General features: G+C 42.8%; 1 protein-coding gene across 1 annotated transcript; it reads right to left on the bottom strand.

Annotated features, from left to right (window-relative positions):
• Nucleotides 1–19352: 19352 nt before the first annotated feature.
• Nucleotides 19353–57886, bottom strand: HCF106 (Bacterial sec-independent translocation protein mttA/Hcf106). The gene is made up of 6 exons (XM_087381723.1): nucleotides 57467–57886; nucleotides 50944–51074; nucleotides 50787–50846; nucleotides 45656–45785; nucleotides 20262–20357; nucleotides 19353–19656 (listed from the first exon to the last, which is right to left on the bottom strand). The coding sequence occupies exons 1-6, from the start codon at nucleotides 57696–57698 to the stop codon at nucleotides 19544–19546; spliced, it is 762 nt and encodes a 253-aa protein (XP_087237849.1). The 5' UTR covers nucleotides 57699–57886; the 3' UTR covers nucleotides 19353–19543.
• Between the last annotated feature and the right edge of the window lie 14203 nt (nucleotides 57887–72089).

Raw genomic sequence — 72089 nt, 5'->3', positions numbered from 1 at the left:
CCTCTCCTACACCAACGGCTAGACCTACTCATCGTTTGACAGCCGTCCCCTCTAGCCCCTTCAATGGAGGGGTCATCAACCTGGGTGTACCCATCATAAGGGGAGGAAGAGTAGGAAGGGTCGAGGCTACTGTGGTGACTCGAGAGAGGTAGACGAGTTAGCACACTCACATCCCTACAGGTCTCCACTTGGTCATGAGACCTAGTACCAATCAGGTCCCTTGCCCTCTCCCTCTCCCACTCCCTCTTCTACTCCTCACTTCGTAAGTGCTTGCAGTAGCACCCCTCACTCTCGCTCTGCCACTCCCATGACTCCTCCTTTCCCGCCCGAGGACCTGTACTATGAAATCACTAGGGGTGGAGAGATAATAGAAAATAAAAAGGACTCAAAAGTGCTGGCCACCATGAGGCAGTTGATGAGCCACCACTTCAAGAGCGGCATAGCTACAAACTAGAGATACCAGGATGATGAAAAGAATTAGGTAGTCATCGATGAATTGAAAAGACAATATCCTAACCCCCCAAATTGGGAGTTCAGTAACTCTTACATGAAAGAGCACATGTGCTCTGTCTTGAGGCATCGTAGGTCAACCTTGCAAAAATCCATCACAAAGGGGAAGGCTAAACCTAGTTTGGCAGACAAAGCTGACTGGAAGTTTTTGAAGGAGTACAAGGACCATCCCAAAAAGTTTGATAGTCACAGGAGGGCTGCGAGGAGACAATTTGACTCCGTAGGTACTTCGCACTTTGGTCCAGGCGGATAGTTGGCGTTTGAGGCATGGGTGGTAAGTCTACTTCTTCTCATTTAATTTATTGTTCTATTTGTTTTATTACATATTGCATGCACTTTATGTAACTCTCATAAGTATGGCCCACAGTAAGCTACGATGTGTCGCCTTACCACAAACAAAGAGATGAGATGTGCATTTCGCATAAGAGCGAAGCCGTGGTTTATTAAGATGGAGGCCATGGGAGCGATAATCGATTGGGCTGAGGTGGCTGCTCGCATAGTATAAGTCTACTCCTACTTGTAATCTCACTTTTTAAATTGTTTTATTCTTTAAGTTCCAATCTTATTTCCAATTAAATGGTTTCATTTTTAGAGTGCAAGCTCGAACATCCCATCAGCGGAGGTGAGCGGTGATGATGATGAGGAGGTAGGTCTCGAGGGATTTGGCTTACACGGCTTTGACGAGGGCCAAGGATCAGGCGTAGCTCACAAGGGCTAGGGATCAGGCCAACGTGACGACGATGATGAGCAGCAGTAGCAGCAATAGTAGTAATAATAATAGTTTGTATATACTTCGGCATGTATATGCTTTTGTATGTCGGCTCATTTGAGCGATTTTGTATCACCCTTTTCGAAAGGGAAAGTTTGTAACAAACAAGGTTGTATATCTTCGGCATGTATATGCTTCTGTCTCTTGGCTCGTTTGAATGATTTTGTATCACCCATTTCACAAGGGAAATTTTGTAACCAAGGTTTGAGATTTTTATCTCGCTTGTATGCTTGTAAACATTCTTTTGTAATTACTAAATAAAAAACATTAGTGGGGCAAAATAGGGCTTATTGTGGCACTGTTTAGCCCCACTAATGTTTCTTTTTAGTTCTGTTAACAGTCTCTATATAGCGATGCTTTACCAGTGTCGCTATATAGTGACACTTTACCAATGTTGCTATATAACGATGTTTATATAGAAAAAAATCTTTTTTGACGTTAATAGAGACATAAATACTGACCTTTTCGTCCATTAAAAAAAAACTTTTTAGTGTTAAAAAGGTCGATATTTCTATCAAAAAATAGCCTATGCCTTATAGTGGTCCTTCAATCATTTTGTAGAAGAGCGAGCCATGTGACACCATAATATCTTCAAGTTTGAGCTATGGTTTCGCTGTGCAGATCCACCAACTACCTAAACCGACGATGCCGAGCTTCCTTCTTACTATTCAAAGATTTTTTGGGACCTCTAGAAGCTAATCCAGTAGCCATGCCATTGAGGAAGTGCCGCACAACGTTGAATGCTCTTTCTTGAGTCACCAAGCAAGTGACCCCTTATGCGAGGTGCTCCCTAATTTTTGTATTCCACAATACTTGCATTTCCACTCAACGTAGTCACGAACATTAATGAGACCCATTCTAGACCAGGTGACTTGCGTTTTCCCCCTTGTGCATGTGGTATACCTCTTTGAGAGTATTGTGACACTCATATAAATTATGTCCCTGTATCTTCATAGGGTGGATCAAGCATTGGGGTAGTGCCATTTAAGCATTGTGATCCTCTTTTGCAACTCCTTGTTCAACCCTAAGAACATTATCAGGCATATGAATACTGACTCGATGCATCCCATAGTTTGCCTAGTCACAACTCATCTTGAAGATTGTGGGCTAGCAATTCTAGTTTTAGGCATTTATGATTGTGCATTTGTAGTCGCAAACACATGCCCCGTTTCTACTCAAATCATTGCCATCTCATCTCCCCCTTCTCTCCATGCCTTAGCTTAGACTCCTCACTAAAAATTGCTTTCATTGGCACTCATGATCGTGGTCCGCAAGTTCCCCAAAATGCAAGGAGTTGGAGTATCGGCCACCCTTAAGAACACATGATAAATACTCACATCCACTAGCCCTCGCATTCATGGTTTGCAATTTACCCAAAATGCAAGGAATTGGAGTAGCAAACCACACCCGCAAGTATAGTGAATGCTGACTCACCCGTACCAAAGTGGTTCACCTTCTTTCCCAACTTACCAAAGGGTTTATCAAAATATGAAGCACAATCTGATCGAATGATGAGCCTCTATTGCCCTTTCCACCAATATATAGCGCCAGGGTGTGTAGGGAAGTGTGAATGGTAACCCACAATACCGGTAGTACTTAAGCTATGACTAGTGGTAATATGAAAAACATCGCCGGTAATATAGTATTACCACTGGTTATAATACCTATGGTAATAGTAACTGCTAATATTAGTTATATTACCACCAGTAATGTACATATTACCACCGGTTATACTACCGGTGGTAGTTTTACCAGATTTCTCAGTAAATAACGTGATCATGATGTTTTCATGCTAATTTAAAGTGTAATTAATGAATGCTAATAACCATCAACGCAAATGTGAAAACGTGAACGTAATCCCTGGGAACGATACAAATTCTCCCCTCTCCTTGAGTAGGTTCATTAGAGCTTCACATTTGATGTTGTATGCATACCTGCACTCCTCATCCATACATTTCTGGCCCATTTTCATAAACTAACATCATAAAAATACACGTTAGTTTTAGTTATTGACTCCGCTACCCAAAATTATACACTAAAGGAGTGAAAGAAGAGGTACTTACAAAAATGGTTTTCGAAGGTAGTGCTCCTATCAGAGCCCAAGTGGGATTGGCCCACTACTCTTCCTCACCACTAGCACCGCATTCTTTTGTTGAGCATATTTTTGTGCATCCTTTAACTACCTTTTAACAAATTTTCAATCTTCCACATGGACCCAAGAAGGCTTGGATTCCCCAGACTTGATCTTTTCGTGACTTCAGTACCTGGGCCATTTTATTTAGCATCCAATGGTTGTCAAACTCAAGGTCCTTAGAGCCCAAGTGGGATTGGCCCACTTTACTCTTCCTCACTGGCACTGCATTCTTTTTTTGAGCATATTTTTGTGGGTCCTTTAACTACCTTTTAACAAATTTTCAATCTTTCACATGGCCCTAAGAAGGCTTAAATTCCCCAGCCTTAGACTTCCTGTGGACTTGATCTTTCTACAATTTCAGTACTACCTGGGCCATTTTATTTAGCATCCAACGGTTGTCAAACTCAATGTCCTCAAATGGCACAGGGAACTCTGCCTCTAATGTATTAAGGATATAATCCTTTTTATTTTGTGGCTTCTTGTGAAAATCCATCACCACACTCTTGAATTCATAGGATACAAGCCTGTGCATTTGGTTTATAACTCGAATACCTCTGAAATCCATTATTATTTCATACTCCCTATTAAGTTCATAGAGGAGGGTGGTGGAATTTTGGGAGTCGGCTTGACTTCCCCCGATGGCACCGCATGTAGTAGAGCTGGATCATCTACATCAACAATGGCTCTCCCTCTCCCTAGGTCCACCTTTGGTTGTGCCTTGGGAGATCTCTACAAAGGCCAGTCGACCGAATACTTGCTGTCTCCTAGTCCCAATCATGTAGGAGTCTTTCCCTAGTATTGAGATCTAGCTTTGCAAGTAATTTGCAAGCCTTCTCCATACTACTACATGAGGTAGTACTATTGGAGAAGGGTCACTTCTTACCCCTACCACTTGATTTTTTTGCTCGGCATCCTTCACGAAACAAAATAGGATGGTTTATTTAAACTTTAGAATACATTCTAATTAAACACACATTTTTTCAAGCAAAGTGAGGATTCGTGGGAGCACAATCTTGAAGTCTCTATCCATTTTAGCACTGTGTTCCTGGGAATACTCAGTATTGAATAAATGCATACTAATTAAATTAATTAAACTGATAAAAGATATAAATCTTTATTTATATACATTTGAAGCATATGCATAAAGCTTAAAGCTTTAAATCATATGCTCATTTGTATGCTTAAAGCTTTAAAGCATATGCATAAAGCTTTGAAGCATATGCTTAGCTTTAAAGCCTCATGCATATGCTGCAAACCCTTGGTTGCATTAATTCATCTGATTTGTGTTTTTTATTCAAAGAATCAAATAAAATCGTGTTTTTAACAAACTAGACATTTTATGTTATTTTATTAGTACAAATACTTTTATTCTTATGAATAAACTAGTATTCATACGAATAATTTTACCAAAAAAGAAGACTTAATTTGGCTATTGATGAAGAACATATGGAGGCAGTGCAAACTTGTATATTGTGTCAATATTTTACCTCATACAATGTAATAGGACAATTTTGTATAATAAACAATTATAAACAATACAATACAATGGCCACTACAATGTAATACATACGTTCATAAAAGGGAAGACTAGGGCTTGGCCAAGCACTAATCCACCCTTAAAAACTTTTGTCCACAAAAAAAGCATTGATATTAGCATTGATAAGGCTTCAGGGTTTTTTATTGGTGTCAATATTAGCATCGGTATTGCTATCAAAAACTTTCCCCCAGAGTCGATATTACTATTGAAAAAAGCATTGAAAGAGGCCTCTAGAAACCTCAAGAAATTGTCGATATGTGTGTCCATATTACCGTTGCTATTAGCATTGAAAATCTAAATATTAACAAAATTTTTGACTTAAATAACGATGCTTCCTTATCGACTCTAATATCGAAGTCTTTTTCGATGGATATTAGAGTTTGAAAAAAAAAAATGTATGTTTTGCCAAAAAAGCATCGAGAATGAGCGGAACTATTTGTAGTGTCTTGGCACTTGCATGAATTGTTAACTGTGGCATTTAACATCAAAATACTTCTACCACAAGAGCAAAAAGGTTAAAGAACTCTGTAACTTGGTTGCCAAGTTCCAACAATAGTTGCTCCAAATCTAGGTTTAAGCACCTAGACTCTACACTTTTTAGCATTTTTAGCAACTCGAGCATGGATTTTGGTTATCCTCTCCATCAAACGTTGCAAGCTTTGATATTCTCCTACCATCTTTTGGGCTCTTAATTGTTATAGGTAATCTTTCTCTATATACGATCTTATCTATCTTAGCATGCTACAGAATCTTATCCTTCTCCTACCATTTTAATTATTTTCTACAATCAATTATATTCTCCTCACCAATGTAGTCAAATATAAAAATTTGAGACATTTGAAAGAAGCATAGAGTAGTTCACCTACTTAATGGACAAGACCTATAGAGAAGCAACCATGGCGGTGTTAGAGTATGAACATGAGAGCAGAAAATTTGAACGTGTGAAGAACATGAATGCTGAGGAGAAGAGAGGGAGTGATCAAGGAGGGTGACAGGTTGAGGAAAATAAGGCTAATATATATTGATATACTACCATGGAAATTCTAAACTCCCAACGAAGGATTACGTTCATGTTTTCATGCTTGAGTTAATCTCAGGCATTAATGTGTTATTAGCATTCATTAATTACTCTTCAAAGTAGCATGAAAACAATGTCATCACATTGTTTACCAGAAAGAATCACCAAGAAACCTAATAAAACTACCCTCGGTACATAAGATACTACCAGTGGTACTAATAACATTACCAGTGATAATATTCATTATCCCCGTGGTATAAATACCGGTGGTAATATACACCGTTGTGTAATGCACATCTTGTTGGTAATGTTATTACTACCGCCGGTAGTATCTTATGTACTCGCAGTGTTGTGGGTTGTAGATTCCAAGTTTCTAGCATAGCTCGGTGCTATATATTGGTGGAAATGGTGATAGAGGCTCATCATTAGATCCGGTTGCAGTTCATATCCCAATAAACCCTTTGGTAAGTTAGGAAAGAAAGTGAACCATGATTTGGATCTCAATAGTTGTAATGCTAAGTGGGGGAGATTGAGCCAGCATTCATTATACTTATGGGTGTGGTTTGCTCCTCCGATTCCTTGCATCTTGGGAAAATTGTAGACCACAAACACGAGGGCTAGCGGATGCGAGTGTTTGTTGTGTGTTCTTGAGGGTGGTCTATACTCCAACTCCTTGCATTTTGGGGAGCTCGTGGACCACGATCATGAGTGCCAATGAATGTGATTAATAGTGAGGAGTCTTGACTCTTAAGCTAAGGGCCTTTGGTATGGAGAGAAGGGGGGGATGAGATGGCAATGATTTGAGAAGAAATATGGCAAGTGTTGCGACTACGAATGCACAATAAAAAATGCCTGAGACTAGAAATGCTCATCCATAATCTTCACGACGAGTTCTGACTAGGCAAACTGTGGATGCATCGAATCATGCCCATGCTAGTATTCATATGCTTGAAAATGTTCGTAGGGTTGAACAAGGAGTTACAGAAGAGGATCTCATTGCTGAAATAGGCACTACCCCAATGCTTGATCCACCTTGTGAGGCTGTTAACCAAGATACGGGGAGAGGATTTATGTGGGTGTCACAATCCTCTCAAAGAGTTATTCCATGTGCACAGGGGGGAAACATAAGTCACATGGTCTAGAATGGGACTTTGCCATTAATGTCCGTGACTATGTTGAGTGGAAATGCAAGTATTGTGGAATACAAAAATCTGGGGGAGCACCTCGCATAAGGGACCACTTACTTGGTGACTCAAGAAAGAGCATTCAGCATTGTGTGGCCCCAGGAGCTACTACAACAGCTCGCACCTTAACAGAGAAGTTGCAATCTTCTAGAAAAATACTAAGAATATCAATTTGGGAAAGTCAAGGTGTAAGTGGAGTAGAGTCTGTAAGCATACATGGTGATAAAAGTACAAGTGCTGTAGGATCCCATGCCAGAACTCCTTGTGTGGATAGTAGGGGATGCAAGATAGATCACCACCTATGGCTCGTGAAGCTAGATCGGCAACTGTGACTCCTAACTTCAGGCAACCCACAATACTTGAGAGCATCTGGATTCAAGATTTAGACAATGCACACCATGTACTTGGTAGATCAATCTTGTGGTCAAGATATCCACTAAGTATGGTCGATAACGATGATATGAGAGCTACATGGAATTGCATTGCTAACTATGGACCGGGCTTCAAGCCACCTTCTTATCACACATTGTGTATGGCATTGTTAGATAAGGCATATGCAGAAGAGAAAGAGCACATAAATTGTAGCATTTTCAAACAACTGCATAACACTGGATGCACAATTGTCTCAAACGGGTGGACAAGCATAAAACACCATGCTTTATTGAATGCGATGTTTATATCACCATGTGGGGAGTCCTTCCACACATCAATTGATGCCTCACATGTAAAGAAGTCGGGGACATATATGGCTAGTGTATTATCAAAGGTTATAAGAGAGCTAGTCCCTAAGAAGGTTGTTCAGGTTGTCATGGATAATGCCAAGAGTTGTAAAAAGGTAGGTAGAATATTGCAAAGGGAGTATACCAATCTATGTGCATCTGCATGTTGTACGCATACTTTAAATCTTGCATTGAAAGGTTGGTAGTTGTATAAACTAGTGCCATGGTTCAAAGAGATTGTTTGTGAGGCTCGAGACATCGTGAAGTTAATACAATCGAAGCAACGTCTTGAAGCAATCTTTATGTCTCATGATGGTTCTACCATGTTGCAATTTCCAGCAACCATGAGATTTGCTACGTACTTCTACACTTTGCAATCCTTGGTGAAAATTAGGAGTTTTCTTATAGAGACATTTCATTGTGATGCATTTGAATGATGGATGTTAGAGTTGACTGATAGTGCAACAAAGGAGAAAATGCATGACCTAAAAGAAACATTGGGATTCTTTGCATTATGAAAATGGTTTAAGGATACTAGTAATGTTATGAAACCTATTGTATATGGGTTCAAGGCTTTGGAGTCAAAGTCTGCAACAATAAAAAATGCATGTATGCACTTTTAGAGTATTGAGCAAGCTCTTATTGCGAGGAATCCCCCTGCTTGCCCAAGCCAAGAGAATGAGAGAAGACCACTTAATGCTACAAAATGCAAGGAATTGTGGCAATTGTTTAGTCCATGATGGGAGCAAGCTCACAATCCATTGCATAACGTCGGGTACCTTTTAGACCCCGAGTGGTGGAATATGAAGCCCGAAGAGATCCCAATTGTTATGCATGACTTAAGATCGTGTGACAGTGTTATCCCCACAACCATGAGTTTGCAAAGTGTTGTAACGAGTTAGCCAAGTATTGATGCAAGGAGGGGTTGTTTGCATCGAGCGATGTTCAAGCAGTGGCAAAAACTACGTCTATTTGGAAATGGTGGATGATGAATTCCTTATTATGAAATAATCTATTGACACTATTCCTTAGTTAAACAGGCAATTGTTTCAATACGGGAGGAATTAATTGATCATTACTTTCCCCAAATGGACCATTATGAAATATTCTTTTCAAACATTAACAATGCAAAATGATTATGAACATTGGATGCTTAAATGATTAGACTATAACGATTGGATTATATTTGATTCCATATAATGATTATGGCATATGGTGCCAACAATCCAAGAATTCAACAAGATCATATAGTTGAAGTTTCTTTTTTCTCTGAAAAATAAAATTTAAGTTTCATGAGCAAGAATATAAAGTATAGAATTGCTAGGATAGCCATCCAATGAAAAAATTAATCCCTAACTAGATAAATAAGGTACACATCATAGTATAATAATTAACAAATGTTAAACTTGCCTAGGAACCCTTGAACTTTGACTTCTGATGCAAAGTAAGGGCATGCTTTTGTGTTTTATAAATGAATTCCACTAGATCATATAGTACACCATCATAGAATTCGAACTTCAATGAACTTAAAACAAAGTCATATATTTCCATCATAGAGAATGTATACATATATTTCCATCATAAAGTGAATGTATAATTTCATTCAATGTCATGGTCCTGGATACAACTGTCCTAAGCCCAACACCATGTACAATGCCATTAATAGTTGGGCTTTACAAAGTGGACAAATTGATCTAGTTGTTGGCAAGTAATCTACTAGACAATAAAGATGAAATTTATGGCCGCAAGGTAGAGAGTAATAGCTAGTACAATTATTAATCAAACATTGGCATATTGGGCACAAACAATTGTCTGGGCTATTGGAGGGAAGGGGTTGCATGGCATATGGTTGAGAAGATGGATGTCAACAAACAGATAACTATGCCTCCATACTCACATCTTTGATTAGTGTTGCACGTGCTTCGTGGGCCCCTCTTGCCACAAACGTGTGTTGAGGTCCCCCAAGCTCTTCAATTGGGCACGTAGAGCAATAATCTTGTTTTGCAACTCTGGCTCGTTTCACAGTCTTTCAGTTTCTAGACATTGGACCTTCTCAAATCAGGCTATGTTCTCTTCACGAAGTTGCACCACTTGTTGCTCCAGTGGTCCACGTGCACCCTCCAATGCCCTAGACAATTGTGAGTGGGTGATCGTGACTTCTATATGACCACGTGTATGCTTGTCCTTATAAGAAGAGAAGTCCACCTGTATACCCTTAATGAACTGCACGTACAAGAATTATGGTGTGGGGCCTTTCCATATACCTCAATGTAGATTTGCATGGCATTTTGCCGAATCCATTCATCTCAGCAATTGGCTATCTTCCATCTCCCCTGCTGTGGTCCAAAGCTTGGGTTGGGGTGCTTCCATCTCTCTTTGTTCTTCTGTGTCTCCTTGCCTGGCTACCTGAGGCTACCTCTTCATCAACCTCTAAGGACTAGATTGCCAAAAGCTCTTGCTTGGAGACCAGCTTGTTTACTTCTTTCCATTGCATGCTTGCAAAACCAATGCCCATGGTGTTGATTGCTAGTTCATTATAAATACTTACTTACAATATCTTCAAACAAAATTGAATTATTGAACATACAAAACTCCACTGAGCATACATGGATGTACATGCAATAGTCTCTAGCACATGCTCGGGTGCTACGTTGGCAACCCTACATAGCTGCTCGAATTGTAAGCATTGATGCTCGATATGTCAAGCCTTCTCTTCAACCTCCTCTTGCATCAATGGACACTTTCCTGCTCTTCTGGAGACTTCCTCCTCCCTGTGTGGAGGAGTTGTATCCTCTCCTTGTGACATTTTCGGATAGTGTCGTACAGATAAATGCTCGGAGTGCAATAGTATGCAAAGTCTACATGCATCAAATTCAACATTTGTGAGTTCAAGATGTATGAGGTAGGATACAAGATGCAAATGTCACGTGCAATGTGCTCGATGAAAGATGAACTTTGTTACATATGCTATGCAAAATGTACATGTTGCAATCTTGGATAAATGCTTTCAAATGTTGCAATCTTTTCATAATATAAATGGCCATATACCCACAACACAAATGGCATCTTTTCGAATTATAAATGCTTTCAAGCCCAATAATTTTGTTTTTGAACAAGAAGTTTATTATGATAAGTTTGACAGACACATGGTGTCCCAAAAATATTACATGGCAAAAAATCCTCAAAAAATATGGCTTATGTTGCAAGCCTAAGGGCAAGAGTCATCTCTTCCATACCTCACATTCTACTCTCTTTAAGATATCACTAGTCTCTGCAGGTGGCTTTCTCTTATTGGCAATTCAATGCATCATTTGTTCATTCGCATGACGCTTAATGGCATTAATAACATGAGAGGGAAGCATTTTTCGATCATTCTCAAGATAACCCCAGGCATCTTCAACAAGTTGAATAATCTCAAAAATGATCCATGCCAATGCATAGGTATCTGCATGGCATGTATATCTGCCTCTGAATGCTACTTCTTGTAGCTCAAGTGCAAGCCACTTTTTCTGCCCATGCGCTTCCTCTTTCATGCAAACTCTCTCAGCAAAGTTGGCATCTGTCTCCAAAGACTTGTTCTTAAGATGCTTCAATGACTTACGACACTCTGAGAAGTCCATGGCCATCCCCTAGTCTATGATGCCTACTCCAGCATCTAGACTTTCCAACAAAATCCAATAAGATGTTGCTTGGGTGTAGGTCTATCTGCATCCACCTTCCTGCGTGCAGCCTTGCCAAACCATCCACAAGTCCAGGGATGATATGGAGGAGATTGTCACAAAAGATATTGATTCGAGCAATATCTTCCTTCTCAAATGTAGCTTGGACTTCCCTACTTGGTGTGGCCATCAGAACCGCTGCTCCTCTTAGAACATGTTGGAAGTAGAGTGTGAACCTACCCTGGTCCATTGGCAAAATTTGAAGGAACTGCAACAATCTACCACCATTAAAGTATGGCATGATGGGCCACAGGGGCTCTTCTTGGGTCGCTCCGATCACACGTACAAGGACTGGGTGTAAAATTTGCATGAGTTGTTCTCTCCTTGCTTCTCATGTATGCATCCCAATATTGCCCTTGTACTTATTTCCGGCATATTCCACGTGATATGGAAACCTTGTAGCTCCTACCAACTGCACTTTAAATACAGTGCCATAGGATCTTGAGCCAATTTTCTCACCAACTTGGATCTCCCTCTTTGTGACATAGGTCAAGATTGACACTCTGTCTATGCTACTAGGCATGTGTTGTGCCCTTTAAACCTCATCACCTCTCAATGGTTGAGAGGGTATAAAGGCTAGTTGCTCTTGACCCCCAGCCAAGGACGTAGCTCACCCATAAGATGCTATAGCCTTCTTTTCCCAACTCTTAGCCACTATGACATGGTGATATGACACAACGACCTTACTCTTGTGCTTGGCCCATACACCCGTCCATTGTGTTAATTTGAAGACATCACATTAAACTCTTATGAAAGAGTAGGGTTTGTGAAGAGAGTGGGAGAGAAGTAAGGAGCCTCACTTGCAGCTTTATCACATACACAATGGGAGAATACACACAAAGGTGGAGGCCGAAAATAGTTCCCAAAGCATGGAATCTATCTCCGATTTTGCACTCAGCTTGCAAGGTCATCATCATGACCTTCATACTGCAAACTAGTCTTAGCATCATCAAGAATCCTCCTCTTCATAGTGCTAACTCCCTCTAAACTAGATAGGATTGATTCCATGTCACTCTCCTCCATTTTGCACACCCTAATAAAAAAGGTATCCTGAATGCTTCTCATCACTCTCTTGCGCTTGCCCTTACTTAGCTCTTCCCCTAATTTTTTCTTAGTGCCGATGGTTGAGGCCATGCTTGCGACGATTAGATCTTGTTGTGTGTATGCGCCATGCAGAAAGCTCTCTCGCTAGACACTAGCAAATAGCTATAGTTGCCACACAATAGTGAGGAGGCAGGCCTCTGACAATAACTCCCACCCTATGCATTCTTAATTTTCTTTAAATTACATGAAATGCAAATGAGTTATCATGTTGCATGCATTGATGTAAAAGTTTGAAGATTAATAACTTTCAATGCAACAAATGATTCTTTCAATGCATGCATGCAACAAATGATTCTTTCAATGCATGCATGCAACAAAGGATTCTTTCAATGCATGCATGCAACAAATGCAAGGTAATTTCTTAAGAAAATTGATAACCCCCCCCTTTATGTGGAGGGCCAAGGAAACCTAGTTCCAAGTCGTGGTTACGACTAGCAAATCCCCATCCTATTCAAGACACAGGACCAGGAACCAATTCTTGGACCAAGCTCCTTGTCTAAGACTTGGAAAGAGGAGGATTTTTACCTCTTCTCAATTCACTGTTAGTGAAAATGAAACCGGCGGTTGGCATATATTTTGGGACAGTAGCACTACCGCCGGTAGTTAAAGGATTCCCATTGGTAGTAATAGTACTGCCGGCGGTGCTACTACTACCAGGGGGAATCCTTTAACTATAAGCAGTAGTAAAAGACCGGTGGTATGGTTAATACTACCACCAATAGTATTGTGTTAAACTATCGGCGATAGTATTAGAACTACTGCCAGTACCAGGATACCATAGGTAGTGTTCCGACTACTATCGATATGTATTTGGTTTCTAGGTCAGGGCCACCTGATAGCGTAAAGGCCTGATTGTATCCATGAGTACGTGAAATATGTTATCATGACACGTAATCACAAGAAAATTCACGTGATTATGTGAATATGCAATCCTTTCTCCCAACTACCTCTCTAAAGAAGATATATGACATATCGTACGGCCAGTCTATTGCACTGTTGCATATCTCATGACAAACTCTCCTCACCAACTGCTTACAGTCTTTTGATGCTTTATACACCCTCACCAAATCCTCTTCGTCCCCATAGGCCGGGCTCATAGAAGCCCTCCAATTTTGTAATACACCGCAGTACCAAACCCTAGGATGCTACAGCACCATGTAAGCAGAGCAACTCTCTTAAGCCGATCAGATGGAGCTCCAGCTGCTGGTGCTAGATGCAATGGCCCAACTCATACAAGTGGTGTGAACAATTTTGTAAAGGAGGCAAAAGCACGCATCCCAACTATCATCCTCTCTCCTCCAAGCACAACTCAGTGCGCACGACACCCACACGCTTATGATAATCACACAAGCTACCGAGTAAACTGCCCTCAATAGAGCGGAGGAATATCCGGCCAAGCCCAACAAGCTGGACATCTCACTCACCAAACTCAAGGATGAGCTTTTTGCCAGTGATTCCCTGGTCCAAACCCTCATGGACTAGTTGGATAAGGTAGAATCTAGCCTTGTGTTGCAGAAGAATGTAGCGCGCAAGCTGAGGAACAACAACCAAGACTCAAGGAGGGGTCCGACAAATAGATCCAAAAAACCCCCATTATCTCCTAGCACAGAAGCATGCCCTCACCATCACCATGCAGGCAGAGCATGCAGGCAGAGAATGAGATCCTGCGCACCTATGTCCACCCAGAGGAATCGACATTGGAAGACAGTGAAGCAAGAGGAGTTCCAAATGTACCAAGAGATCTCCGCACAATTTGCCAGTTACACACTCGCCCCACGCAACATCCCCCAAACTCTCCAAATGCACTTCAACAAACTCCGCACACAGAACCTAATCTTCCACATAGACCTCACCGCCCCTCTTTTGCCCAATGCACTCCAAACAATCCTCCATCGCAATCCCAACCACTGCCGTCCCATCCTCGCCATGTTCTATTTCTCCGTCAACGTTCAACCTGCCAATCTCTCCCTCCTCTGTCCCTCCGATCTTCAGACCCTCGTTGACCACCCCATCCTGCTAAACTTCCAGGCGTGGTGTCAGGTCATCACGGAGTCCACAAACTATCCACATGACAATGAAGTGATGTAACTAGTAGCGAAGCCTGACGAACTCAGTCCATGGGTCTGCACTCCTGACAACCTCCAAGCCGACACCAACTAGATGCAGACCTACGACCGAACCTCCGCCATCCAAACGCAAGGGCACCTAGTTGCATACCACCTACCATCCCTCAGAATAATCATTTTGTATAATCGGGTGCTACAGGCTCTCTAGGACTCCCTCGAGTCCCTGGTTAGCAATTTTGAAACCATTCATGTAGCCTACCCCGAAGATGTCACTGAGGAGGAAGGGCAGGAAGCCATAGCTATCTCCAACTCCACCGCCCCCTCCAAAATTCCATAGCCACCTCCTACAGATCTTGCCCAACCCCCCAGCAACCCACCAATCATGTCCTGCCCCCTCTACCCCACACAAACGTCCTGAAATTCTCCTCTAACGCCTCCAACACCAGCTCTACACAACACGGGACCTCCCAGTCCATCTCCTCTATTGCTCCTACTGACCTTTCGAATGAGGCAAATAACACACCCTTGAAGTCGGTGAATTTTGAACCTACACCCACCATCGATCTGTCACCCATAGGGACAACTGAGGAGGAACCTATGTCCATGGACGATGATGATGTCCGCTCGAAGATCTCCAATGGCAACCCGATCTGCAGTCATTCCAAGGCTTGCCCGACAACGCCCGACTGCATCACTGGAAGGCTTAGCTCAAAGGCTCTTGCCTCCATTTCTACAAAATTATAGAAGTTTTCCCCCTCACTCAGTTCATTACCTAGTCCTTCAGTGACTCATGGCGAACCCATCTGAAGCGCACATGTTATGGTTATCTCCTAGCCCCAAACGCACCCATTCCCCTCACCGCCGACTTGGATGCCAGCCTTCAACCCCATTGGCTCATCCCTTTTTGGAAGGAGGAGCAATATGGTGCTACTATTGCAGTGCACACGTCAACCGGCGGATCCATTCCCTTTACATATCCATGGAACAACGATGAACCTAGGCCCACTTTTGGGAGCTCCAACAAAAGGACCCAAATATTTTTTACAACTTCTCGAAGTATAATTTTCCCAAGGAAATGAATCAGGAGGGATGTTGCTTCCGCCTCCAGTCATTCAATGATACCTACAGCTTTGTTCCAAACCCTGCAGTGGTTGCAGCCGTCCACTTCAACTGCCTCATCCTCTTGCTCCTCCATGATCTTGCCACCCACAGTCAGCCCACTCACGATGACAAGCTCCATAATCTCAACAACTAGATTGTCTTCAACCCCGACATCAATCCCTCTTAGTTCTAGGAACTCCGCCTCTACCTTCGAGTCAACAACCTCCATGGCTATCACATTCGCATCTTCAAGGACATGCATGCCACCCACATTTGGATGTTTCACTCGTACTTAGATCACCCCTCGCTAATTGGACCGCTACACAGTCCTCCAGATAGTCCTCTACAGCCACATACTCCAGCGCGGCTGATCCGAGGGTGGCTTAGCAACAAGAAGGAGAGCACGGTGACGGATCCAGTCGTATGGGTTTTGAGCCGCAAATGGCTCAACACCAAGCTGGTCTGATGGGGTTTGAGCTACAAATGGCTCAACATCGACCTAATCATGTGGGTTTTGAGACTCAAATTGCTTAAGACAGAGGTAGGTGTCGGGGTCATCCAAATTGGCAAGGATAACACAAGAGCCATTTAGATCTCGTATATGGATAACACAAGAGCCATTTGAAGACGAGAGGAGGTTGAGAGAATGCCTTGGTGCCATATGCACCCAAGTGGTTGTAATAAAAGAGATATGAGCGAGAGTGGTATAAGGAAAAGGGTTGGTCCTCCCTTCAAAAGGTGACTTGCATAAAAGGCCAAATAGTTGGCTTTGGTCTTCGTTGTTGGATGCACAAGTTTGGAATACAAGCTCCCTCTTCTCTTCCAAGAGTGGTTTTAAGTGTTCTTGTGTTTCCTTTGTAGTGCCTTTGTGTTTGCCACTCCATTCCCCTTCCTCTCTCCCTCTCCCTCCTCCCATCTCCCCTTCTCCCTCTCTTCTCCCTCTCCCCCTTCCCTCCTCTCTTGTGGAAACACATTGCAACAATCCAAGAGCCGTTTAAGTGACACTTGCGGACAGCTCGTGCTTTACATTGCTCTCACAAGGAGTAGCTTAGAGTGGAGGTTCCGATGGCATTCCTCCACAACACGTGAGTCACTGTGGAGTCCTGCATGATATAATGCCTTATCTGATGGACTGGTATAAGGGACTCGCATATGGTGCAGAGTCAATTAACTACGAAAGGGGCATAATCTAGATCTTCCAAGTCACTGGGTGGCTCCCCAATAATCACATAGTTCATCAGGATGATCTGATGTGGTGGAGGCTAAGGTCCTAAAATGGGTGGCGATAATGGGAGGTTCAGAGCCATATATTTCCCATGGTTGGCAGAGGGGGCTCCTTGAATAGCTAGTTGTCCTTGATTAACTGATTTGGTGGTGCGGGTAAGGTCAGGGACTGCCTTTGCTAGTACATTAGGTGGGGCATAACCTTAGGATATCGCCACTGAGATGTCTCATGATTTCCCCATCTAGCACAATGAGCACAATAGAGTGTTGGCTTTGCCCTAAGGCGGGGGCACTCATTGGCAAGATGGTTACCCATGTAGAGTCCACACCACACATTATCTCTTCTTGTCACCCCCCCTTTAAGTTGTTGGGCCAATCAGTTCAAGAGATCAATGGCCACATCATTTGAACCACTCTACATGAGATACTGAATCTCCCTCTCGTATAAATTTAGTGATGAGCTTGGAGATGGGACCGGTCTGCTCCTCGAAGCATTGGTGTCCCTTCCAACAAAGGTTGGCGCCATGGCCCCCCCTTCCTAGTGCTTGCACTAAAATCCTCATAGCCTCATCTATGAGTAGTATTTGCAATGCAGGAGAGGTTACTAGTGAGGCCAGTGTGGTGCTGTAGTTACGTGGCACTAAGGGGGGGATTATAGAAGGTCATGGGTCATGTAGGCATTGCATTAGCGAGTCCTAGCCCAATAGGTCCTAGAACTAGCACTCACAATGGGCTTGGCTATACGGGCTACGCGAGCGAAGGCCTAGGCATAGGTATATTCACATTGGGTACAAGCTTGTAGAGTGCATCCATGGGATAGGGAGTGTCTTTTAAGGCTCCCAACCAAGCTGAGTACAAAGGGGGGTGAGAAGCCATTGTGTGCAAAAGTGTATTTACCCCAACGTCCATTTGTTCATTTCTCTACATCTCAAGATTCGGTAGTTAGGAGCTAAGTACCCTGTGTATTGAGTAGGAGCATTCTAGCTCCCCTATGTTATTGTTTACTAAGGATGTTTTACCAGTGGAGTATTACTTGCTAAATTGTGAATTTACCACCCTTATTTTTTATTAGAGGCCGGTTGCAAGGTTCACCACACAAATCACGTATTAAATCAATCTGTAACTATATTTTGAGAAACATTATTGAGGAGTTTGGCATTGAAACTTTGACCAAACCACAAAAGCTTGCTCCTAGTGTAGTAGTTTTCAAAACTCGACTTCGACACATTCAAGCATCGTATATTTAGTTTGAATTTCAGGTGTTACATCAAACCTAAATTTTTGAACTAGGGTTTAACATATCTTTTTCTCACAAACAGTAAATAACAGAACAAACACTTCATCAAGCCTAAACTTTCCAACTGAAATCTCAGTAAGACATCAATAACTTAAGATCAAGGTGCTCTTTGAGGAAAATAGCTCCTGTCTTCACTCCAGATACTTGGAAGCAATAGATTCTACATCATTTAGAGCAGATTCTGGTCCATTCTCATTTGAGTAGATCGTCCAGAGAACTTCTGGGACTAGACTTGATTCAATTGTGTGCAAACAAGAGAGAACAGGGCAGTTGGGCATCGTCATATGTCTGCAAGGTTCCAACTTTTGTTCTTTTAAAAATGTGAATTTTCTTTCTATATAGTTTTCAAAAAGAATGCTTCCAGTGGGCTTCCCTGTGAAGTTCAACTTGAAATAGACGTGGCTTTATTTTCCACTTAATGATGTCAAGTTATGAAACATGCACTCTATGAAATAGAAAATGTAAAAACTGCTCAGAGAAGAAACCTAGCAAAAGGGGAAAAGTTTGAGATTAAGTCAAACTATAGAACCGAGCCTCAACCAACTCTCGTGACACATCCTACCATGACATCAACCTCCGCAAGTCGTATCTTTTAAAATATGCAAAAGGCTTCACAACTCCCCAACCACCTAGAAGAAAGCAAATAACTATCGGTAGTATTCTATTTGATAACTGCCTTAGAAATAGCAACCAGTCAACTTAGCAAAGACTGCATACCCAATGATCGTCATGGTCACTTTACATCTTGGGAAAAACTGGAACTTAAATGGGCTTGTGAGCCCTGTGCAAAATACTCATGCTCAGTAATACACATAAATGCCAGCATAAGTCTGCATGCAAATAAAACCACTAAAATCAGACTTCCTGCACTTGATACCATTCTATCCGTAAAAGTTTCTCAGAATCTCACCCGTTCATTAACCCCATTTTTCAGCTGATGCCACCACATCATCATGCATCTTCACAGTGGTGCAAAAACCAAAAGCCCCCATCTTGAAATCAAATAAATAGAACATTTGACATCTAATCTGCCACTTATGGCTGTTAACCAGACGCAGGCTGGAATTTTGGTTACACAAATTTGGCAATGTACATGACTTGAATGCCATGCGAGTTATTTGAAGCACTTATCCCTGCAGCTATGGGCCTCACAACTGTACATCATTGTGTTGTCCCAGCATTGTTCGCCGCTTCTTCTGAACCTCTCTTTTGTTCAACGGAAGCTTCTGTATTCACCTCAGGTGGAGTGCCACCCCAAGCTGCAGCCTCAGCAGCTGCATGGAGAAGGTGGTGATGAACTTCGAGACTATCATCCGACAACTTATGTGCTACTTAATTAAAAAAGCAATCAGGCAATGATGCCTTGGACGTGTGTGAACTTGAGAGAACGTATAGCCCAAGAAGAGGTGCAGTAATCCTTATCAATTTAAACAGGTGTATAAAAGTGGATAAATCATATGCTCTATGAGTGAGTAGCATTTACCACTAAGAAAGCTACATACGACACCTTTAGCAAACAATTGGGATACTGCGATGGCCAATGATGAAGGCTGGAAAAAGGACACGTGTGGATTTCCTCTGGAGAAAAACCCCCCAGAAGTCACTCCTTATGTCTTTCTGGGAAGCTTCCACATTGCCTTAACATTCGTGCTCAGAAAATTTCAGTGAAATATACTTCATTCAGGCCCACAGGATGCCCACTTTTAAGATACTAGGCTCTTGGCCACCGATGATAATCAGCAGAGGTAAGACACTTTCCAAAATGACCAAAGCAGTCACCAGGAAAATTGTACACTTTCTTCTGCAGAGGATACACTGAAGCTTGACCTACAATACTAGAATGTTACAATCAATAGCATAGTCTTATACAAGAACTCACCTCTGCGTTGTTCTTCTGGAACCAAAGCCTTTGCTTGCTCTTCGGTAATTCTTAAGTAGTCCTCGGTTGAGTAAGCCTTTTGTTGAATAGGTCCATCTGAAACGGTTAGCTCCCATTAATACATCTTCACCAACGACAAAAAAGTTACAAAAATTATCAGATCAAACGGTTTTTCCCAAATTTAAATTGCCAGATTTTTAAAAAGCATAAAACTGCAACAGGAGGCTGGACCTGGCTCACAGTCTTTCATGCCATTTCCACACAGACCTGAACTTCACCCCAAATTCGTGAAAACGATTCTTCTAATACCCTCAACTGTAATTTTATTATCCTTCCAACAAAACAAGACCCCCAATTTAGCCTTGCTTTATGTTCTCCTTTAGTTATGAGCCACAGTCCATTAACAGTCACTAGCAACATCAATAGTCCTTGCTATACCAGGCAGCGCAAAGTACATATATCCAGGAAGAGGAGCTGGATCTTTGCCATCTTGTTCCCTTGTCCCTAAGAAATCAGCCTCAAAGCCCAGGTTTCTGTTGTAGCTTTTCTCTGGTATTTGTAAACAAATCCCTTACATTTTAAGCACCCCATCTTATGCCAAGACTTATATGCTTGCAGAGTCTTTACTAATGGATTCAGATTCTTATTTCGCAACGTCTACAATTTTCCTCAGAAATTCAAAGGCAAACTTACCAAGCTACAATAATAACACGGCCCCCTTTTTCTTTGGTTCCTTGTAAGTTGTGATCACGATCATCTTTCTCACTATGTAAATCAGAGACTACTGAGACTGGTGGCATTTACATTCTGATCTTCTGTCATCTAAACTAATTCTTTTGCATTGCCTTTTGCATGCTATTATCCTCCTGTGTAATTCAAGGTGCTTTTCAAGCTTTACCAGGATTTCACTATTTCCAACTAAAAATACATAAAGATTGGGATCTGATGTGGCCTTTTGCATGTCAAATATCTAGAAAAAGGCATCAATCTTTGTATACCATGACGAGGGGTGCTTGCTTTTAAGTTTGCATACCTCGTCCTCTCATTCCTTTTCGCACAAACCTGACTGGCTGCTCCATCAATACCTCCACGTCCAAGTCTCCATTTAAAAATCCAAATTTGACATCCATTTGCCACCGGGGCCATGAAAAGTGTGCTACTATGGGTTCTAATAGCAGTAGACTTTGCACCAATGCAAAAGTATAGATGACATCTACCCCTTCTTCCTATGAGTATTCCTTGGCAACCACAGCCTTGCCTTGTCCTTATCAATAGATCCATCTACTTTAGTTTTCTTTTTGTAAACCCATTTGCATCCAACCACGTTCTTCCCAATGGAAGGTCAACTAGATCCCAAGTGTGGTTTTTCATGATGGCATCCATTTTGTGTTTCATAGCATTCTTCCAATGCACATGCTTTGTAACTAAGCTAGCCTACAGCCTGCTAGCTTAGGTCTAATTCACAGCCAATGATGTAGAAATACCAGCACATGAATGCAAAGGTAAAGTTACAGCATGTAGGGTAAAGTACAGCATGTAGGTTGCAGAAATTCAAGAGCTGAACCATCAAAGTACCTGGCTTGTGTATAGATCCATAGCTAGTGAGGGGCTGCACCAGTAACAGGGCTAGGAAAGAGGATTCCTAGGCTAGGAGAAGACATCCTAGTTCAGCTTAGAAAGAAAGAAAGAAAGAAAGATGTATGAACGTCCGCGGGAGGCCTTGCAAGCCTATGGGACAAAGTGCACAGAAAAAGAAAACTCATACAAGCCTCAATGGCCTGGAGGGCCCTTGCTGAGTACTAATCTATGCTAACACAATCATAATCAATCAAGTACAAACTGAATCAAGTCAATCTATCAACTACAAACTGAATCAAGTCAATCTCGGAGTTGGGACTCAGATACGGAAGCCGCACAGTGATGGCTCTCTAGTGAGCTATGAAGGTATCTCGTATATGTGTTTGTCGAGCTGTCTCGTGCTGTGGTGGGGGACGCGGTCTCTTCGATCTTTGAGCTCTCTGGGCTATGTCCAGAGTGACCCCTCGTCTCTGTCAATCCCCCCTAAGGAACATTGTGATAGGTCGGAACCTCAATACAATGTGCTTTGGGCGCTCTCTATCTCACGCATGGTCCCTGCGTCCCTCTCTCAAAGGCACCATGTCGGCTCTCTCTGCTGATCCAGGCTGCCCTCATGTCAGCTAGCTCCTCCTACACTCCGCTGTGTGCTGGGGCCGACTCAAATGTGTAGAAGTATATGACTGTTGTCATGCCCGGTCAGCCTCTATGTCATGTGATTTAGCCACCTCCTACTGCTCTCTAATCTGTCGCAATAGTATCCCCCAGTGCCGGCGAATCTCCATCAGATAAAGCCCAATGCAGACTTGGTCATGGAAATGGATCAGTCGTGATAGTGGACTGAAGCCACTCTAGAGCGATTCAAGCTTCGGCTATAATGAGTGACCACAAGTTTGCAAAAAGAAATGAATTGAGTACATGGTATAGCAAAGCCCACTTTTATAGATGTGGGAATGGCATCAATTACCATGTGGCAACTTATGGCTACCCTTGCTAAAAGACTTTTTATTTACAAGCCATTAAAAGGCCCACCATTCTAAAAGCTAAGTAAGTAAATTTGCCCTTTATTATGGCTCCCCTTGCTAAAAGACTTTTTATTTACAAGCCATTAAAAGGCCCACCATTCTAAAAGCTAAGTACGTAAATTTACCCTTTATTACATGCTTGTCAGACTATGTAAATGTCTCAGGTCCATACTTATCTAGAACATGCAATGAGAGTGCTGCATTTAAGCTGTTGCAATTGTGGCTGACTTCTCACTCTTGCTGCACTTAGGCAAGTCCCGAATTTGGCATCCTCTAGTATCTTCAGATACCACTTTGGTAAATTCTTGGTCTCCTACAGGACCTCTTTTTCTTGCTGAGAATCCTGCTGCTGCTGTTGCTGAACTGGTTGTTCCAAGCCTTCTTTTTAGTCCTATTATATCTTTGGTTCATGCTCAACTAGTGACTTACCTACCCCAAACTGTGGTGGCATGTTGGGCTACTATCAATCTGAAAGTGTTATATTTGGCTACTCGTGCAGAGGTCTCATCATAGTCAAAGCTTTCTATCTGGGAACCCTTCCAGCCAGCCTGGCTTTATACTTTTGTCCACACTTCCGTTACTCTTTATTTTAATCGGTAGACCCATTTGTTATCGACGAAAAATCTTTCCTAGTGGTAAATCTGCAAACTCCCAAGTTTTGGTTTATATGATACTATCATACTCCTCTTTCATCGCTTCTTGCCAGTAGGGATCATCCTTGGCACCCTCACATCTTTCAGGATTGGCTATATATTTCATAGTGGTCATTGATGCATGACTAACATTGATCCTATCAGGTGCCCTTTGGACCCTTGTACATCTTTTGAGTCCTTCATCACTGATTGAGAGCTCATCAATAACATGACCTTCTTTGTTGGTTTCAAAGATCATCTTGGTATGGTCGTTGACTGACGTTCAACCGGACCAATATATGATAAATGTTCTTCATCAATAGATGTGTCATGTGCACGGATTGGTATCTGACGTGTACTCGGTACACAAGACTAGCTCAAGTAGCCTGGGGAGGCTTAGAGCTAGGCAGGCTTGATTCTCGGGTTCAGTGGCAAGTGTACGAACCAATTAGAGGTCTTCGCTATTTTTGGCGCTTGGGGCCCGAGTCTATAAAAGGGGCCCAGAGGTTCAGTTCTCAGAGAGCCGATGGGAGCAAGTTTCGTTCCCAGGTGCTAGGTCTGATCCTAGATTGAGTCGCGGACGCGCACCTGCATCTTAGCGTAGCCCAAGGCCCAGTAGCAGATCCCAGGCTTCACAGCGCCACCTGGTGGTATAGGACACCAGGCTGGTTTGGATCTGGTTGGGAGTTCGTGCCAGTAGCTCAGCTCATGGCTCGGAGGGGACATCTCCTGATTCGGGATCACATCCCGTAGATGTCATGGTTGGGTGGTGAGCAGCCTGCTCAGTTTTCTCACGTTATGTGTGTTCTTGTGTTTGCTTGCAGATCAGAGGTTTCAGGAGTGCTGGGACGTGTCAGTTGGTATCAGAGCCAACTCTTGAGGTAGGAACTTCTGTTCCAAGAATTCTGGACGATTTGTTCCTCCAGGTATGCCCTAATTTCGAAATTTGTGCTGCAAGTTCTTGTTTGGTTCATCAGTTATGGGAAGTGGTCAGACTTTAGGGAAAAGGTAGGAAGAAGAGAGTGAGGATGAATTCGAGATTGCTGAAGGTTTAGGTAAGAGAGGGTGTGAGGTGTAGCTAGGAGAGAGTGGAGAGGATTGGAGGAGAGGCGTGAGAGGGGCTGATGGGTAGATGAAGGGTTGACAGGAACCCTAGGGGATCCCGTGCTTTGGTCAGGGCTGCGCAAAGGATAGGTGACGCAAGTAGGTGAGGCTGAGGGTGCGCCTAGGGCTGGAGCGTGATTCGGCCAGGCAGGGGGGGTGCGCCATAGGCTGGAGCAGGGTGCGGCCAGGCTGCTCGGGGAGGCTGATGTGCGAAAAAAGCACCACCCTCCAAGTTGGGAGGGCGGGCGAGAAAAGCATCGACCCTCCAAGGTTAGGAGGGTGTGCATGCTAAAAAAAGCATCAACCTTCCAAGTTTGGGAGGGTGGGCTTTTCTAGAAAGCATAGCTTCCTAGATTAGCTGCACCGTCTCCTTTATAGCCTGGCGAGATCCCAAGCTCAGCCACAGCTTATACAAGTGTGCGCAAGAAGACCTCTCCACACCTCTACCAGATTTTCGTCACCTAGGTACGGCTACAGCTGCAGCAGATATCCATACAATACAGCCTGCAGCGGAACCAGCAGGGGGAGTCTCCGGGTTCACCTACTCCAGCTGATTGACAGCTTAGTACCCCTTCTTCTCGGCCAGCTTCTCTTCTTTCGTCACCTCTTCTTGGGACGGTTTTTTTCTCTGCTCCACTCTCCTTCCAGCTTCGATTCCCCCAGTACTTCTCTCAGTTCGCTACTCTTTCCAGATCAGATTTCAGACATGGCTGATTCTGTAAATCCTGAGTTTGCCATGGGAGATCAGGATTTGGACTACCCTGCGGAGGAAGACCAGGGTCTCTATGACGATCTGATTACGAAGAAAGCCTTCAGTGAATTCACCACTGCTCTTGATGGAAAGTTTGAGCAAGTTAATGCGAATCAAACGGGGTTGACGTAGCAACTCCAAGGGATTCAGACTACCCTCACACTTCTGACTAGCATTGTTCAAGCACTCACGCATGTGGATGCCATGGCTTTAGTGTTAGGTCCGAACATCACTCCAGATCCTTTTCCCGGAGATCAGAAGTCTCGAACCAAGGAGGTTGTTGACACTTGGTTGCACAAGTGGCAAGTACACTTCCAGTTCCACCCGTACCCAGATGACAAGAATATACAGCTTGCAGCCGGGTTCATGTCAGGAAAGGCTTTACTATGGTGGAAGGAACTCCAACCCAAGCCTGCAACATGGATAGATTTCGAAGGGGTCTTCAGGAAGGAGTTTCTGAAGGAGGACGACGACTATGATATCGTAGGCAAGCTCAAAGCCCTCGATATGTCCAAGCTGAACTTGACTTTTGAGGTTTATCTTCAAAGGTTTCAAGATTTGCAGACCAGAGCTACAAAGATGGATCCAGTGACCTTGTTAGGCTTCTTTGTGGATGGTTTGCCTGACTCGTACAAGTTGCAGATCAAGAACAACAAGTGTACCACGTTGCAAAAGGCCATGAATTATGCGCGTATTTATGATGATACCATGGCCAGTGCAAAGGGAACCATAGTTTCTGACACGAGTGGGAAGAACAAACGGAAGTTCTTCCAGTCTACCACTGGTTTCGGGGAGACGAAGTATATAGACAACGCCTCCAAGAAACACTTGACTCAGGCGAAGAATGGTCGTGCCCGTTTCCTTTGTACCTTGAAGCTTAAGAAGGAAGGACGTTGCTTCTTCTGCGAGGAGCGAGGCCCCACTAAGAATGATTGTCCAAAGCGCAAGAATCAAAAGCAAGCGCTGGGACCGAAGCTCCAGGCGGGTCCGGGTACCAAAGCCAAGGGAGCGAACCAAGTTTCGATGACAGGTATTTCTGTAAATGTCATTACCTGCCCACTTTTTTGTAATTGCACTTTTAATACTTCGTTATTTGGTTCCCATGATCTTTTCCGAGTTTATGGAGAAGTTAGGGACCAAAGAGTTTACATTCTCTTTGACCCAGGCAGCTCTCACAACTTTGTTAATTACAAATTTGTGCAGAAGATTGGGCTGTCCACTATACCTAGCGATCACACCTATGAGGTGCAGCTTCCAGCTGGGAAGCAGTTTTGGGATCGCAAGATTGAAGCGCTTCCTATCCGGATTCAAGAATACACAGGGGCTCTTATGTTCTATGTTATGCACTTGGAGCATGTGGACTTGTTAATCGGAATAGAGTGGTTTAAAACTCACGATATTCGGATTGGATGGAAGGAACATACCCTTTCTTTTTTGGATAAGGACACCCAATTTTGTATTCAGTCTGATAATATTCCCTCTTCTCAGGGACCTATTGTATCTGCGATGCAGCTTCGGAATATATTAAACACTTCTCATTATGATGTCTATCAATGTGTTTTGATTCCACTTTCTTCATTTGTTGTCTCTGTAAATAACAAGAATGATTTAAGTGTGTTTCAACACCGTGAATTGAGAATGTTGTTAGATGGTTTCAAGGATGTATTCCCTGGTCAACTGCCGGAAGGTTTACCTCCAGAACGGGTAGTAGATCATCGCATAGACTTAGTACCTGGGGCTCAACCTATTAGTATACCACCTTATAGGATGAGCCAGCTTGAGAAGGATGAGTTAGCTTCACAGCTACAAGATTACCTGAATATGGGCTATATACGTCCAAGTAAATCACCTTGGGAAGCACCTGTCCTCTTAAGGAAGAAGAAAGATTCTACATGGAGAATGTGTATAGATGATAAACGATTGAATAAAGTGACAATTAAGAATTGATACCCTCTACCTCGTTCCGATGATCTAATAGACCGTTTGGCCGGAGCGAAGTATTTCACTAAGATTGATTTGCATACGGGTTATCACCAAATCCATATCTATGCTAAACACATAGATAGAACCGCATTCCAAACTAGGTATGGCCACTACGAGTTTCTTGTATTACCTTTTGGTTTGACCAATGCTCTTGCCACCTTCCAGCAAATGATGAACGATTTGTTCCGAGCTTTTCTGGGCAAAGTGTTCTTAGATGACATCTTGGTATATAGCCGAACGCTTGAGGATCACATAGGACACCTCCGGATTGTCTTAGTTATTCTAAGACAGCATAAGCTCTATGCCAAGATGAGTAAATGTGACTTCTTTATGAAGAAGATCATTTACTTAGGACACAAGATTTCTTCTGAAGGTATTAGCATTGATCTGGATCGTATCTAAAAGGTTTTAGAATGGCCTATCCCTCAGACTATGAAACAACTTCGTTCTTTTCTAGGATTTATGGTATTTCTACGGAAGTCTGTGCGTGATTATTCACATATCACGGCACCCCTAACAAACATATTGAAAGGTCGTGGACGCAGGTCTACCCAGCCGATCTCTTGGAATGATGCATTGAACAAGGCTTTTGAAACCTTGAAGTTTTCTATCAAAGAAGCACCCGTTCTTGCATTACCCGATCCTACCCGGCCTTATGTTTTAGAGGCCGATGTGAGTGATTTTGTGATTGGGGCAGCTCTATTCCAAGAGGGCAAACCTGTAGCTTTCGAGAGTAAGAAGCTAGATGACACCCAATATCGTTTCGTTGGCCCACACTAGAAAAGGAACTCTATGCTGTAGTGTATGCCCTTAAGGTTTGGAGACACTACTTGTATGGTTCGAAGTTTCTTGTATTGACTGATCATCAGTCAATTAAGTATGTGTGTGATGGATCTGAATTGAGGGGACGGAAAGCTAGATGGGTAGAATCAATGCAAGATTTTGATTTTGAAATACGTTATCAAAAGGGTTCGTTGAACAGTGTGGCAGATGCCTTAAGTCGAGTCAAGTTTGTAAATGCTATGTCATTTACGGAAATATCCTCATACCTATTTCAATCCTTGAGAGGGCTTTATGCAACTGATAGTCATTTCAAATCTTATTGGCAGAGAGTCCAAGATGGAAGCTCCATGGTTGACCAGGACTCAGGGATTGTGTCACCTACGGTACAGGCGGCGGGAGGTCAGTGGATGATTAGGAACGGCTTGCTATTCCGAAATGGAAAGATTTGTGTGCCAGATGTTCTGGAACTTAGATCCAAGATTCTCTAGGAGTGTCATGATGCTCCTCGTGCTAGACATCCGGGTATACATCGGACTCTGTCTCTTGTGAAGCATACCTTTTATTGGCCTAAGATGCGTGCATTTATTGAGAACTATGTAGTAGGTTGCCGGGTTTGTCAAGTTACTAAGGCAGAACGTCTTAGAAGCGTGGGTTTATTACAGCCATTACAGATTCCAGGTAATAAATGGGAAAGTATTTCCATGGATTTTATTACTGGTTTGCCTCGAACGCACAAGGGTCATGACTCCATTTGGGTCATAGTCGACCGTCTGACAAAAATGGCTAGATTCTTACCTACTAGAACAACTATTTCAGCTGTTCAGCTCGCTCACGAGTTTGTGGACCACTTGTTTAAGCTGTATGGTTTACCCTCTGACATAGTCAGTGACAGGGACTCAAAGTTTACAAGTAACTTTTGGACACTTGTTTTTGAGAAGTTAGAAACTACTCTAAGTATGAGTTCCTCAGATCATGCACAATCCGATGGCAGTGCAGAGAAGGTTAACCAATTGGTTGAAGATATGCTTCGATCATATGTATCTAAGAGACAGTCTTTATGGGAAGATTATCTACCTATGATAGAATTTGCTTATAACAGTGCAAAGCATTCGAGTACTGGTTACAGTCCTTTTATGCTTATGTACGGGTTTCAACCTAAGTCACCAGTTATGGTTGGGTTAAAAGGGATTCAAAATGATGCTGCAAAGAACTTCTTGCAAGATATGCAGGAAATGTTGCAGTTTGCCAAGGCGTCTATGAGAAGTGCCCAAGATTGGGACAGATTTTATGCTAATAGACATCGTTCACCTAGAGAGTTCTCTGAAGGAACGATGGTATATTTGCAAATTCCCAAGGAATCCAAGAGCCTAAGTACTGGTTTGGTTCCGAAATTATCCCCCAGATACTGTGGTCCGTTCAAGATCATTAAAAGAATTGGACCAGTTGCATATCGACTAGAATTGCCTCCTGATGTTAAAAGTACATCCAGTCTTTCATGTCAGTAGACTGAAAGAAGTCTTGGGTGCAAATAATCAACTTGTTTCTCCTCAAGAGATAATAGAAGTAACAGATTAGACTTTTATTCCACACAAACTTGAGTGTATTCTTGAATTTCGTGAAAGACAGATTCGAAATAGAACTATCACGGAATACAAGATGAAGTGGAAGGATCGTGTTGAGGAGGATGCAACATGGGAGACATTACAAAACCCCCAGAGAACATTTCCAGGTTTTTTAGCGAACTCAGGAGTGAGTTCTTAGAGGAGGGGAAGTATGTCATGTGCACGGATTGGTATCTGACGTGTACTGGGTACACAAGACTAGCTCAGGTAGCTTGGGGAGGCTTAGAGCTAGGCAGGCTTGATTCTCGGGTTCAGTGGCAAGTGTACGAACCAGTTAGAGGTCTTCGCTATTTTTGGCGCTTGGGGCTCGAGTCTATAAAAGGGGCCCAGAGGTTCAGTTCTCAGAGAGCCAATGGGAGCAAGTTTCGTTCCCAGGTGCTAGGTCTGATCCTGGATTGAGTCGCGGAAGCGCGCCTGCATCTTAGCGTAGCCCAAGACCCAGTAGCAGATCCCAGGCTTCATAGCGCCACCTGGTGGTATGGGACACCAGGCTGGTTTGGATCTGGTTGGGAGTTCGTGCCAGTAGCTCAGCTCCTGGCTCGGAGGGGACATCTCCTGATTCGGGATCACATCCCGTAGATGTCATGGTTAGGTGGTGAGCAGCCTGCTCAGTTTTCTCACGTTGTGTGTGTTCTTGTGTTTGCTTGCAGATCAGAGGTTTCAGGAGTGCTGGGACGTGTCAAGATGATTGAGTTTGAGTCTCTCTCTCTCTCTCTCTCTCTCTCTCTCTCTCTCTCTCTACACTTGCTCAATGATACAATAGAACAATAGACTATTGTGAAGCACAAGGGGTTCCTCCTTCATCGAAGATTACATATTTGCTAGTGATGATATTGTGTTCCTTCATCAAAGATTACATCTTTGCTAGTGATATTGTGTGCTATCAGGTGCCCTTCGGAACCTTGTAGATCTTTCGAGTCCCTCAATACTGGTTCATGGTTCACCGATAACTTTAACTTCTTGATTGGTTTCATAAAATCATCTCAATACGGTCCTTGACTCACCTCTAACCTTCCCAGTATTTGATGGAAGTTCTTCAGCAACAGGTGGTTGTCTCTACACTTGCTCACTCATAGGATAGAACACTGTATACTATTGTGAAGTCTAACTAGTTCCTCCTCCTTCATCAAAGATTACATCCTTGCTAGTGATGATAGGGTGTGCTTCAGGATATCATATATGCCTTGTGATCATCAATATAGCCAACAAAGATACCTTTAATTGATTTATTATCACGTTTCCCTCTATTAGCATCAGAGATACAAGCATAAGCCGTGCAGCCAAATATCCTTAGGTAACCTATTTCAGGCTTTACACCTGTAAAGGCCCCTTTATAAGTTTTGTTCAATACGGCTGGCATCTTCCCACCATGCATTACTAGTTGATCTATCAAGTCTTTGACCTGGTTTAAATGATCATTTACTTTGTAACCCTCTCACATTCTAAGCCTACTCGATTGTCTTTCAATGACTTGGGCTTTTTGCATACTAGCACAATCATAGGTGGTCTGCAATGTCTTACAAGCTTCGACTAGTGTTTTCAGATTTCTAACAACATAGACAATGCTATCACTACTACTCAGATTTGTGAGAGTATGAGTTGTTTGCTCTTCTCATCATCACTCCCAAAATTCTCTCTTGGACATTTTTTAGTCCACCAATACTCCAAAACTTTATAGTTTTGCGAATATTCTCAAGCTTGGATTTCCACATGCTATAGTGGGTTCCGTCCAACTTAGCACTCTCTGGGAGGGTGCATTCATCATTTTGACTCATCGTGCCTTAATTGGTGTATCACACAAACCATGTGTGTGCGGGCTGTGCTTTAATAGGACAGATCAACCATGTGCGTGCGGGCTGTGTTTTAATAGGACAGATCAATCAAATGAAAGCAAAGACACCTAAGCAAATAATTGATACCTTCAAATTAAAGCACAACTCGACTTGATGCCAAATAGAAAAAAAGGCCTAAGCACTTACCTCTGTTCGCAGTAGACCAAGAATAATGATGATGCTCCACCTCAAACCCAAAACCACCTCCAAGCAACCAGTTCTCTTCCCTCAATATGAAAGGATATCCTGGCTATCATAAGTCCTTCTCTCAGTGCAAGAGGATAACAGTGTATGAGATGATGATAAGACAAGGTGAGGCAAGGAGGAAACGTCCAATGTTGAGCCTTTTGGGTGACTAATGCCCATTCAAAACAGATGAAGCACCCTCTAATATTAGTCTTTATGGTGACCTTACTTGCTTTTTTATTATGGGAAAACAGTTTGTTGGAAGTAAAAACTGATTTCCATCAAAATTTGTCAATAGAAAAATGTAATTCCATGGATGGTCCTCAACCTTGAAGTTCCTGCAGCTATAGCTGCCCTTCTTTGCAAACCTTGCTCCAATAGCATGAAAGAGAACAGGGTGGAGGCCTTCTAGACTGAAGTGCCCAAGACAAGTAGGATAGGTGCACACACACTCGTGAATTGTTGCAGTGGAAATGCCAACGCTGTCTAGAATGCAAGCGTACTACTGGAAATGCAGCAGCTAAGTGACATCACATCTAGCAAACCCTAGCTAAGGAGGTAAGAAGCTTCTCATAGAAGCTCTTGAGAAGCTTATCACAAAAGCAAAGGCTTCAGTCCCATCCTATGTGGCACACTCACATAGTTCGCCTAATCAAAATGCGTCAAAAGCATGCCACAGATGTAGTGTCTGCATCCAATTGGCAGGCCACATGAGATAGACCCTCTTTCCATAACATAGCATCATGGATGTCCTAACCTAGGACCTAGGGTCTGCCTACCACCCTTTTTACTTTTCATTCATCCTACTTATGCGACGGGTGATTCAGTTAACTATCTCCATGGTCCATCACTTTTTCCAACTGTTAGTGCAAGAACTATCTTACAGGTGTCATTCTTGTTGTCATAGTAAATGTTTCCTAATAATGAAATCCTTTCACCAAACTGTACTTGTCTAGTGATCCATCCAACTTTTCCTCGATACCTCTTACCTTCATCCCAAGTGGTGTTGTCAAGTGGGTGGTGGCGTATGTAGCACATCTCAATCCTCAGCTCCTCCCAATGTGGGTTCCCTTCTACATCCTTGAATGTCTTATGCTCTTGAACATCTTCTCTACTCAATTAGCTCAGTCATCATGAGTCTAAAGTCTCCTAAATCTCATTAAAGCATCTAAACAATATTTAGCATCAGCAACCAATTCACCAAGTTCCATAAAAGTCATCATGTACCATTGCAAAAGCCTATCCTTCTATGTTAGAGGTTCCTATGCTAGTGGCCCACCTTCCTTCTCTTCCACACAATCTTTGTGCCATGCCTAAACAACTCTTCCTAGGCTTCAATGCTTTTTGAATGTTGTGCCCTTAGAACACATCTTTACTGAAAAAAACAACCTCATGGTTGGGTTGTAAAGACAATAACCCTTTGACTCAATGTTGTATCCAATGAAGATGCACTCTCACCTCTTTGTCTCAAGCTACATATGCCTTTGTAAGACTAGAATATGTCCAATCATACAAATTTAGATTTTTTGTTGTTCTAAAGACCAAAAACTTACACTGAAAATAAAAGAGAAAATGAAAGAGAAGAAAAAAGAGGTAAACAAAAACTTTAATGAAAAACAAAAGGAAGACATACTTAGCAAGCAAAGCAACACTTATGTCATCATCAGTGCCCAAGCATAAGCAGCTATACTTTTCTAAAGACCCGCGGAGTCTCTTGGGCAAACCCAGAGCTTACTAAAATACATCAAATAAACAAAAGAGAAAGAAAGCAAGAAATAAAGAAGAAAGGAAGAAGGTGACTAAGCAAAAATAAACAAGCAAGTCAAGAAACAAAATCTTCCAAAAAACGGGAATAAAATCTCTCTCTCTCTCTCTCTCTCTCTCTCTCTCTCTCTCTCTCTCTCTCTCTTATGTAAAACATAAAAAACTAAATGGACCCTTTACACTTACGTATCACTTCCTACAAACAGGTAAAATTACATTCCTAACTTAGAAAGCACAAGCATACTCAATCAAACTCTCTTTTGAAACTAAAAGAAAAACGGGCTATTCAACTCCCCGCTTTTTGTTTTCAGCTTATGTTCAATCATTCTAATATACCTAAGGCCGATACACTATAGATAAAAGACTTCATATCTAAGATTGTGCGAACTTTTTTCATTATTTTCCTTGGATTATACCTCTTGTGTAATACTAAAGTGATCAAATTACTACATTGAGTGATAAAAGACTCCTTAGTTGTACAAAGGCGGGAAAATCTATGGAATTGGGAAGAAATGACTCCATATTTTGCCAAATCAGAAATGTTTGAGTCAATGTGAGGCATTTTTATAATGTGTAAACCACTCATCTGGTACAAATAAATCATCTATAAAACACCTAACTCAGCTAAGCTTATGTAAAATGATAGAGCAGGTATTGATGCATAAAGTCAAATTCATAAGTGAAAATATAAAAGTTTGCTAAAAAGACCGCACAATTCGTGCCCATGGGGATTCCTATAATTTGTTGAAACAAAGAATCACCTATTGTGATGTAAAGATTATCTAAAAGAAAATCTATCCAAGATCAAACATCTTCAACACTTACTACCTTTGTGCATCTTTTCTTTTTAGAACCGATGTCGTGATCTTTATTATTTAGCTACAAAAAGTCGAAGCATAAAGCTGTTTTCTCAACTTTCAGCACTTTGCATCTATCTTTGTCAAATCTCAACTTGAAAACTTCAGCCACTAGCTTTTTGATTCTAAACTTCAAGTCTTCCCGCTCAATCTTTGTGTAAAGCGTAGTAAAATCATAGGTTTGAAGCAGATTAGGAGACTCTTTTTCCTGAATGCTTCTAGAGGAATTAAGAAATTTTACAACAGGCATCACTCCTACAGAGTCATTTAAAATCCAGCTTGAGTGCGAGGGGACATCAGCCTCCTTTAATAAGTCCCTCCAAAGTTCATGGATACTAGGCAACATGGCTTCGAAGCTGTAGCTTAGCCATTTAGAGACATCCGTCAAAGTAGTCTCACAAGCATCTGCAATAAATCTTGGCCTTTTTGGAGTTTTGTGAAACTTCCAAGCAGCACAAAGAAAAGGGATACTTGAATTGCAAACAAACCCAGAAGACTTGCAAAAACTCTGGTGTTTTGAGATCAAATCCTTTTGAGAAACTAAGGCAAGGTTGTAAGTTTTGGCAGACAAGTTCACTTCTCTCAAAAGACATTCTAACTAAAACTTTTTGCAAATAAAAACGAAGCTATTGGAACATTTGTCCGTATGAGAAATGACAAAATTCCTATGGAATTTTCGAAGAAGAGTTTCATCTTCTTTAGAAAGATGGTTACTTTGCTTTGAGCAATTAATACAAGGGACTTCTTCTAGTTTCAAAACAACTTTCTTTAAAATCTTCCCTGATAAGATATTTTGAACTCCTAAATATTCTTCTAATTGCAAAGCAAACTTTGAGATTCCCTTATCAATAGCTTTTTAAAAGGCAAGACTCTTTAAAAGAGTACAATCAAAATTTCGTGCCTTTCATGAAAAGGTCTCTTAAGTTACTAGAAAGTAAAATTGAGGTATCAGTTGTGACTACATGTCCTAAAACAACATCAATAAAGCTTTGGAATCTCTTGCTTTTACAACAACAAGGTTCTCCAAGGAAAGAAGATTTTGAATGCTTTGAAAGCCTTTTACCTATCTCTCCATAGTTGAAAGCCTTTTGTCCTAAAGTTTTTACATACTTCCAAGCTACTACTGGATGCTAACGGAGAATCGGAGTGAGTAGGGAGTAGAGAGACTCACTGCACTCACAATAGTGGGGATAATCACAATGAGTGAGTGGTACCTCCCCAAGTACACACATATATATCTATTATGGATAAGGTAGTAACCCTTAAGTACATCTAAGTACAAATGTGTACATAGTGTACTTAAGTGTCCTACATTAAAGTACAACATGAAGTACTATTTACATAGGGTGGCCAGTGCCTTTACCCCAACAACCTCCCACTTAAAGGCAGTGTGCCCTCAAGGAGAGAAAGAATATTGGCCTCAACCAATACCCATAAGAGATCTGCAGTGTGCAAACCTCTCTGCAGCTAACCCTTTGGTTAACAGATCTGCCGGATTGTCATCTGTATGCACCTTAACAAGCTTAATTTGCTTGTTTTCAAGCACCTCCCTGATAAAGTGATATTTCACATCTATGTGCTTAGTCTTTGCATGAAAAACAGGATTACGTGCCAACTGTATGGCACTCTGACTGTCACAATGCAACAATGGAATCTCCAATGGATAACCCAAATCTGTCACTAGCCGAGATAGCCATATAGCTTCCTTGCACGCCTCAGTGGCTGCAATATATTCAGCTTCTGTAGTAGACAAAGCAACGCATTGCTGCATTCTAGATACCCACGACACTGCACCTCCAGTGAAAGTGAAAACATAGCCGGTAGTAGACTTCCGGGTATCAGGGTGGCCGGCATAATCAGAGTCTGTATAACCCTGCACTTTGGCATCTTGACTGCCGAAACATATACACAAGTCCTGTGTACCCTTTAGGTATCTCATGACACCTTTCACTGCATTCCAATGCTTCTTGCCAGGTTTAGCCATGTATCTGCTAACCACTCCCACTGCAAACGCAATATCGGGCCTGGTTGCAACCATAGCATACATGAGACTGCCACAAGCTGATGCATACGGAATCTTTGACATCTCAGCTCTTTCAGCATCTGTCTGAGGGCTGTCCAAAGCACTGATTTTCACATAAGGAGGTAATGGAGTACCAATACTCTTCCCCCCCTCCATGTGAAATCTCTGCAAGACCTTGCCAATGTATTCCTTCTGAGATAAGTATAGCAACCGCTTTTCCCTATCCCGAAGTATGCGCATACCCAATATATGGTTTGCATCACCAAGATCCTTCATATCAAAGGTCTGGTGCAATCTCTTTTTCAAGGCATTCATCTCCTTATGAGATTTTCCAGCAATCAACATATCATCCACATACAAAATGAGGATAAGTAAACTGCCATCTGAAGCTTTCTTGGTATATAAGCAGTGATCAATGTCACTTCTCCTGTAACTTTGGGTTCGCATGAATGTATCAAACTTATGATACCATTCCCTAGGTGCCTGCTTTAGACCATAAAGACTTTTCTTCAGTCTGCATACAAGCTTCTCTTTGCCCTTCACTGTAAAACCCTCTGGCTGCTGCATAAAAATTTCCTCATGTAAATCACCATGAAGAAATGCTGTTTTGACATCCATTTGGACCAAATCCATATCTGCATGTGCAACCAATGCTAATACAGTTCTGAGTGTTGTCATCTTGACAACGGGAGAGAATATCTCCTCAAAGTCAACACCATATTCCTGCTTGAACCCTTTGGCAACCAGTCTGGCTTTATGCCTTGGCTTTTCACCAGGTGTGACTTTAAGTCGATAAACCCATTTGCATGGAAGTACCTTCTTACCTGTAGGCAAGGGTACCAATTCCCAAGTGCCATTTTTGTGAAGACTGTCCATTTCAGACTTCATAGCAAGATCCCATTGAACCTTGTCTGCCCTCTGCTTAGCCTCTCTGTAGCATGAAGGCTCTCCACAATCAGTGAGCATCAAATAATCAAAGCCGGGAATGAATCTGTCTGGTTGCCGTGATGGTCTAGTTGACCTTCTAACTTGATGTCCATCATCATCATGAGGTGGCTGTCCAGCCTGTTCATTACCCTGTTCTAGCTGCATTTGCATGTCAGGAAGATCATCTAACTGTGGTACATCCATTTGGATATCATGTGCCATGTCTGGCTGTCCATTTGGACCTACTGCAGCATCATTTAGTGGCTGATTATGCTGCTGTAATGGCTGATTTACAGCCCTCCTGTGTTGCCCATGATGCCTGTCATCATCAATAGTTACTTTTGAAGGTTCCTGCTGTACAACAGGCTCCTTGAACATGATGGTTTCATCAAACACGACATCATTGCTGCATATAAGTTTTCTGTTTGTGGGATCCCATAATCTGTAGCCCATCTCACCTTTGTCACCATATCCTAGGAAAATGCATTTTAGAGACTTTGGATCCAGTTTAGTTCTGTCCTCTTTGCGTACATGCACATACACAACACAACCAAAGACCCGTAGATGTTTGTAAGACGGAGGCTTGCCCGTCCATGCTTGTTCAGGCACACCACCACATAGTCTCTTGTTTGGTGACCTGTTAATAAGGTGCACAGCTGTCTTTACAGCTTCAGCCCAAAATGTGTGGGGCAATGCAGCATGTGACAACATGGATCTGACTTTCTCTTGAATGGTCCTAAACATTTTTTCAGCTGTACCATTCTGTGGAGGATCATATGGTGCAGACAACACCCTTTGGATACCCTTTGCCTCACAGAATTCTTGAAATTCTTTGGACAAGTACTCTCCACCATTGTCAGATCGTAAGGCTTTCAGTTTTTTGCCTGTCTCATTTTCAACCAGTGCAACAAACTTAGTGAAAGCCTTGAACGTATCACTCTTCTTTCTGAGAGTGTAAACCCACACTTTGCGGGTGGCGTCATCTATGAATGACAGTATGTACTTTGAACCTCCTAAAGAGAGTGTAGGCATCTCACACACATCTGTATGTACTAGCTCCAAGAGCTGTAATTTCTGATTTGACCTTCTCTTATGAGGTATTTGTACTTGACGACCGTAGAGACAAAATTCACATTTCTGCAAATCTGAATATTTTAGACTCGGCAAGTAACCAAAATGAGCCAATTGCTCCATTCCCTTAATACTCATATGGCCAAGCCGGCTATGCCACAATGAAATCTTTGGCAGCTCGGTGGCATTTACATTAGAATGCGGACAATGTCCAGCATGAAGTGAGTACAAAGTATCAACCTTAGGACCCCTGGCAATAGCCATTGCCCCTTTGCTGATTTTCCATTTCTGATTACCAAAGGTGGTAAGATAACCATCATCATCCAACAACCCTGTGGAAATCAAGTTCTTCTTCACCTCAGGAACATGCCTGACCCCTTTAAGCATTAACTGCTGGCCATTTTCAAGAACAAGCCTGACATCACCTATACCAATGATAGAACATGCATGGTTATCACCAAGAAAGACAACTCCCTTCTGCCCTCCTGCATATCTGACAAACAGATCTCTGTAGGATGTCACATGAAAGGAAGCACCTGAATCTATAATCCAGGAAAACATATCTGATCCATCACCAGCATGAAGTGTATGAGCCTCCAGTGAAGAGGTGAAACATATCTCATGTCCACTGTCACTGTCACTAACATAAGTAACATTCAGCTCCTCTTTTTCTTTGCCCTTAGACTTGCCTTGAGCCTTGCCTTCTTTGGCTCTCTGGTCATTCTTCTTTTGAAAACACTTTTTCTCAATATGTCCCTTCTTGCCACAATAGTTGCATACAAGATCACTCTTAGAGCGGGACTTGCTCCTGTCTCTTTCTTTGTCTTTTCCACGTGTTTTGGACCTGCTGCGTGCATTCAAAGCATTTGACTTCCCAATAGCATTGTTCTTTCTGTTCATCTCTTCCTGTAGAAGAGCACTCTCCACATCTGCAAATACCAGAATGGTTTTTGAGTTGCTGGTAGAAGTCCTGAATGTGTCCCATGACTCAGGTAGAGAACATAGGATGAGTGTAGCTTTCAGCTCATCATCGAGCTTCAACCCCTGGTTGATCACCTGGCTGAATATGCTGTTAAACTCAATAATATGAGTGGACATAGCTGTCCCCTCCTTCATTTGAAGACCAACAAGCTTTTTTAGCCAGTAAGCTTTTCCCGTGGCACTTTTCTTGGCATAAGTATCCTCAAGACGTTGCCACATCTCCCACGCAGTAGGTTCATCCCTGATGCCTACAACCAGTGAATCAACAACTGTAAGCATAATGGTCGACCTGGCCAAGCCGTCCATCTTCTCCCACTGCTCATCAGTAATGTTGGAGGGCTTAACACCCTTCTCCTTTATAGGTTTGTACTGGTCCTTCTGCATCAACACATTGTAGCACTGTGTCCTCCATATGTCGTAATTTTTAGCTCCTTCGAGCTTCTTTATCTGGAACAAGGACGACACGTCGCTGCTGGAACTCATGGTAAAGTGATAAGAGTTTGTTCCTTGATGGAACTGCCTGACTCCCTGCGAGCACTAGTCACTCCAACAAAATTCTCCCGCAGCGGAAGTACGATCAAAAGTGAACTTTGTACTGTTTCAGTGGCACAAAACCAACTGAATATTGTTCTCCCACTTGCTGCAGAAACAGGACAGCAAGCTGATTTTACTGTTTTCAGTGGCGAAAATGCAATACAACTGCGTATAATCACTCTAGAAAAATTTCAGAACTGATATAATATTTTACAGCTGCAATATTTTGCTTTCTGATGGTCAAAATAGGTCAAAACAGGCTGTTTGACAGTCCCGGACTGTCAAAAAAATGTAATTTTCTGATTTTTGGATGAAATCCCTGATTTTAGACCTTCAAATGACCTCCAAATACACCAGTAACTTCCCCCCCAGCTGAATATACAGTCTAGAGTTGAAGTGGCTCAAAAGCCCTCTGAATCATAGCATCATAAGCACATAAAATGGCTGCATATCCCATGCATTAACACGGTAAGTGTCATCAACAACTGTTGCTCACAAGGCATTTGAATACATATCCATTTGGGTTGCATCCAACATAGCATACACTGTAAGTATCAAGCACAGATCTGCCCAATGCATATACTCAGTGCCAACATTGACATACAATCACTGGCCAAGTGATAAGACCTGTCTCGACACTGTTTGCGACATAAGATAAGCCTCAGTGCGAGTAAAAGGCCCTGCCACAAGTAGAACACCTGCACCTGTATGTGTATATTCACAATACAAGGTACAAGGAAAAGAAAATGGCAGGAATGAAAGATGACAATGCAAGTAATACAGAGTACCTGGCTCAAATGCCAAATGAGCCACGGTTATGCCAGTGGGCTTCACACCGTTGTGTATGATACCTGTAGCTTACGAGCAGGGCCACAATCAAGAGAAGATGCTCGCATGAACAATCCTCAGCATCAGTAGATCAGCAGTAGCGACTCGGGCAGCACAAGCAGCAGGCTGGGGTGCTCCTGGAGAAGGTAGGACTGCTCCAGCACTTGCTACAGCAGCAGCTCTAGTACAAGCGGTAGCAGGGGAGCTCCAGAAAGAGGTCGGGGTGCTGCTACAGCAGGTCGTTTTGCTACAGGGGAGCTCCAGGAGCAGCTTGGGCAGCAAACAGCAGCTCGTTTTTGCTATGGGGAGCTCCAAGAGCAGCTCTGTGTCGAAGAAAATCAGCAGCAGCAGCTCCTGAGGGTGTGCTGAAATAGTGCGCAGCAGAAAATCAGCCCGCAGCAGCTCGTTTTTGCTCTGGGCAGACCCGGAATGGCCTGGAGCAGCTCTGGGTAGACCCGGAATGACCTGGAGCAGCTCGGAGCAGCTCCGTAGAGGTGCTCAGGTGAAAAACGACCTGCACAGGGTAGGCTTCCAGCTCTCTCAGCTCAGCAATGAACTCCCCCAGCACACGAACTAGCAGTAGCAGCTCGCGGGAAGAGAGAAGGGAGAAGCAGGAAGTCTCCTGCAGGGTATGGCTCTGATACCAGTTAACGGAGAATCGGAGTGAGTAGGGAGTAGAGAGACTCACTGCACTCACAATAGTGGGGATAATCACAATGAGTGAGTGGTACCTCCCCAAGTACACACATATATATCTATTATGGATAAGGTAGTAACCCTTAAGTACATCTAAGTACAAATGTGTACATAGTGTACTTAAGTGTCCTACATTAAAGTACAACATGAAGTACTATTTACATAGGGTGGCCAGTGCCTTTACCCCAACAGATGCTTCCAAATTCTTCTCACATAATGAGGGAGAGAATCCATTACTTCAAGAGACTTCAAAATTGAGTTTAAGCCTACCTTGTCAAGAGAGGGAGAAGTAAAAATACAAATCAAGAGTTCCTTATTTAGATAGACTTCTATGCTTTGAAAGGAAACTTTTACTTTTAAGAAGCGATCCAACGAAGTTTTAAGTTGTATATAATGGAGCTTATTTAGATTCAAATCTTGAAAAGAGAAGTTTTCCAAGGTGTATTGAAGTTTAAAAAGAACTTTGACATTATATTTTTCAAAAACTTTTATTGAAAAAAGACCTAGAGACATTAATCTATTTAGGTAAAGGAGTCTTCTTTTATAGTGCTGAAAAGGAAAAACTCTTGGAACTGAGGAAGTTAAAGGAACTGGAGGAGGAAGTGGAGGAAGAGGAAGTAAGGGAGGCAACTCACGAGCAACATGTGAGATTGCAGGAGAGCTAGGACAACCCTGTAACATAACTTTAGGTTTCCATACGAGATTAGGTGTATGACTATGTTGATAAAGAGGAATGTTAAAGGGCTTGATATGAGTTCTCCGCATCCAACAGTTCTTTTTAAAGGCTCTTTTATTCTTACGATGAGTTGATTTTCCTTCCAAATTAAAACCTCTTGGGAAGAAAGTGTGTAAAGTTCTCATCCAAAAGAATTCATGAGGATAAGCAGCGTTGTAAAACTCCTTGGCATTATTAAAATGGCCCTCTATATGCTCAATAGGAAAGCAACGAAAAGATTCGAAACCAGACTTGCCATTGCCGCATATAAGGGTTTTGAATTCTCAATTAAGGAATTCTTCCTACGAAATTTTATAGCTTCCCTAACGTGTTCTTGAAAATGAATAAAAGCCGTCATATAGGTTTGTCCTACATAAAGCATATTACTACTATGTTATAGACAACATAAATTACTTGTGTGACATGATTAGGACTAATAGAAATAGAAGTCTTTAGATGCTTGTTTCTAAGACCTCTTAGTTTAATAAGAATTCTTATGTTATTATTTGTATAATGAGTGCTAAGTAATAAAGCCCTAAAGTTATACCAATTAATGTTACCTTCCCCAAAATCATGAAGATTATTCATGTTTGACCTAGCTAAAAAGTTAAACCTTTCTCTATATATGTTTCTTCTAACTTTTTTGTTTTGATTTACCGAGCTAGACCTAACTAAATTACCTACCAAAGAGACGAGACCATCACTAGTATTTCCAATGTTGTTCGGTGAGGTCAGAATTGGGAAACTTGCTTGCACTCTCCCTACCCATCCCAAGGCAGTTTCTCCCTTGCTATATCCCCTAACTCTAGCAAGAGCGAGACTAGTATTTAGGGGAGGGCTTGCTTGCACAGTCGTTACTCGTCCCAAGGTAACTCCTCCCTTACTACTACAAGGAAATGTCACAGGAGCCAGATGACGTTCGAGGAGATTGCCCTATTGGTTTCCAAAAGGCGAATTCATCATGGCATGTATCGCTAAGTCAATATACCCCCAAACTAGCGATTCCAGTTAGGGTTAGCCAGAGCCCCAAGGCCACTATAAGAGCTTATTCAACCTAGAAGCACCAAAGAAAGAGAAAGAGGAGAGAAAAGTTACCAATATTCAAAATAAAATTAAAAAATAAAAATAAAGAGGACACTACCAAAGACAAGAAAAGAGAAATGAACAGTGAAATAAACAAATGAGAACAACTAAAACAAAACGCAAAAGCTCTATTTTTTGTTATAAACTAAAATAAAATTGATAATAAAAAAGTTGACTTAGAAAGAAAATAATTCATTAATTAATTAAGAAAAAAGAGAGAGGGAAAGAAAAAATAAAACAAAATATTAAACAAAAAGGAAAGAATTAAAATAATAAAAAGAATAAATAAGAAGATGATGTTGGGGCTTCTGCACCTGCGTAAGATAAATCGATGTAGTTGAACAGTTGATCACCACTTGGACAAAAATTCAAAGAATTTGCATGTCCGCAAAGGTAATAGAAAAATATGCCTTTGTAAGACTAGAATATGTCCAATCATACAAATTTAGATTTTTTGTTGTTCTAAAGATCAAAAATCTAAACAAAAATTAAAAGAGAAAATGAAAGAGAAGAAAAAAGAGGTAAACAAAAACTTAAAAATGAAAAACAAAAGGAAGACATACTTAGCAAGCAAAGCAACACTTATGTTGTCATCAATGCCCAAGCATAAGCAGCTATACTAGCGGAGTCTCTTGGGCAAACCCAGTGCTTACTAAAATATGTCAAATAAACAAAAGAGAAAGAAAACAAGAAATAAAGAAGAAAGGAAGGTGACTAAGCAAAAATAAACAAACAAGTCAAGAAACAAAATCTTCCAAAAAATAGGAATAAAATCTCTCTCTCTCTCTCTCTCTCTGTGTCTCTCTCTCTCTATCACCGCTTTCATGCCTCCATTGCCTCATCCACCCTAATGTCCTGATGCGGATGATGATGATGATGATGATGATGATGGTGATGGTGATGAGATTGATATGTAGTCGACCACTAACATGACTATGTTGTACTATCATTTTGCATTTTTTGTATTCTGCATTGGTGTGGATGCTCGTTTAGTAGCTCCACCCTCAGCTCGTTTTGTACCAAGATTTTCACAATCTCATAGACCCATCGGTCTTCCAAAAACTTTAATAAACACACTCTCTCTCTCTCTCTCTCTCTCTCTCTCTCTCTCTCTCAAAACATAAACTAAATGGACCCTTTACACTTCTGTATCGCTTCCTACAAAGAGGCAAAATTACATTCCTAACTTAGAAAGCACAAGCATACTCATCTCAAACATGCATATAGCACTCAAAAGTCGAAAAGCTTCTAGCAAACTTTGACCTAAGAAGGCTTGTGAAATCTTTGCCTCCATTGCCTTTGTTGACCTACGATTGAGTAGGTATACTCAATGTGCACTAGCTCAATCCAAGGCAATTGAACAGCCTTCTGCCCTTGAGCATTGGCCTTGCCATTTCCATTAGGGATCTCTTCTTCCACTCAACTACATCTAAGATAGGGTCCGTCGTCTTTTGATGTTTGATAGCTCATGAGCTGCAATATTGATCTAACCATGTGGCGGTGAAATACACCTCTGTCAATCCTACGTTTCATTAATTTCTTCCTAGTTTCACATAACTTTGCCAAACGCCTCTAAACATTTCTTCATCATGCTCATCTTCAGTTGGTATACAAAGCCTCCAATTCTATAGATGTCTCTATTTGTGAGGAAACAAACGTCAAAAAACCACAAGGCTTCAACAAAATCTCTTCGTCGTCCAATGAGCTGCGAGGAAAATGAGGGTAACGTAACCAAATCTTCCTACTGAAGTCATCAATGAAGGTCAAAAAATACACTGCACCCGGGTCCTATATCTACTGCTCAATTCATCTCCCAAAAAACAATAAAACTAGGGATCACAACATCATTTATTAGTTAGCCAAAAAACCTTTGATCTTAAACCTACAAAATGAATTTTGATCCCAATATCTAATTTAAAAAATCATGTCCTCTAGAATGCATGTGTTCTCGCAATCGAAGTCTCTAGAAATTATCAACTTACACCCAGAATACAAGGTCACTTGTTGAAGGATAAAAGCTTGGGCAAAAACGCATGTTGATAGATCCCAAAAGCAACGTCAATTCTATACAAAAGATGCCTTTGAGAGGATAAGTGCAATAACTTAAGCCCAAAGACATGGTAACGCAGCTGTCAAGACAATTACCTTACCTTTAAATATTCCATACAAGACAATTAAACTGCTACCCTAAACGAAACTAGAATCCCGAAAACCATGTCACACCATGCCTCTCTATGCATACACATCACACAAATTTTACATGCCAAACGCTAGAGTTATGTATGTGCCACTAGAATATTTTAACACATTACCTTCAAGCTAAGAACAAAGCAATTCTATCATGAAATTGTTAACAATCCACAAAGATCGTGTGATCAAAATTGGAGCCCAAAGGGCCTAATTATCATCTTGTATTTCTTACTTTGACTACTTGGTTGTTGTGGTTGTTGGGATGATTTTCCTCCCGATTGAGGAGGCTTTACGTTTGAAGCTCGAAGCTCATCCAATCCAATCTCTTGCTCTAATGTATCCTTGAAATCTCTAGAGATTTGCTGCAATGTTCACAACAGCACGAAGTATAGTTTAAATATCAAAAGCAATCAATATTCCCTCTATGCATAAAAGCTTACAAAAAGTTCAAACAAGTGGTTTCATGTCGACTTCTCTCTCTCTCTCTCTCTCTCTCAACCCCCTTGCCTCCCCTAATCCCCCCCACCTCCCCTTCCAGTCCCCTCTAGCCTTCTCCTAGCCTGTCACGGGGCTGCTGTAGCCCCCCCCAGCCTTTGCATTTCTTATCGCGGGGCTGCTCTAGCCCCCCGTCTCTACTTTCACACCCACAAACAGCCGCGACACAGTCGCGGGGCTGCTTCCAGCCCCCGCCTATCCCTGGGCACCAGTACAGAACAGGACTGTTCCTAGCCCCTACCTAGGTGTATTGCCTAGGCACCTCCTCCAGCAGACCTTGCACCTGCAAAACAGCAAGCACATCAACAAAACATACCAGGCAGGACTACTAGGGTACCTCTAGAGTCTCGACTGCTCTAGTGCCATCACTAGCCCTTTGAACCTGCTCAGAGGACCACTCCAGCCCTAGCAGCCCCCCGAGGACCCACTCCAGGCCTTGTCACAACCCGGGACTTGCTTCAAGCCCACAGACATGTGCGCCTCTCCAAACCCTAGATCAAGAATCAAAGAAGACCTACAAGCCTCAAGGATTCGGTGTGTCAGGGTTACGATGGGCAGGAGCTTCCTTCAGTCCACCAGGTTATCAGATCTTTCCCACTCAAACATTGGAAGGCAGGAAGAGCTGTGCCCCCTCCCCCCTCCATAAACTCTAGCAAGGAAGTATTTTTTGCTTGGGTATTTTTTGCCAAGCAAAAAATAGGAATAGCGAAGGGAAAGGTGATAAAGGTGATAAGGAGAAAAAGAAACTTAAGGAGGAGAAGCAACAAAAACAACTCAGGATTGAGGATGTGAACAAGCGCAACAACCACAGTGGCCTACAGGTTGATGGCATTGCCACACAGAAGGCAGCCAACAAGGCCTCTACCTAAATAGCTTCAAACTCCATATCAGCCTCTACATCATTATCATCATCCTCAGCATCACTTTTATCATCACCAACATCCTCTGCACATCCTTGGAGGTAACAGTACCAATATCCTTGGGTGTGACAGTGCCAGGGGCAACACTAAATTTTGCAGCATCACCATCATCATTGTTTGGAACAGGGTCAGCTCCTCTTAGCCCGACCCGTCACGCCCCACCACAGTATGCCTCTTTTCTATCACCCGTACCCCTCAGCTACGGTCTCACTACACCCACACTCCATATGTCCCCTCATCATCATTCTCCACCCGTGCCCCCATCATCCAGTCCCCATTCACACCATATCCATACCCGCTTCATGGTCACACGATCCTATCGGGACTCCTGGGACCATCTTCTCTTGGAGATACACTGCCTTCGGCACACGAGGCAGAGCAGGACTGCCCCCATTTTGCTGCACCTTTTATAGTGGACGAGTCCTCTTCTACCATGTGCCTCTATGTAGGCTTCAGTAGCTGCTCAATGGTAAAGCACTACTACAGAGTTCTGCTCTGGTTCACTGGAAACACAGCTCCCTCCAGCACATCTCCTTGTGCTCTCCTACAACATGTAGGTTTGAACCTAGGCCCTCACAGATGCAGCAGATAACCTTCAACTCTGCTCAACACACAATGATCTGACTGAAACAGCCTCACTCAAGACAGCAAAGAATAAAGAGGAAATTCAGACTTTATTCTTCCACAAACTGTGTGCAAAATCAAGCTCCAGATGAGCACAAACACTCAGCCAAAGGGGCCTGGAGAAAAACTGCTGAGAACTCCTCAAAACTGGAAAGCTGCCTGCTCGAAAGATTTCAGTTCTGGATGAGGAAAAGTGAGGGGGGAGGGGGTTTTATATAGGGGGCAGGCAGTCCCCCTGATTTGGCCGACCCAGGTCGGGTTTCCTGGGGCCTGGACTGACCAGCCCATGGTTGGGTGGCCGACCAGCCAGGTCCTCCTGCCTGACCCCAACCGAGCCCCCTTGGGCAGCCTATATAAGGGGCTGCCAGGGGGTTCAGTCCCCTGCTGCTCCTGCACAATCAGCCGGCCCATGAGGCCCTGCCAAGCAGCCATTGCTGCCCTCCTTGAGCCAACAACAGGCCCGAAAAATGCGACTTGTTCTCTGCATCACAAAACAGTCCCTGGGCTGCTCCCAGGTAACCCTATCCCTCTCAGTCTAATGCCCCCTACATCCTCATATGGGGGCTCACATGTGGGGGCATTGACTTCTAAAACGCCTTCTCAATGACACCACCGTGGGCCAATCCCCATGTATCGAATGAGGTGCTCTATCTACAACTGTGGGAGCGCCTTCGTGAATACATCTGATAGGTTGTCAGCGTTTGGACAGTACTTCAGCAACACAACGCCATCGATGATGAGCTCCCATACGAAGTGGTCATGGACTCAATGTGCTTCGTTCATGCATGAAACACTGGGTTCTTTGCGATGGCAATACAACTCTGGTTGTCGCACATAACCACCATTGCCTCCTCCTGAGTCACGTCCATGTCTTCGAGGATCCACCTAAGCCACAAAATATCACATGTCGCAGTGCATCCAGCTCAGTACTCCGCCTCTATGGAGGAAAGGGCAACTGAGGGTTGTTTCTTGCTAGGCCATGAAATGACCCCTGATGCAAATACAAAACAATACCCTGTAGTCAAACACTTGGTGTCACCATCACCTGCACAATCTAAATCATAGAAACTACCCAACTCCAACCCGGTGGTGTAAGTATTACCATACCTGCAAGTACCCTTCAGATACCTCAGCACTCCTAAAACTGCCTTCCACTGATTCTCCCTGGGTTTTGCAAAAAACTGACACAATAGCCCAATTGCAAACGAAATGTCTGGTCTGGTGTTGGTTAGGTGCCTACCAGTCTTCGATACCTGCTGGCATCCACCAGATCAGAAGAGTCATGGATACTCAACTTCTGCCCAACCTCCATTGGTGTCATAGCCTCCTTGCAGTCCTCCTCCATCTCGAAAGGTTTCTTTATAATTCCAACTGTGGGCAAAACCAAGCTCACCATGATCACAAACACTCAGCCAAAGGGGACTGGAGTAATACTGCTGAGAACTTCTCAAAACTGGAACACTGCCTACTGGAAAGGCTTCAGTTCTGAATGAGGAAAAGTGAGGGGGGAGGGGAGTTTATATAGGGGCAGGCAGCACCCTGATCTGGCTGACCCAGGTTGGGTTTCCTGGGGGCTGGACCAACCAGCCCATGGTTGGCTGGCCGACCAGCCAGGTCAGTTCTGGCTGACCCCAACCGACCCCCCCTGGGCAGCCTATATAAGGGGCTACCAAGGAGTTCAGTCCCCAGCCCTCCTTGAGCCCACAACAGGACTGCGACATGGCGACCTTTTCTCTGCATCACAAAATAATCCTTGAGCTGTTCCCTGGTAACTCCCTCCCCCTCTAATGCCCCCTATGTCCTCCTCATATGGGGGCTGACAGGTGGGGACATTGACTTCTAACAATATGCTCCGCAATGCTAGGACTTCTAAGACGAATACAGCTTGAAAGAGGAGGATGTGCAGAGGGGGCTGTGTGAGCTGAAGGAACGAGCAACAACCAGCCTTGAGATGGGATGAGAAGCGAGGAGGTAGCAAGTTCATACAAAAAAGTGCCAACTGATTTAAACCAACAAAGGGATTTTTAGGTGCGTTTTGTAATTACAGGTATACATTTTAAGGAAGGGGCACACATTGAACCACACCCTTTTAAAAAATGATAACAATATAAAATGCACCCACCGCAACCTATACAAAGAGAGAGATGTGTACTATACTGTATCGTACGAAAATTTTAATAACAGTACGGGTACTAGAACTACCTTGGGGGCAGTTTAGTACACTGGGCAGTTTAGGGCCTTGCAGGAGGTAACCCCATAGTTGTAGTCGACTCTAACTCATGACTCATAGGCTATAAATATGTTCTACAATCTTGAACTAGTAAATAGTTTCAACTGTGAGCTTTTAGTTTTCAAGTTGAATCTCTCTGTGTATTATTTAACTTCATTAATGATATGGTACAATCTACTCAATTATTGATGGTGAATCGTGATTGACATTGCATTCTATGGACTATAGTCACTAAAGTTTATGAAGAATAATTGAACAAGCCTCACAAGAGATCGATCGTTGCATAAACTCAAATTCATAAGTGAAAAGGAGTAAACACTCACCATAGCTTCCCCATCCATAAGCTTTTTTGGCACGTAACCTTTCTCACATTAGTGTGGACTTTGGTACACCATTAACATTGTCTTGAGTTCAAACTCTCCATTTCAAATTGCTTAACTCACTTAAAATACCACTTCCTAATTGATATTACAATCTCAAATGTTGTATCCAATAATTAAGAATGTGTGTAAGACCGTAGGATGACTTACTATCAAACAAGCCAAATTTTCCAAATAGAAATGTATTTTCCATTTTTGAACATTATGTAAGCCACAAGCCTAGTAAAATTTGGGTCCTTGAGTGCACCCTAGGCCTCTATTTCATAATTGATAGTGCGTTTGAAACAATGAATACTTGTAACTCCATGCTTCAATGCTTTGATAAGTATTCAATCCCTTAGCACACTATGAAGTTTGCATTCCTTGTAGAAGTCAAGGTGATATACATCTTCAGACACCACCGTTCAAGCCATGAAGACATGGGGTTAATGACTAAATCAAAGCGAAGGTCGTACAAGCCCAATAAAGTGCAACATTAGAGAGCCTATATGGTACTCATATGAACTCGTGTCTATTGCAATTGAAGTAAACGACTGAACCCAACATCTTGATTAATGAAGCAACATATTTCTTTCTCGGAGTTGCTATGTGTTTCAACTTTCTTTGCTTGAGAGTAAAAGAAACTAACTATAGTTATTAATTCATCTAATTTATTGAAAAAAATATATAAAGTGTCTCGAAATGTCAAATAGTTATGCATATATATTAGCCAACCTGAAGTTCTTGTATGGTTGGTTGAAAAGCACGCAATGACTTCCCAAGCGTGCGAGCAACCTATCCACCCAAAATATCAATGGCACAACATGAAGCTCACCTAAAATTAGCAAAACTCTTAAAAGTAAATTATAAAACAAAGTTTTTTAAGGTCTACCTCAGCAAGCCCTTTAGGACCAAAGACAAGAAGCGCAACAACACCTATAACAAGAGCTTCTGGCGCACCAACTCCAAATAGTGAAGCTTGAACTACACCTCGCGCATTGTTCTTTGATAAACTCAACCAATCTGGGTCAAAATCAATCAAAACTCTCATCTCTAGAACTTGCACTAAGTAGACGTTTTGTACAATACAAAAAGATAATAATGGAATCCATTAACTAGTGAAAAGCACAAGAAAAAAGCTAGCATTACACACATCATTCAAACTTATCGACCAAAGAAAGAGAAAGAAAGAAAGAAAGTTTATTAAAAGTCTTTGGAAGACCAAAGGGTCTATGAGACTAAAAGAAACTGATACAATGAGGTGAGGGGTGGAGCCACTAAGTGGGCGTCAACAACTATGACGAATAAAAAACAAAACCCATAATCGTGATCATAATGGCATCGATACATACAGAGAATTCTCCAACGAGTAAAAGAAGGCAGGGGCATCAACCCTAGGAGGGGGACGTCGCTGTGCAAGGCTATTGTGGTGGCATAAAACTTGTGATGGAATGCTGGCAAATGTCGACATGTGTAGTCCATTGTGGTCTCCTAGCTATAGCTCTGCGGCAAACAAGTTGCCACAATCACTCCAGTCTGATGAGCATCGAGGGAAGGTCCCCTAATGTGATATGTGCCTCGGTCCTCTGGCAAGGCTAACATATCTCTGGCTCTGGCTCGAGTCCTCGCGGCCGTCGTCTTTGTGAGTCCTGCTAGTCAGTCCATACATACCCACTGGTTGGACCAAAGAGTCAAAGAGGAGAGTCTTGTTCCGAGGGTCCCGGAAGTGAGAGTGAAAGCACTGTCGCTCGAGTCTAGCCAACGCAGTGTACCCCTTGCTCGCCTCCTCAATGACCCCCCTAAGTGTGATTTATGATCCATGGTCTCATGATTCGGAAGCCTACTTGTCCCACAGCTTTGAATCCCCGAAGCTCTGCAACCAAGCTAACAACTTGCAATGACGCATAGCTCTTGGGCATGACATGTCCAATCATAATGATCCTATAGTTTTCCGAGCTCATGGGATCTCCCTGGTAATAAGATAGAATCATCACAAAACTTTAAAAGTGGTACTTGGCATGTTCCTATCCTCTCATTAAAGTCCCCAACAAGGAGGACTTCCCCGTGGCTCGAAAAATCCATGATGTTTGAGTAGAAGGCTGCGTACGGTGAGGTCTCAATCTCCTCACGTAGGTCCCTAGCAAAATGTGAGGTCTCAAGAGGGAGGTAGCAGACTGCAATGTGGAAGCTGTCGGATCTGAACCCATAGGAACCTAGCATGTGGATCTTGTCTCTCGATGGAGATCGCCCTGGTAAGGGATGAACTAAAAGGGATAGAATGGCACGACCCCGCAAGATCTGACCCTATCACTGACCTAGAATCTCATCCTCAATCCAACCAGAATCATAGCGCAAGCGCCTCGATCCTCCCTACCACCCCCGAGCACGTAAGTAGAGGCGGGAGAGTAGTTTGCGGCAAGGGATTACCTCAACTCGACTCATCCATAGGCCCATATCTAACCCAGGCATCCCATACCACCTGAGCCCTTCCAAAGGAGCTTCGATACACCACCTATGATCCCCCTTGTAGATGGCCAGAGTCCCGACCTAAATCCAAGCCCCATCCATCAGTTGAGGAGTGCTCAACTGATCTACACAATAGCACTGGCCCTCCCTCTATATAGAAGGAAACCCGCTATAGATAGCACAATGCTATAAATAGCTCCCTCCATATAAAGCGAGCACTATATATGAATCAATCTCTATATATAGCAATCTCGGCTAAAAATAGCCATCTAGCCCTATGCTATCCCGTAACCCATGTTCACCTACTATCCAATCCTAGGTACACCATGCACATGACACACTCCCCTTCCTCTAAGAACTCACTCATGAGTTCACCAGAGAGCCTGAAAACTCTGACTATACTCCAACTATCAGTTTGAGTGTGCTATACTTTCCATGAGATTCAAATCAAAGAGAATCTAAGGGCAAAGCCACAATCTTTGATAACCAACCCAGGAAAGTAAATCTCTCAATCTAAACAAGGTTACGTATTATCAAGTATTCTCCTCGAGAAATCACGTAAGGCCTGAATCCACAAAGTTAGTTTCGTTGACATATCCGTATATAAGCATGGTAAATGCGTACATGAAGGTAAATGATTCTATCAACCTTATCTATTGAGTGCTAACTGGAAATTCGCGAAAAAATATTCATCATGCTGAATACCCTTGAACTCAAAAACCTTAGGTTGAGATCGAGGAATCATTGTTCAAACAACTCCACCAATTGAGCCCCTCGAGGTCAATTTCTGAGTTGCAGTTTCCATCAACCCTAACTCCTGAATTACTTGGTATTCCAACAAAAAAAAAAAACCCTCAACGGAATACCCTTGTAATTCAAATTCTTGGGTTGAAATACATGACAGACTTTCCATCGCAAAACAATTAGCTATCCATCTTTCCAAGTCACTCGCTTCAAAAGAAACATTCTCTGAAGCTATAATCCATGTCCAAACTAGAAGACCGAGAAAAACGGATAGACCATCAGTTCATAACTCATGATAGAAGAATCTTCATGGAAGTATCAATGGGCAAAATCCTAACCAAAGATATGGTCCCCTAATCTATCCTCGAAATGCCCCTACATGAGGATAATCAATAAAAATTCAGTTGGCTATATCCAATCAATGGTACTATTCTAGACATGTTTATAGTCAACCATCATAGGAGTAACATCTTATGTGATCCAAAGACTATGGAAATATACAATCCGAAATCTCTTAAAACAACATCCACTATCGGATATCTTGTACTTGTGCACAATAAACCACTCCTATCACAAGATCATCCAATTCTTAGGATCTCTTATCTAGGAACACCAAGTTGCAAACAAGGAGTGGACAGACCATCATCAGAAGAGATGTGGTAACCCTCCCTGAGATTGAGTCTAGACTATGGAGCTCCAAGGTTGAACCCAAAAAAACATGGCTTCTCTTAGGGTAAATAATCTTATTCAGCCCTCGTAAAAAATCTAATCAGGTTGCCCCCAATTCAATTCAGCCTACTTATACTTCACCCTAGAGGTCCTTGGGTATTATTTCACGCTGGATTATACCACCACATCAGAGAATCTTAATTGTAACATACCTTATTGTCCCATACCCCCAAAGTATACTGCAAATAAAAAACTCTGTGGACAATATGAGTGAATCAGGGTAGCCGATCCCTCTTCAACTCAAATGATCCCAGATTGAGTTAGGGTGGCAAATCCGTTCTCAATCCTTTTCTTAATGTGATTATATCACCCCCTTGTGTTACAGTACCCCAACCAATAGGTCAAAGAAGAAAACAAGTAGGTAACATCCCTAACAACTCTTGAATCTTGACTATCCATGACCTCGGGCTAAAAGAGTGAAAATCAGAATGACCCCGCCTTTGGAATGATTCAAAGAAGGTATCCAACAAGACGCATCCTGGTCTAATCCATAAGAACCTTCATAGGCCAACGATAACTCGAAGAAACATTATAACTCACAATCACATCGAGATCAAAACTTCAAATAGAAACCAAAGAGGAATCTATTCACCAACATTCGAGAAAGGGAAATCCAATTGTCTTAGTTAAATCATGTCTAATATGTAACAAATACTCAGGCACCATCAATGTACCATATATCTAAAAAACTTCAATATATATGCAAGAAAAGTATAATTTGGAAAAAAACCCATCAAATTATAGATGCCACTGGTTACAAATCATAACCAAATTAACCAAAACCTGGCCAATTTAATAACAAGACAGTTGAGAACACAATTTTCCTTGCTAGAGAGAGACAAAAAAGCAACCTGCTTCTTTTTACCAAAAAACAGTCTTGCTTTTAATAGATCTGGTCCCACTTTTCTCCAGCCAGCCAAATATAGCCAAAACGTGCTAAAATCAGGCCATACACTCCTTCAAAGCCAAGAAACGTTGGCTAGGAGGAAAATCTACTTTTACCGAATTGCAGCACAAAGACAGTTGGGTTCGGACTTGCTAGAATCGTAATCCTCATCTACAAGGCGATAAGCTTTTATTTCAAATTGCAAACTCTAGTTGGTTTTGTCAGGTGAATACTATGGCAATCTAAGGTTTGATGATAAGGTTCACAGCCGATTGGTAGGAGATTTCATGGTTTAGGGATTTCAAAATCCCATTTCTTTCCATCTACAAACTAACGCAACTGGATGGAATTCGGCGAAAAGCCAATCTGGAGGCATGTACGAAATTCGACAAAAACCCAATTTGGAAGCGTTTTCGTGGGATTTTCGCTATCTTAGAATGCCTGGATGTAGAATTAAAGTAGTCTGAAAGCTGTGCACAGGATAAATTGGACCAGGGAGCTCACTATGCCTGTTTAATCCAGTTTTAATTAAGGTTTAGCTGTTTTGCTTTGGGACTTGAGTTATTTAGGGTTGCAAATATTATCCTAGCATAAGGAAGAGGAATTTAGTTTAGTTACTGCCAAATTACAGCTTGAGTTTGATTTTATGTAAATAAAGATTTCAGATTTGGATAGTGCGTGTTGGGAAAAAAAACAAACAAACAAACAAAAACAGAATCAGACAAACCGATACCAACAGAGTCAAACTCTTTAGATTCAAGATTTGTAGCGTTAGGGTAAATCTGTAGCAATGGAGGTTGAGGGAGAAGCCTCACAAGTGGATCCTGTAGAACTGGAGTCCGGTCGGTACAACAGGTCAAACCTATAAACAGGCCTCCCTATATGTTACGAGAGTGCCACTATCTACTAGGTAGCGTACTACCTAGATGTTGACCACTAGCATCTTCAGATCTTCTACCTCCTGACACTTCCAATCACCTCTCAGCCTTATCATAGTGCTCCTACAAAGCTTCAATAGGCCAATAAGATGTTGCACCAGCAGATCTCCTCGTTGCTCTGCAAATCACTGCACAACTTCTTCTTGACTTGCCTACTGCTCTGGATGCAACCCAAGTATAAGGCACAAGGTGACCTGATCTCTGACCTTCCTGCTCTGCATGCAGCACATACACAAGGCACAAGTGATACACAAGGGCCCCCAATAGGGCCCTTTTATAAGGCTAAAGCCCTGCTGATCTAGCCGACCCACAGTGGTATAACCGAACAGGTCTACAGACTGGGCAGACCCAGTCTGTAACAGCTGACCAGGTTGCCACATGGTAGTCCCTTACTGGCCTGACTGAGTGTCCTGCTGACGCAACTGCAGACTGCAGTCTATGCCTGCATGGCCATGTGGCAGGCTCCTACTAGTCATCCTTCTTCTATGCTGCCAACTGACTACTTGTATTGTACTTCTGCTCCAGGTGCCTGCCTCTATTGCCGCCTGGCAAAGACCCATGTACATGCTAATGCCGACGAATCCTTGACTTTTGAATGCCCCAGTACATTGTGTCTTGCAGCCATACAGCTTTTGCAACCCTCTGCAGGAACCACTGCAACAGCTCCGCTTACAACTATGGCCGGCTGTCTTGTCGAAGAAATGCTGCTCCCCTGTGTCATCATGTGGGGGCTCCAAGGTTGAGAGATGACCCCTATAATCCCAACAGCCACATGGAGTCTGTCGTGTCATTTCTATGTACACCAGTATTTTGTTTCTAGGTTCACCTGTACTTATTTTATCTTTTGTTCTTGAGGGTGTGGCACCTCCAGTTCCTTCCACTACAGGAGGTGTACTTTCACGCTGACTTCAGTCTCTTGGTCTCATAGCCTTTTTGGACTGCGCAAGAGATTAATAAAGCTCGCTCTCTCTCTCTCTCTCTCTCTCTCTCTCTCTCTCTCAGTCACACACACACACACACATTCTGCAGGTTTTGTCTTCATACTTTGAGGGGAAGTAGAGTGGCCACATAAGAAACAATCGGTGATAGCTCTAAGCAACATTTGCAGAAGCCAAAGAAGAGTCCATGGAGCTCACAACTTGATGAAAACATAATCTGGGCATCATGTTCATTTCAAACGGTTGAAGCCAACATTAAAGATCTCAGAAGGACTTCTGTATACTCTTGACGGAAGATTTCACAAGCTAAAAAGAATGTTGAGCACAATTTTCAAGTCTCAAACAACTGCCAAAAATGAAAATGCACAGCTCATAGAGGTTAAAAAGGAGAGGCAATCAAAGGCTAATGAGGCATTAAAAAACAGAACTATCAGTTACACGGATGCTTTCCCACGCAGTGCACAGGAGGATTCACAAGAAACGAGCAGTAAGTTTGGAAACGGACGTTTTGATAAACCAGTGATGTTTGGTATCAAATTTCACAGCTGAAAGCTCAATCAGAAGGTAGAAAGGAGTGTCTGATCGTTTCTATCACCTATGTAGCGTTTAATTCATCTTGCTCTAGCTTCCTTTTTCATTTCTCGACAAGGCTCATACTCGTCTTGTGACTGAATAAGCAGATTGCAAACTTACGAAGGCCAAATTCCCACTCACCTCGTGCGAGGGCAAGCAATTGAGACCGGGAGCCGAGGTGCGAACGAGCGTCCCAGGCAAAAAGGGAGCTACGAGGAAGGGAAGAGAAGCGGGAGTGGATGGAACAGCGACAAGAGGAGGTAGAAGGAGTATCGTCACGCGAGGTGGAGCACAATAATCTCAAGCTTACACCGGCAGGGGCTCCGACGCAGGAGGGTAGCACCATTGGAGGGGAGGCTCGCGCCATAGCCATCCAGCTTAGTACACACACTGATGATCGTGGGACAATCTGCTCGGTATGAAACAGTATATCTCCTCTCAGTCAACGTTAGAATTGACTGATAAGTGAGCACACTTATTGGTTCCCAGAGAGTGACGCCTCTTGTTCTCGGTGTGTTGCGTTCAATCCCGGCGAGCGAGTCTGGCGACCCCGCGAAGACCCTACCTTGTGGCCTAACGTTAAACTAGGTTGCGGTAGGTAGCCTTTCCGTCATGACTCTAACTCCAAATTGAACTTGAATCCTCACTATTATCCAATTGGAGTTTCAGTATAGCAAGGTCATGATTTTTGTCCAACAATTACGCAATCAAGTTATGGCAAGAAAGAAAAAAGCAATTATCTCCCTGCTTTTATAATAGACTTGTGTGAAATATGAATAAAAAAGTATGCTTTTGCGTCAAATTTGGAAGGAGTGTTTTAGTCTTTTAGATCAATCTAAAATCTAGGGCCTAAAATTGTACATGTGGCTTAAGGAGAGCTCACAAAAGTTTTGCTTTTCTAGAAAGCACTTTTCAAACCCTTGGATCTTCATAAAGATCAACGCCTACAATCACGACACATGGCTTAACGAGGGCTTAGAAAAGGAAAACTTCCTTCTAGGCTGCCTATCGTAAAAAATGCTTCTTCTTTTTCCAGGAGATTTTAGATTGGGTGCTCGGTTGAGTTGGCCAAAACACAATATGGCATGTTCCTGCACAGCCCTATGTGGTGCGCATGTAGGCCCTATAGGTATTGATCTGCTGCTCCAGATGATGATCAAATGATCACAACACCTTGCTACCCTAGAAGACAGCCAAGGTCTAGTCTCTAGGGAACTTTAGTCTACAGCATACCTTCCACTCTCCTTCCACCCCAGTGTGAGGCCCAAGGGAGTGGCTTTTGGCTCCTCCTATCTGCTCCTTTTCTTGCTGAATGTTGAATATGAAATGAGGCCCAGGGCCTCTTCTTTTATAGGGCTCAAGGCCCCCATTGAACCAACCGACTAGCCAGCCCTAATTGGGCCAACTGGCTGGTCTATAGCAACCCTAACCAACCAACCAGTTGGTCGGCTGGTTGCCTACCTATCCAGTCCTATTTAGGGCCATTTGCTGGTCCTTTGTTCCATGCAGGGCCCAGCCCCTTAGGACTGCTTACCTCGCCACCTACCAGCCCTGCTTGCAGGCCATAGACTTGCCCATATACCTTGCCAAGGACCCCGTCATGCAAGTGCCTCTTCTTCTGGATCACCACGCAATCATGCTCCTCATCAGATCCTTTCTGCTAGGGTAGATCCAAGACATCCTGTCCCCGCCATCTCCCTTTCACAAAGGTGTCTTCTGACGCAGCCATGCTGATGTCTCCATGTAATTCACTCTTTGTTGTCTAAATAGCACCCACATGGCAGCCAGGATGCTGCCCGTGTGGCACTTCCTCAAACCCTAGGTTCACCCCCCCCATGCTCTCCTCATATGGGGGCTTATAGTTCGGGAGGTGACCTTTCCAATAGAGGCTATATGGCTTGATCAACTAGTGGGAGATTTGGGGATTCATACATGTGTATCGACATTGCATAGTGATTCCATGAGTGCTATTCAGCTAGCACAGAATTCGATATGCAAAGACCAAACACATTGAGGTCACGTACCATTTCATGAGGGAGGTACTTGAGGACAAGCGCATAGAGCTTGTCAAGGTTCATATAACAAATGATAACCCTGTAGATATGTGATGAAGAGTCTACTTAGTTAGCGGTTTGAGTATTGTCATGTATTGATTGGCATTGGATAGTATGCTCATTAACCGTTCTCCCCTAAAGGCACATTGGCCTTTAAGTGGGAAGTTGTGGGGGTTAAAGGCCACTGTACCTTAACCCCAATTACGTACAATACTCAAACACACACACACACACACACACATACACACATACATGGATCTATCTCTTTTGTATTGTGTCCATAGTTTTGGATGGAAATATATTATTTTGGTGGTTTCTCTATCTAGCTGATTCATTGTTTATTGATGAGTCTGCACACCTATGCTATGCACATAAGTTAAAGAAGTTTGTGATTCCACACCCCACACTACACTATGTGAGCTCCTGGGCTATTCTATCAGTCTTCCACTGTGCGTACCCTCTGTTGGGTCATTTCTAACATGGTATTAGAGCCCAAGTAGGAGGCTCACAGGTGTGGGAGCCTGAAGGCAGGGACCTTGCTGAAGGACGACCCTAATTTAGAAGCTCTTGGGAATCGACTTCCATGACTGGAGGATTGTGCCCTTGCGAGAAGGAGGGTGACTCAGGTTCAGTCAGGTGCATTTAAAGTTCGTGGTCCAAGTTATCTGGAGATGTACTTTTGTTGCAAACCTTGCCAAAGGAAGGACGGGTTGAAACAAACCCTCAAAGCATGGTGCCTAGAAGACTCCAGGTTGTTCACTCATTATGAGGGGGACAATTGGAAGATCATAGAGGCTGGGTTGCTCGAGTTCGAAGGCGGGAACGTGACTAAAAGAGGTGGTGCCAGGAGGTGCTACCAAAGATGGACTTGTGTACCAAGATGGTGTGCGGAAGCGGAACCAGACCTGGTGGAGCAGGAGCCAGTGGATGGAAAGCCAGGAAGAGAACATCGTCATCAACGTGTTGGCATTGGGCCGATCTGTGTCGGTGAGAGGGGGTGTTGGAAAGTCACCTCCCCATCTGTAAACCCCCATATGAGGAGAGCATGGGGGGGTGAATCTAGGGTTTGAGGGAGTGCCACACGGGTAGCATCCTGGCTACCATGTGGGTGCTATTTAGACAACAAAGAGTGAATTACCTGGAGACATCAACATGGCTACGTCAAAAGACACCTTTGTGAAAGGGAGATGGCGGGGACAAGATGTCTTGGATCTGCCCTAGCAGAAAGGATGAGGAGCATGATTGCATGGTGATCTAGAAGAAGAGGCGCTTGCATGATGAGGTCCTTGGCAAGGTATACGGGCAGCTCTATGGCCTGCAAGCAAGGCTGGCAGGTAGCAGGGTAAGCAATCCTAAAGGGTTGGGCCCTACATGGAACAAAGGACCAGCAAATGGCCCTAAATAGGGCTGGATAGGCAGCCAACTAGCCAACCAATTGGTCGGTTGGTTAGGACTGCTACAGACCAGCCAATCAGCCCAATTAGGGCAGGTTGGTCAGTTGGTTCAAGGGGGCCTTGAGCCCTATAAAAGGAGAGGCCCTGGGCCTCATTTCATATCCAACATTCAGTAAGAAAAGGAGTAGACAGTAGTAGCTAGAAGCGACTCCCTTGGGCCTGACACTGGGGGTGAAGGAGAGTGGAAGGTGTGATGCAGACTGAGTTCCTTAGAGGTTGTTGGACCTTGGTTGTCTTCTAGGGTACCAAGGTGTTGTAATTATTTGATCATCATTTGGAGCAGCAGAGCCTCAACAGACTGGAGCAGCAGATCAGTACCTATAGGGCCTACATCCAAGAGGTGTATAGGAGGTTGAAGAGCCGCAGACAAGCTGAGTTAGGGCTGCACACCTAGGCTGACATCCAGGGCAGCAAGGTGTAGAGATCAAGTCTACAAACGCTCAACAAGGAGCACGTGGGCTCGAGTCTAGAGATAGCCAGCAAATAGGAGAAGTATCTTGTGGTAAGATCAGAGTACCACACCATTGGTGGGACTCTAGATCTATCTCTTTTGTATTGTGTCCATAGTTTTGGATGAAAATATATTATTTTGGTGGTTTTTCTATCTGGCTGGTTCATTGTCTATTGATGAGTCTGCACACCTATGCTATGCACATAAGTTAAAGAAGTTTGTGATTCCACACTCCACACCACACCACACTGTGCGAGCTCCTGGGCTATTCTATCAGTCTACCGTTGTGCGTACCCTCTGTTGGATCATTTCTAACAGCCTCCTTACAACCCTCTGTGGCTCAACATACTCGGCCTCTATGGTAGGCAAAGCAATGCACTTCTATGCACGAGACATCCACAACATTGCACCACCTGCTGCAAAGTTGAACAGATAACTAGAGGTGGATCTCTTGCTATCCACATGCCCTACATTGTCTGAATCTGTGTACCCAAGTACATGCATCTCTCCTTTGCCAAAGCAGATATACATCTCCTTGGTACCCTTCATGTACCTCATGATGCACCCTCCCAATGCCACTTTCCTGGATTAGCCATATATCGGCTAACAACTCCAACTGCAAATGTAATGTCCAATTTAGTAGCTATCATAGCATACATAAGACTTGCAACCATTGATGCATAAGGAACCTTGGCCATCATGGCCCTCTCCTCATCTGATTTGGGACTATCTGCCTGACTTAGTTTCACATATTGAGGCAATGGAGTACTTACTACCTTCCCCCCCTCCATATTGAAATGTTGCAATACTTTTGTAACATACTCCTTCTATGAAAGCCAAAGGAGTTTCCTACTCCGGTTACGCATGATGCGCATACCAAGTATATGACCTGCAGGTCCCAAATCGTTCGTGTCAAAGGCCTCATGCAACTTGGCCTTCAATGCATCCAACTCATAAGTGTTCTTGCTAGCCAATAGCATATCATCCACATAAAGTGCCATGAGCATCAGGCTATTATCTTTAGCCCTTTTAGTGTAGAGGCAGTGATCAATCTCACTTCCTCTGAAACCCTGGGACTGAATGAAAGCATCAAACTTCTGATACCATGCTCTAGGCGCATGCTTAAGGCCATAGAGACTCTTTTTTAGCTTGCAAGCCAAATGTTCTTTGCCCTTTTCTTCAAAGCCTTCCGGTTGTACCATGTAAATTTTCTCATGCAAATCCCCATCCTATCCCCATGCAAGCAAGCTGTCTTGACATCCATCTACATAAGCTCCATATCCTCTATTGCCACAAGTCCAAGTATGCATCTAAGTGTGGTCATCTTCACAACTAGAGAAAAGATCTCATAAAAGTTCACACCCTTCTCTTGGTTGAACCCTTTAGCAACCAAACGGCCTTGTACTTAGGCACATCATCACTTGTGACCTTCATCTTGTAGACCCATTTACATGGCAATGCTTTCTTTCCATGTGGCAAAGAAACCAAGTCCCAAGTCTTATTCTTCATGAGTGAATTCATCCCTGATTGCATAGCATACTCCCACTTGTGCTGATCCTCATGCATCATAGCAGCCTCCCTATAGCAAGAAGGCTCCCTGCAATCAGTAAGCATCACATAGTCTATCCCTAGAACAAATCTCTCAGGCGGTCTAGACACTCTAAGTGATCTTCTCAAGGGCATTTCAGCTTGCTGTCCCACGTGCTTCAAGAGTGTCTTTCGGTGCTCTCTTGTTTCCTTTGTAGTGCCTTTGTGTTTGTCACTCCATCCCCCTTCACTCTCCTCTTCCCTTCTCCTTCTCCCTCCCTTCGCCCCTCTCCCCTTTCCCTATTTCTCTCGTGGAAACACACTGCAACAATCCGGAAGTTGCTTGCATGACACAAGTGGATGGCTCATGCTTGCATTGGTCTGACAAGGAAGTATCTTGGAGTGGAGGCTTCATCGGCATTCCTTTAAGATCCCCACAACACATTAGTCACCGTCGAGATCACACATTTTTGGCGCCACTGTCGGGGAGTTCAAGGTATGCTTTTGCAATTGCACTTGCTTTCTTTCATAATCTACCCATTGCACATGGCTTCAAGCTTAACTTGGAGCTTTGTTAGTGGAGTTTTAGTACCTAGTTTCACCATTTCCTGCACATTTGGTGCATGGATAGCTTGCTGCCTATTGATATATGTGAGTGGATTCACATCCTGGAAAGTGATTCTTCTCATTCCACATCCCTCATGGGTGTCTTATGCATCTTCTTCTCACTGAAGACCACATCATGGCTTCGTATGATCTTCTTTGCTTCTGGATCCTAGAGATGATAGCCCATCTCTCCACTTTCACCATAACCCAAAAAGATGCATTTCCTAGACTTAGGATCTAGCTTCTTCCAAAACTCTTTTGGCACATGTGCAAATGCCTCACACCCAACTATATGCAAATGAGAGTAAGAGGGCTTCTTGCCAATCCATGCCTCTTCAGGAATACAACCATCCAAACTCTTACTAGGTGATCTACTGATCACATGCACTACAGTCTTCATTGCCTCAAAAACCACTAAAAAGACTTGCATTGGAAAGCATACATTGGAACCTTTCTTGAATGGTGTGGTTCATATGTTATGCAATTGGAATTTTCTCTAGAGTACGAGGGGATGTGAGCTCTCTCTTGATCCCACACGTATCACAAAATTGTTGAAAGTCATGAGAGAGATGAGAGTGCTCTCAAGGGAAGCAAGAACGGAAGAGGGAGAGAGAGAAACAGAGAGCCACACAAATTTTGGTGGGTGCAGAACACCCTTCAACCCTCTGTGGCTGCAACATATTCAGCCTCTGTGGTAGATAAAGCAACGCACTTCTGTGCGTGAGACATCCACGACACTGCACCACCTACAAAGGTGAACACATAACCACAAGTGGATCTCCTACTATCCACATGCCCTGCATAGTCTGAATCTATGTACCCAAGTACACGCATGTCTCCTTTACCAAAGCAGATGCACATCTCCTTGGTACCCTTCATGTACCTCATGATGCACTTAACTGCCTCCCAATGCCTCTTTCCTAGATTAACCACATACCGGCTAACAACTCCCACTGCAAATGCAATGTCTGGTCTAGTAGCTATCATAGCATACATAAGACTCCCAACTGCTGATGCGTAAGGAACCTTGGCCATCATGGCCCTTTCCTCATCTGATTTGGGACTATCTGTATGAGTCAGTTTCACATATGGAGGCAATGGAGTACTCATTGCCTTCCCCCCCTCCATATTGAAACGCTGCAATACTTTTGTAACATACTCTTTTTGTGAAAGCCAAAGGAGTTTCCTACTCCGATCACGCGTGATGCGCATACCAAAAATATGACCTACAAGTCCCAAATCCTTCATATCAAAGGCCTCATGCAACTTGGCCTTTAATGCATCTAGCTCATAAGTATTCTTGCTAGCCAATAGCATATCATCCACATATATTGCCAAGATTATCAGGCTATTATCCTTAGCCCTTTTAGTGTAGAGGCAATGATCAATTTCACTCCTTCTAAAACCCTGGGACTGAATGAAAGCATCAAACTTCTAATACCATTCTCTACACGCTTGCTTAAGACCATAGAGACTCTTCTTTAGCTTGCAAACTAAATGCTCTTTGCGCTTTTCTTCAAAGCCTTTCGGCTGCACCATGTAAATTTTCTCATGCAAATCCCCATGCAAGAAAGCTATCTTGACATCCATCTGCATAAGCTCCATATCTTCTGCTGCCACTACTCCAAGCATGCATCTAAGTGTGGTCATCTTCACACTCGGCGGAGAGAATATCTCATCAAAGTCCACACCCTTCTCTTGCTTGAACCCTTTAGCGACCAAACGGGCCTTGAACCTAGGCACATCATCACCTGTGACCTTCATTTTGTAGACCCATTTACATGGCAATGCTTTCTTTCCATGTGGCAAAGAAACCAAGTCCCAAGTCTTATTCTTCATAAGTGAACTCATCTTTGATTGCATAGCATACTCCCACTTGCATAGATCCTCGTGCATCATAGCCTCTCTATAGCAAGAAGGCTCCCCGCAATCAGTAAGCATCACATAGTCTACCCCTGGAACAAACCTATCACACGGCCTAGACACTCTAGATGATCTTCTCAAGGGCATTTCAGCCTGCTGTCCCACCTGCATATCAGCCACATTTGGCTCATCATTTCCACCAATAGATGATCCATCATCTACCCTTGATTGTATACATGTGGGAGTACTTGGTGGTACCATTTCTTGCACATTTGGTGCATGGACAGCTTGCTGTCTATCAACATATGTAGGTGGATTCACATCCTGGAAAGTGATTCTCCTCATTTCCACATCCCTCATGGGTGCCTTATGCATCTTCTTCTCATTGAAGACTACACCATGGCTGCACATGATCTTCTTTGCTTCAAGATCCCAGAGACGATAGCCCATCTCTCCACTTTCACCATAACCTAGAAAGATGCATTTCTTAGACTTAGGATCTAGCTTCTTCCAAAACTCTTTTGGCACATGTGCATATGCCCCACACCCAAATATATGCAAATGAGAGTAAGAGGGCTTCTTGCCACTCCATGCCTCTTTAGGAATCCCACCATCCAAACTCTTACTAGGTGATCTATTGATCACATGCACTGCAGTCTTCATTGCCTCGGCCCAAAAACCACTAGAAAGACTTGCATTGGAAAGCATGCATGGCAACCTTTCTTGAATGGTATGGTTCATCTTTTCTGCAACTGGATTTTGCTGTGGAGTACGAGGAGATGTGAGCTCCCTCTTAATCCCACATGTATCATAGAAATGTTGAAAGTCATGAGAGAGATACTCTCCACCATTGTCAGTCTATAGGCGTTTAAGCATTCTACCTGATTGATTCTCAACCAAGGACAGCCATTTTTGAAATACCTGGAACACATCACTCTTTCGAGCTATAGTATAAGCCCACACTTTCCTAGTTGCATCATCAATGAATGTCACATAGTATTCAGCCCCACCTAATGACCGTGTAGGCATGGGACCACATACGTCTGAATGCACCAAATCAAGTATTTCAAACTCTTTCTTTCCCCTTATTTTATGGGCTGATTTAGTCTACTTCCCATAGAGGCAGTGCTCACAAAATTCAAAATCAGAGAAACTCAAATGCGGTACATAACCCAAATGGCATAATAGTTTCATTCCATTCTGGCTCATGTGCCTCAACCTGCAATGCCACAAAGAAGTACTTAGCTGCTCGGTTATTGCAACAACATGATCAAATACCCCTTATACATGTAAGGGATACAAAGTCCCACACTTGGCACCCCTGGCCAAAAGCATAGAGCCCTTCCGAATTTTCCAACTCTGAAAGCCAAAAGTGGTGTGAAAACCAGCATCATCTAGCTGACCCATTGAAATAAGACTCTTGGTCAAATTAGCCACATGTCTCACATGTTTCAAAATAAATGCAGAACCATTTGCAAAAGAAAACTTTATGTCACCTACTCCCACTATGTCACATGCATAGTCATTTCCAAGATGTACACAACCTGTCTTTCCACTATCATAAGTGGAGAACCATTCCCTATGGGGAGTAACATGGAATGAAGCACCAGAATCCAAAATCCAATCCTGGGAATATGCATCATCTGAAGTGGTATGCAACTCTGCAGATAAACTAGACATGAAGAGAACGTCATTGTCATTATCATGTGTGATTGCATTGATCTCCTCGATCTTCACTTTTCCTTTGTCCTCCCTTGGACTCTCTTCCTTTTGCACCCCAATTTGCATTCTTTTTCTTATCCTTTTGCTCTCTTTTCAGCTTGTAGCAATCCTTTTTCATATGGCCCTTCTTGCCACAGTGGTAACACTCAATGTTCCGTGCCCTCGATTTGCTACGAGACTTCCCTCTTTCTTGGGACTTCCCCCTGAACTGTGATCTGCCCCTTTGCACATTTAAGGCTGCATCCTGCTTATTGCCATCCATAGACTTCCATCTAATCTCCTCCGCCAACAAGCTACCCACAACATCATCAAATTTCTGACAGCTGTACGGAAGGTATCCCATGAGGATGGCAATGAACATAAGAGAAATATTGCCTTAGTCTCCGCATCAAAATTCATCTTCTGAGCCTAAAGCTGGCGGAAAATAATATTGAATTCATTCAAGTGAGAAGGAATGGAGACCCCTTCCTTCATTTGTAGCTCAAACAACCTCTTCATGAGGTAAACTTTATTAGAGGCAGTTTCCTTCTCATAAATGGCACACAGTTTCTTCCACAAATCTTCCGTAGTCTGCTCATTTACTACTGCAAGATGAAGTCTAATAGTAGACTTTGCTAATGCATCCAACTCACTCCAATCATCCTCATACATATTTGCAGGCTTAGCTTCAATCCCTGCCAAGGGTTTGATCTACTTCTTTTGAATAAGCACATCCCTTATCTATTCTTTCCACAAAGAAAAGTTTGTCCCATCAAACTTTTTAATGTTGAAAAACTCCTTTTTAGACATGGAAGAGGATGTGGGGATTAAAGGTCACTGTGCCTTTACCCCGGTTATGTAGAATACTCAAACACATATATAAATGAATGAAAAAGAAGATTAGGGTGGTTCTGCACCCACCAAAACTTGTGTGGCTCTCTGTTTCTCTCTCTCCCTCTTCTGTTCTTGCTTCTGTTGAGAGCACTCTCAACTGGTATCAGAGCTCAAGTGATCTAGCTAAGCGTGCATGAATGCCTGGAAGCTCAATAGCTCTGTGGGAGGAAGGAGAAGCTCTTTGGGAAGCTTTGTGGGTGACTTTACTTGCATCCGAGTGTGCAAAGACCTTGGAGGAACCTTTCAAAAAGTCACTTTGCGAAGTGGTTATGAGAGCCTCTTAAGTGTTTTCAAAGAAAAAGTCTTTTTTTGAGCTTTTCCCTGTTCCGTTCAATGACAGAGACTCCGTATTGACTTGTAGAGGCAACTATTGCTTGCTTTTGGTGTCCACTTCACTTGAGGAGCTTGGAAACACCTTCATTCTTAAATCTGGGATCATTTCATTAGATTTCTGACTCATTGTGTCAGTTTCTACGTTTTTTCTATCCAGGTGTTGGAACTCAAGTTTAGAGCAACCATTTGCAGATCTGTTAGTTCCAGTGGACTCAGGAGGTCCTAAAACTTCTATGTTGCTCATCATTCGCACTCTAGTGGAGTTTACAGACAGCTTTGTTTCCAAAAACATTTTTCAGTCCGTGTGTTGGACCTAGTGATTTAGACCACAGTTTCCAAAACCGTCTGTCCCATTGCATTCTGGACACCCAAAAACCCCTACCTGTCAGTTCTTGTGCGATTCGGTGGAGTATTTTTAGAGTTATAGATCTCTGTGTATTCAATTTCGTCTCTCTGTTATGCATTTTTCATTCTAAGGTTTTGAAACCTTAGATTTATGCCACATGGCAGTGGATAAGTTTTCACTCCCATTTCTCACCCATTGGTTAGGATTTTGGAGTTCCGGCAGAAGAGAGATATTTGCAGATTTTCTTGTTGAGTCCGATTATGCACTGGAGCCCATGTTTTTAGGCATCTCAGGTTCTATTTTAAGTAGCGGTCATTACCGTGGGACCATGCTTTCTTGAGCATACCTTATGTAGATCACTTTGGTTGCAGTTTGAGCAATGTGCGCTCATTCGTGGTGTGCATTGGGTTGCAGTGGATGATTTATAGGCCATTTGGATGCATTGCGATCCTTATTGGATGCGCTGATAGGCCCAAATGGCCTTGTGGGATGCTATTTTTATGGACACTTTGCACATGGATGCTATTTTATGCTGAGGAACAGCTTTGACACATTGCAAGTGATGCACTGATAGTGTTATGCTCTCTTGGATGAGATATTATTGATGCATATGCCCATGGACGGTGTTTATGCTTGAGCCATTTGGCACTTATTGGCATTTTGGATTGCCACTGCAGTTGGCATTTTCTTTTGGGCCAGATTTGCTCATATGGATGCATAGTATATGCACATGAGTTAGATGCATCTTTTGATGCTTTAAGCTTTGAGTTTTGGTGATATTTCACTCTATTGTGGCATACACATTTGGGTGCACCTGGTATTTAGTGTGATTTCTCTTTTGCAGGTACTAGCATTTGGGATTTTCCTTCATTTGCATCATGGCATCCTCTTCCATGTCTCAAAAGGAGTTTTTCAACATTAAAAAGTTTGATGGGACAAAATTTTCTTTGTGGAAAGAACAGATAAGGGATGTGCTTATTCAAAAGAAGCAGATTAAACCCTTGGCAGGGATTGATGAAGCTAAGCCTGCAAATATGTCAGAGGATGATTGGAATGAGTTGGATGCATTAGAAAAGTCTACTATTAGACTTCATCTTGCAGAGTCAGTTTATTTCATAGTAGTAAATGAGCAGACTACGAAAGACTTGTGGAAGAAACTATGTGCCACTTATGAGACGGAAACTACCTTTAATAAAGTTTACCTCATGAAGAGGTTGTTTGAGCTGCAGATGAAGGAAAGGGTCTCCATTGCTTCTCACTTGAATGAATTCAATATTATTTTCTGCCAGCTTCAGGCTTAGAAGATGAATTTTGATGCGGAGACTAAGGCAATATTTCTCTTATGTTCATTGCCATCCTCATGGGATACCTTCCGTACAGCTGTCAGTAACTCTACACCTAGTGGAGTACTGAAATTTGATGATGTTGTGGGTAGCTTGTTGGCCGAGGAGATTAGACGGAAGTCTATGGATGGCAACAAGCAGGATGCAGCCTTAAATGTGCAATGGGGCAGATCATAGTTCAGGGGGAAGTCCCAAGAAAGAGGGAAGTCTCATAGCAAATCCAAGGCATGGAACATTGAGTGCTACCACTGTGGCAAGAAGGGCCATATGAAAAAGGATTGCTACAAGCTGAAAAGAGAGCAAAAGGATAAGAAAAAGAATGCAAATTGGGGTACAAATCAAAAGGAAGAGAGTCCAAGGGAGGACAAAGGAAAAGTGAAGATCGAGGAGATCAATGCAGTCACACATGATAATGACAATGACGTTCTCTTCATGTCTAGTTTATCTGCAGAGTTGCTTACCACTTGAGATGATGCATATTCCCAGGATTGGATTTTGGATTCTGGTGCTTCATTCCATGTTACTCCCCATAGGGAATGGTTCTCCACTTATGATAGTGGAAAGACAGGTTGTGTGCATCTTGGAAATAACTATGCATGTGACATAGTGGGAGTAGGTGACATAAAGTTTTCTTTTGCAAATGGGTCTGCATTTATTTTGAAACATGTGAGACATGTGCCTAAGTTTACCAAGAGTCTTATTTCAGTGGGTCAGCTAGATGATGCTGGTTTTCACACCACTTTTGGCTTTCAGAGTTGGAAAATTCAAAAGGGCTCTATGCTTTTGCTAGGGGTGCCATGTGTGGGACTTTGTATCCCTTACATGTATCAAGGGTGTTTGATCATGTTGTTGCAATAACCGAGCAGCCAGGCACGTCTTTATGGCATTGCCAGTTCGGCCATATGAGCCAAAATGGAATGAAACTCTTATGCCATTTGGGTTATGTACCGCATTTGAGTTTCTCTAATTTTAAATTTTTGTGAGCTTTGTTTTTATGGCAAGCAGACTAAAACAACCCATAAAATAAGGGGAAAGAAAAAGTTTGAAATGATTGATTTGGTGCATTCAGATGTATGTGGTCCCATGCCTACACAGTCATTAGGCGGGGCTGAATACTATGTGACATTCATTGATGATGCAACTAGGAAAGTGTGGGCTTATGCTATAGCTCGAAAGAGTGATGTATTCCAGGTATTTCAAAAATGGCTGGCCTTGGTTGAGAATCAATCAGGTAGAATGCTTAAACGCCTACAGACTGACAATGGTGGAGAGTATCTCTCTCATGACTTTCAGCATTTCTGTGATACACGTGGGATTAAGAGGGAGCTCACATCCCCTCATAATCTAGAGCAAAATCTAGTTGTAGAAAAGATGAACCGTACCATTCAAGAAAGGTTGCCATGCATGCTTTCCAATGCAAGTGTTTCTGGTGGTTTTTGGGCTGAGGCAATGAAGACTATAGTACATGTGATCAATAGATCACCTAGTAAGAGTTTGGATGGTGGTATTCCTGAAGAGGCATGGAGTGGCGAGAAGCCCTCTTACTCTCATTTGCGTATATTTGGGTGTGGGGCATATGCACATGTGCCAAAAGAGCTTCAGAAGAAGCTAGATCCTAAGTCTAGAAAATGCATCTTTCTGGGTTATGGTGAAAGTTGAGAGATGGGCTATCGTCTCTGGGATCCAGAAGCAAAGAAGATCATACACAGCCATGATGTAGTCTTCAATGAGAAGAAGATGCATAAGGCACCCATGAGGGATGTGGAAATGAGGAGAATCACTTTTTAGGATGTGAATCCACCTGCATATGTTGATAGACAGCAAGCTGTCCATGCACCAAATGTGCAAGAAATGCTACCACGAAGTACTCCCACAGGTATACAATCAAGGGTAGATGATGGATCATCTATTGGTGGAAATGATGAGCCAAATGTGGCTGATATGCAGGTGGGACAGTAGGCTGAAATGCCCTTGAGAAGATCATCTAGAGTGTCTAGGCCGCTTGATAGGTTTGTTCCAGGGGTAGACTATGTGATGCTTACTGATTGCAGGGAGCCTTCTTGCTATAGAGAGGCTATGATGCACGAGGATCAACGCAAGTGGGAGTATGCTATGCAATCAGAGATGAGTTCTCTTATGAAGAATAAGACTTGGGACATGGTTTCTCTGCCACATGGAAAGAAAGCATTGCC

The sequence above is a fragment of the Dipteris shenzhenensis genome, chromosome 11 (genome assembly GCF_047967505.1).
Source record: "Dipteris shenzhenensis isolate YYH24624 ecotype China chromosome 11, Dip_SZ_1.0, whole genome shotgun sequence".
NCBI classification, from domain to species: domain Eukaryota; kingdom Viridiplantae; phylum Streptophyta; class Polypodiopsida; order Gleicheniales; family Dipteridaceae; genus Dipteris; species Dipteris shenzhenensis.
The sequence above is the reverse complement of the archived record's forward strand: the minus strand, read 5'-3'. Positions and strand labels throughout refer to the sequence as shown.

Excerpts from the sequence above, each read along its gene's own strand:
- HCF106 (XM_087381723.1), bottom strand. The coding sequence starts at position 57,698 with ATGGCTATGGCGCGAGCCTCCCCTCCAATGGTGCTACCCTCCTGCGTC. Across the intron at positions 51,075-57,466 it reads ATTGCTTGCCCTCGCACGAG|ATTGGTTGAGTTTATCAAAG; the intron begins GTGAGTGGGAAT and ends ATTTTGACCCAG. Across the intron at positions 19,657-20,261 it reads TCCAGAAGAACAACGCAGAG|CTGCTGAGGCTGCAGCTTGG; the intron begins GTGAGTTCTTGT and ends TTCTCCATGCAG.